This window comes from Aplidium turbinatum, chromosome 3, assembly GCF_918807975.1.
Source record: "Aplidium turbinatum chromosome 3, kaAplTurb1.1, whole genome shotgun sequence".
Classification (NCBI taxonomy): Eukaryota; Metazoa; Chordata; class Ascidiacea; order Aplousobranchia; family Polyclinidae; genus Aplidium; species Aplidium turbinatum.
The window spans coordinates 39,852,066-39,910,469 of record NC_137474.1 but is presented as its reverse complement, the minus strand read 5'-3'; the positions used below and the strand labels follow the sequence as shown (position 1 = coordinate 39,910,469).

Sequence of the window (58,404 nt, the reverse complement as noted above, 5' to 3'; positions counted from 1 at the left end):
CATGACTGGATAATCGACCCATTCTGTGATATTTCCGAACATGGAATTCTTGAGGAGGAACTGATAAAATTGCAAAGCGATTTTGCACTCAAACCGAAGTTCAATATCTCGTATCAATCGTTCTGGCAACAGAACCAAATCAAAGAGAAATACCCTCACGTGCGGAATCGGGTCAAAGTTTTTATCATTGCCTTTCCCAGCTCATACTTGTTGGAGCGTGCTTTCAGTGCCGTAACAACGCTTCTGGATAACAAAAGAAACCGTCTTGGCATAGTCAGACGGGGAGACTTAAGATTGTTCCTATCCAAAGTGAAACCTGATATCAAGAGGCTGATCTGCACCAACCTCATCCGTCTCATTAGAATTGGTCTTTAAGTTGTAATGAATGGAGAATAACTTTGGTTTTACTTTTTTTTGTCAAAGGGGGCGTTTGATGCTCTGTTCGTTGTCCAGGGGGGCGCTATTAAAAAAAAGTTTGGGAAACACTGCCCTAAATGAATATCTATTTTTAAGTTTCATTAAAAAAATGCAATTTTTGAAACTTTTTGAGTTTTATTTAAAAAGTGCACTTAGTAAAGTAGCAGTTTTAACGTTTTGCAAATTTACACGTTTACATGATTCTATTCGGGGAAAGCTACACCCCCTACCAATTCCCAATAATAAAAGCAACCTTTTTCAATTACTCAAGATTTTGCATTTTGAATTATTTTCCGATTTCAGTTGGAGTGTACTGTACTGTGATATACTTCATGCAGTAATATTACGTGTCAATGCGTGACAAACTGTGAGGCGGGAATTTATTGGTCTGACATAGGAGTTGCTTGTTACATCACAGAAAAAATTACGAAAAGTCGTCCAGTAAAAGTTTTTGCCGACATTCCAGTTTTATTCAGCTTAAAGATGCCACCGAAAAAGCGTTCAAAGTTGCAGCCCTCCATTGAGTAATTTTTTGTTGCGTCTAGTCAGGATTTCAGCCAGCATGAAAGTGACCAAACGCCTGAACGAAACGAAAGTGTGCCCGTGCCAAAAGGCAGCACGAGCAGGATAATCGCTGTTGAAGGGAGAAGCTATCAAATATCATGGGAGAACGAATTCCCGTGGCTAGAATATGATAGATGCATACGATAGATTCTGTCAGTTCTGTCCAAATGTTAAGTGTCAGAGCAGCAACGTAACAATAAAATTCACGACATACCTTCTGTGCTTTGTTTTAAAGTTGCTTTGTAAATTATCGAGCTACAAATCAGGTGTGAAAAGACAATTTCATCTACGAAACACGCTTAGTAAAAATCAAACAAAAACATGCAGTTTGAAAGTTTTTAGGTTGCCATATTGTGCTATCCGCCACCCCGTGCAAAAATAAAAGTCGGCGCCTATGCTTGCCGGTACAGAAGAGCAATCTATTTCCTTGTCTCATGTGTCTTCGGTAAGACACAAGCATGCCTGAAGGTTGACACGAAGATTGGCTTCTTTGTCTTCCCGTTCACTTAATTTAAACCTTCAACCACCAGGTATAAGCCTGAATACGACAAAAAAAACAAAAAAACATGGAGACCTTTATGAAATTATGTGCAAGGAAAAAATTAACACTGTCTTTCCTAATGTTGAAGCAATATTAAAACTGTTTCTAAGCTTAATGGTCACTAACTGCTCAGGAGGGAGATCTTTCTCAAGGCTCAAAAACAAACTGAGATCGACAATGTCTCAAGAAAGGTTGTCCGCACTGAGCATTGAGAGTGACAAACTTAAACAGATAAATTTTGATAAACTTTTGCATGATTTTGCTTTGACGAAAGCTAGAAAAAAAATTATGTAGCCTAGTCTTACTCTATTTGATGGTTGTAACTATTTCTTATGTCCTCGTATATAAAGTTTACAATTATTGTAACGGTTGTTTGATCAAAGAAATTAAAATTAAAAGCAAAACTGCCTTAACTAAATTTTTATTCTACTAATTAAAAATTTGCACCCATGAATGTGGAGAATGAAAAGAACGAAGAGTTTAATGCACTTACATTTTTAACATTAAGCAATGACATGTGAATTGTTTAGAGAGAAATTCTGAGCTCAAAAATAGGAAGGGGCCTCACAAATGGAATAGCCTAGGGCCTCTCATGGTCTAAATCCGGCCCTGCTTTTGACCATCAGATAGATTGCCCATTTGACAAGAGTGTTTTTGTGCCAGATTTAGATTCTTTTTATTTGGTTTAGCACTGCAGCATGTACCCTGTACATCGATTAATGTATGGATACATAAATAAATGGCTGTGGCTATATTTACAATATTGTGGGTAGTGTGAATATAGCCTCAATAGCGTTTCCAGATAAGAAACTATGCCCTAATTTAAGAAAATTTTAAAGCTGTTGAAAACAAAAACTTGTATTTTGACATTTTTTTTAGTTCTAGGCAAAGATCAAAATCCTAACCTTATTCCTAATTCTAACCCTTACCCCTTCCTAACTTTAATCCTAACTCTGGCAACACCTGATTGTAACCATGGCAACAATTGGGTAGAAATAGCCGTTTCGTAAGTAAATACATTGAACATGGTGCTGGAACCGGTACAAGCATGATGACAGCAAAGAACCACATGGTCAACAAGCTCAGCTGCCACCCCCAATCCCCATACAAATAAATAAAAAAACTACGAAAAGAAGAAGCAATAACAACAAGAGAACAACAAAAAATATATATATGAAACCAAAAAAGTTGGATATATATAATAACATGCAGCGAGGTGGTGGTAAACTAGATAGTAAGTAAAATTTCCACGCCTACTTGTTGAAGAAAATGGTTTTTTAATTTGTTTTTGAAACAATTTAAAGTACGGTATATTATACATACGCGTTTAAGGTTGTGCAAATTGTGTTTCAGAGTTTACAGCTAGGTATTATGCAATCTATTTTTTTTCAGTGACATTTACTCTATTTTGATAATTGTAACATGTTTTCATTTTTTTAGAACCATCAAATTTGAGCTACTTTTATCATATGTTTGCATTTTGTGTTGCTTTTCATCCTCATGTCTGGCAACGTGCAACAAACAAGACAAACCCTTTTGAATTCCTACAACAAAAGGCTTCAAGATGACGTCCACGCTATGATAGAAAACTTTTCAGAAATTATTAAATCTGCTCGGATTGAAGAAAATTCCCAAGTTGATCGGGTGACTCAGACTTCATATGACTTGTACCAAATGCAAGTACGTGCCGCCAATGTGGTGAGAGCAGGAGAATCTTTGTTAAAACTCATTTCTGAGTTAAAAACTTTTGAAATTTTGTATGACTTTCCAAATATCAATAGACATATTAGCAGCCAAAACGAAGCTTTGGATGCAACGGCAAACACTTTAAAAGAACAGTATGTTAAGTTGAAAGAAGAATTTTCTATTGCTCTGTTTGATTTGGAGTCTGAGTATTGTTGCTCAATTAGAACAAGTGCTTCTCAATAGATGGTAGAGCAAGACATTGAAATTTGTTGCTTGGTTTTGTAAACTCTTTAAATGACAAAGTTATTGAAACTGCTCTCCCTTTCCATCAGTAGTTGACACTTAATAAAAATAGCCAATAATACAGAGAGCTTTTTTTTATGGCCTCTGGTTGCTGTAGACAAATTTTGAAGAACAAAACATTTTCGGTAATAAACATTAACTTATTGTGACCCTTTGCTTAATAAGGTAGCCACTTTAACAAGTAGAAATTCTGCCACTGCGAATGACTACAATGCAACCGCCAACCAATCAGAACATGTTATAAGAGGCTACCGTCCAATTGTGACCTTTCTAGCACTCAGCCAGAGAGTTATTGCTTGTTTTGAACTTAATTTGGTAATTACAGAAGAAAAAAGGCCAATAGCAGTGGTGGGAATCGAACCTGCGTCAATGAAATAACTACTTTCTAGCCCTAACCCCTAAGCCAACCAGCTGACAGAAAATCCATCACTTGATTTGCTTTGTATCATCTTCTTTTCGCTCTTTTTCACGTCATGGAAAACGTAGCTTATGATTGGTTGGCGGTGCATTCTAGTCAATTGTAGTGGCAGAATTTTTCCTTGTTAAAGTGGCTACCGCTTAATAAGGGCAACAACATTTGGCACAAAGTGACCATAATGAGCTAGACTTTCTGCATTAAAACATTTTGACCAATATATTATATACTTAATTTTTTAAACATTTTATAGTGTTTTGTCATGTTGCTATCAATATGTTAAATTAGGAAAAATGACATATGTTTGCTTTTCAGTGTATTGTCTGTAAGTATGTGTTGCAAAAAAAATGTTCAAACAAACAACAGTCATAAAGCAATTTCATGGTGTTATAGATTCAATCTAATAATAATTTCAAATCGGCTTAACCTGAGAATGTGCTTACATAGCAAGTTGTCGGTTGCATGGCCGAATGGTGAAAGCGCTTGCACAATGCTTGAAAGGATGTCTTTTTGACACTCCTCCAGAGCATGCGGTTAGGTCTCAATAAGACACTGGCATGCCAAAATGATTGAGAGCAGCTGACTCAATGATTACGTCTCCCTTTATTGCTTAACAGCTTCCTATTGTGTTGATTGTAATTTGCTTTGTAGTGTACGTTGTCGCAATGGGCACAAAATAAAACAAGTTTATTATTATTATTGTTGTTTTTGGATTGTATACATTGCATTTATGTAAACTATTTAGAAAAGTTACTTTTCAATCAAAGCAGCCACAGATGATTTTGCCACCTAGAAAATAGTCATCATCATTTCATTGTGGGCCATATTACATACATGCGTTGTGCCATTTTATTGCATCTTTGTGAGTGCAAATTTGTTTTCTTTGGACATTTATTTGTTCACTACCTAAAAATAATTAGATGATATGCAAACTGAAGTTGTAGTAGTCATAGTAAGCTACATAAAACTACCGTAATGATCATTTCATAAGCTTAAAATTTCTAGCAATAACCATCTGCTTTTTATTTCAGGCAGTGTTTAATTAATGTAAGTAAAATGGGTAAAAAGGGAAAGAAAGAAAAAAGAAGAGGAGCTGAAAAGACTGCTCAGAAATTAGCTAAAAAAGACCAAAAGAGTGAAGGTATGGAAGACATGGAAGCACTGATTGCTCAGTTTCAAGCTCTCGATAAGAAACTGATTACTTTTAATGAAGAGAAGATAACCCGCCCCTCCCCTAGATCCAACCTATCTGTTACTCCCCACCCTGATAAGGATGAACTAATCCTGTTTGGTGGCGAGTACCTTAAAGGGGACAAAACATTTATATACAACGATGTGTTTGTATATAACATTAGAAAAAATGAATGGAGCAAGCAATTCTTCCCGAACCCCCCACCTCCTCGGTCGTCTCATCAAGCTGTTGCTGTCTCCAAAGAAGGGGGGCAACTTTGGGTGTTTGGTGGTGAGTTTGCATCACCCAACGGTGGACAGTTCTACCACTACAAAGATTTGTGGGTGCTGCATCTAAAGGATAAGAAATGGGAGCAAATACAAACTGCTGGTGGTCCATCGCAACGCAGTGGTCATCGGATGATCGCTTATAAAAAGTCGATTTTTGTATTTGGAGGTTTTCAAGAGTGCCGAAGAAATTTTGTTTATTTCAATGATTGCTACATGTTTAGTTTAACTGAATACAACTGGACAAAACTTTCTCCTTCTGGTGCTGCACCTTGTCCAAGATCCGCTTGTCAGCTCACAGTTACACCGAAAGGCATTTTAATAGTAGGAGGATATTCCAAGGTCAATGTCAAGAAAGATGTTGAAAAGGGAACTGCGCACTCTGACATGTTTCTGTTGTCCGATGAAACCGAAACGAAGTTGAAATGGGTCAAGGTAAAAGATTCTGGTAATAAACCGTGGCCTCGATCTGGCTTTTCACTTGCTCAAATTGCTCCAAACCGATCAGTGATGTTCGGTGGAGTTTGTGATGAAGAAGACGAGGAGGATCTCGACAGCTTTTTCTTCAACTCTTTGACTTGTATTGATCTCATATCTTATAGATGGTTTCCTATGGAACTACGGAAAGCAAAACAACAGCAGAAGAAGACTGCAGATAAAGAAGTTGCTGATTCAGCAAATATGGAGCAACATTCGCTGAAGCAAAGCGATGTGCCTTCAACTTCTACGACAATTGTAGTGTTGCCGTGTGCTAGAATGAATGCTTCGGTTGCTGTTAAACGAAATATACTGTTTGTATACGGAGGCATCTATGAAGAAGAAGAAAAACAAATTACTTTAAACGATCTGTGGAGTATTGATCTCAAGAAAATGGAATCTTGGATGCAACTAGCAGAATCAGATGACACAAGTGGAGATTGGCACGATGAGGAAAATGAGGAATCAAGTGACGAAGATGAGGAAGCTTCCGAAAAGGAAGATGAAGCAAACAACCACCATCCTGCCGTTGAAGAAGATGACTTTGCGTCTTACTGGTTTAGAACCAAAGAGCATTGGTTGGAAGAGGCCAGCGCCGAAGCCGACGAAAGCGATCGTGCCGATGCATTGAGACATCGAGCTGAAGAACTTGCAAAAGTTTGGTTTGATTCAACGAATAGGTGACGGCTTCCATTAGATCTTATCTTATTCTCCTGCGCAAATAATACTTAAGTGCTGTCTTGAAAGTTTCGTGCAAAAACCCGTCAGTAAAAAGGTGTTTCATTCAACGTCACTGACCTTTTGTTTGGAACCTTCATCAAACCCCACCGCCGGAGCTGCATAGCCGAGTGATGAGGGCCCTGGAGCACCACTCGAAAGGGAGCCGGACGCCGGTTTGACACCGCTCAAGAGCATTCGGCTGTGTCTTTGGCAGGACACTTAAAAGCATGCCTGAAGGTGGACACAAAGATAGGCTCCATGCCTTCTCGTCCGCTTAATCTAAATCTTCAACCACCGGGCGTAAGCCTGGATACGACAAACAAACAAAAATCAAACCTTGTTGACAATCGGTTCCGGCAAGTTTCCGTGACCTACTTTATTCTCACTGCTCACGTTTAGTATCACTGCTTTGGTATCGAAATAAGCTGCCGTGTTATTTTTTGACTTTTCAACGCGCTGTAATAATACTACCGTATATATTTGGCTCAACACGCTGCGTGGCCAAGTGGTGAACACGACTGCACGACGTTCGCAACGACATAGGTTGGACAACGCTCAAGAGCCTTACGTCTTGGAAAAACATATTGCTCTCTCAACGAGTTAAATTGGCCTATTTTAGGAAATGTAGTGAAATGTGCCTCATAGTCATAGGCAACGAAAAGATGGGGTGACCTAACAAATTTTTGAAATTTTACTGAAAAACCACACAGTAGCCTACAAACCTTTAAAAAATAAATTAAAATCCTTCTGCGGTTGTGAAAAAAAATTATTTAAAACGTGACTTCAATTTCAAACCTACCTGACTCAAACTGGTTGTCTGTTGTGTTAAATCTGTATTCTTGCTGTCACAATGAACGTACAATATAACGATTGTTGGTACATTGGTGATGGTTGAATCAAAAATTAGTCCTTTTGTTACTAGACAATAAAGTAAAAAAAAAACAAAGCTGCATTTCAAAGAGCAGCCTTTATTTTACGTTATCCTTTTATAATTATAATTTACAAAAGACTTGCAGCCAGTGATAGAGTTTTTGGTAATCTAGGTGGAAAGTGAAATGTGGAAATGACGCCAAGTGTTACTGTTAACGAAATGTTGATCCTGTAATTTTGGAAATAATTTATTGTGCAGTTCATATCAGTAGCAGATCCTTGCGGGGTAGCTGGTCACGTGCATTGTCTCTTGCATTATTAGGACTTGTTCCTCGCAATATTTTTACATCCGCTACCGGTTCACATCTAGCCTGTTCATCCAGCTGTGCGGCATGAGGTCAAGGATTTAAGGGACTCAGTAGCTTCTAACGCAGCATTTAGATGAGTTACTACCAAACTTCGAAACAAAAATTGCGTAATAGGCTTGACTGTCAAGCCTATTTTTAGACAAGATGTAACATAAAGATTTGCAACTTGTCAACACATGATGTATTGGAGACATATGACCATACATGCATAATTTAAATTAAATGGACAGTGTAACAAATCTGAAATACACCGTGACAAATTTATGTGGGTGGCAGCATTTGCTCTTGACTTTCTGTCCTCTTCAAGGCAAAAATGGACGCCAGCGTTGAGCGTACTCCTGTGATCTTGTCTTTGGAAGCTGAAAATCAGTTTGAAGTTAGACATGTACAAAATAGGCCATAGTTTCATTGACAGGATACAATGCAGAAGTCTTGGATGACATGTGGATTGTGGATTGCGCATACAAACTAGAATACTCTAGGTGGCATTTTTAACCCTGACCAAGGTTGGTTGTTCACAAGGTTTGGCAGTTAGGAAAGGCATCCCAGATGTAGCCAAAAGGATAAAATAATAATTGCCCAGCAATTCGTTATATCTAGGGCAACCAAAAGTCAATAAAGTCAAAATTTTTCTGCCTTGTTCAAAGTTTATAAAACGTCCAGAAACTAAATTTCAGGTTGACACGAAGAGAGGTTTCAAAGTTATTTAGTCAAAAAAAAGTCAAATTTTTTGGTTAGGTCAAAATTTTCTTTTAACGTAGTTTTTCTTCTCTCTATTGATATTTTATTAAAGCTACACAGATACTGATTTTTTGTTGCAATTTATGTTGCTATTCTGACGTAATAATCCATTTGTTGCAATTTCTGTGGTAATAGTCTTGTTTCGCCCTGCCAAATTGGAAAATGGGATGAGATGATATTTCACCACATTTATATAGCCTGCTGAGGAACTCCCAAGCAACTTCTGTATCAGTAGTGAGAAGTTTCTCCATTTTAGAAAAAAATTTGGCGAGAGACAGGAATTTCAAAGGCGATAATGTGAAACATTACTTGATGTTGAAATATAGCCTAATACTGCAGAACCCTCTCAGTAATTTCGGGATATTTAAAGACACTCCATATTTATCTTTTGCAGTTTTTCGAGTGATTTTCATTAGGCCTACATGTTCGTTAGCCGTGGTGTCATTAAGTCTTCCACATTTTTATTTTATTAGAAAAAAAAGATATCCTTACCTTACGGTTTGATTTCTAACATGCTTTGTATTTCGCATTTGGGTTGCAAACGCAGAAAGTTATTGGTCAAAATTAGGTCAAAATTTGTAAATTATAAAGTCAAAATTTTAAGTTTTTAGGTCAAAAATTTGGTTGCCCTAGTTATATCAATATACTTTGTTTGAACCTTTAACACTCCAAGGGTCGAGGGGTTACGCTTTTACCACCCTTGAGCAGTGGAGGCGAATCGGTCTAGATGTTCGGGCAGGTGTCGAGCAGCCACTGAATTGATTCGTCATCCAGTTCATGCAGACCAAGCACACCATTTGTCGCATGGTGGATGGTGGTCTGCAATTTGTTTCTCCTTGCCACACTTAGATGGAGTCCTCAACGCTTGCGAAACTTAGGAAAGACTGGGGTAAAGTGTATAATAAGATAGATGAGCATTGAGCAACCCTAAGACTAGTTTTTGGTAAAACTAGCGACAGATTTTTTTTCTTTTTTTTTGAATATGTCACTCATAATGTGCTACCGTCTATAAATTTGTTATGTTTAGTCAGAATAGCATTTTTGCAATGACATAAGTTACAATTCGGTATTCTGTTTGTCGAAGTCTAACTTTTTTTGGTGGAAAAAAATTGAATAAGTTACTTTTATAGCTATAAGTAGTGGCGTACGCAGGCTTTTCTCAAGGGGGGGCATTGACAGTAGCGTAGCCAGGAATTTTGAAAGGGAGGTTTTGACGACCGGCGGGCGAAATCCAATGGCTTTTTCGCCTAAGACGACACCCAGCGGCGGGAGTTTGGGGGGCCTCTCCCAGAAAATTTTGAAAAATTACTTTGAATTTGGTGAATTCTGAGAGCATTTTCAACAAAAATGTGGGTATGAATATTCCTGTAAAATGGTGCTGTCAGGTGGCATAGCAAAAAGATAAGATCATGTTTTCTTCGGCATTTTTCGGAAATAAGCTAAGTCTCTATGTTTTCTTGTTGCTAATTTCTGGCTGAGATGTTTAAATGTTTGGTATTGGCAAAACTCGCTCTTTTAATGCAGTTTTGTTTAAAATTAGGCAAGTTTTTTTTTTAGACTGAAAGCATCATTCCCAAGCATAAAGAGACTGAAAGCATCATTCTCAACTACTAACATTTTTAAGGGGAGGGGGGCATGGCCTAATACCCCCCTGCGTACGCTAGTGGCTATAGGCTATCATGTAAATAAAATTTGTCTTGGAAGGCAGCGCCGGATTTAGCTGATGGGGCGCCCGGGGCACTTTGAGATTGGGGGCCCCGTGCAAAACCACTTCTACGTCTACAATAGCATTAATCCAGCACTGAACAGCATTTTGCAGAAACTTTAAAAGCTAAAAGAATAAAAAAAAACACAAAATCACATTTCTTTCACGTAGGGAGGCCTTTCAAAAGTCGGGGGCCCGGAGCACCCGTACCCTTCAATAGTAGGGGTAAGTTGAGTAATAGACCTATGTATATAAATAGGCTATAATAACTATATTTGATTTAATTCGCTCTGCTTTGCTTTTTTGCTTAGCATTGAGCGCTTTTTGTAGTAGGCTACCGTATTAATAGTTTTCATTGTTTTAAATATTAATATATAAAATAAATTTGTTACACTGTGATCAAACTCTATCTAAATTGTAGCTAACTTACTGGTGATTCAAGTCAACTCGTAAAATTTTCAAACGCTAGCCTGTTTGCAAAACAAAAGCGACTTAAGCAAAAAGATGCTTATCTTATTACTTCACCCTCGTATATAATAATCAAGTCTAGACAATTAAAAGAACATTAAAATTTGGTCCGCCATCTGAAAAATAGGCCTACAGCAATGGTTAACTTTAACCGGTAACATACGTTGCAAATCTTCGACGTTGTCGTCCTGATCAGTGCAAAGCGCCGCGTCCGAGGTCTGTTGTAATGAGGTATAGTGGTAAACTCCAGGAGAATCCCCAGATGACAAGGAGCTGGTAGATCTCTCAACTCCGCTGTCCTGCAAGAAAACAAACAAGTGTCGGTCAGATATTCAGTTGCATGAAGCTGTAGCTTATACTTTAGTTCACAAATTCTTACATTTATGTCTTTTGGTAGAGCCAGGACCTTCTTCTTGGGCAAGTAGTTGGGGTTGGAAATTCCTGTTTGATCTACAACACAAAAAAATAACGCAATGAAAGATCAACGCAGCAACTAAACGCTTGAAGACAGGGTAAGACTACAGTTTGTTGGTATGCGTGTGTCCAAAATTACCGATGTCGTCGGTATTTTAACAGGTAAATTGCTGTGAAGTAAACTATTGCTTTTAACACACCTTTTCGCAGGTTACGTGTTTTTTTTCTCGGTAGGCTTATAGCAGTTAGTCTACCAGTAGGCTACGAGCTCCACTTCAGTTGGTAAACCCTTCATTCTTAAAAAAAAAGCGTTTAACAGTTTAACCTCGCAGTATATTTTTCGTTTAAAATGACCTTTCAGATAAGGGTAAAGCGGTAAGATTGGTACATTCTTGTATATTATAACTTAGAACAATGAAATCTGCCAAAATGAAAGTGTCGTGAAAATGCTGTTACCTTTATAGGATGGGAGATATCCTACTCGATCGCTGCATTTTGTGGGGGTGCTGGTGTTTACTGGTCTTGTGTATATGGATTGGATTGGATTGTGTTTTGTTCTCGAGAACTCACGTTTTCTAAAAAATTAAATAGTCTCACAGCAGTTTAATTGACAATGCAATAGCATATTGCTGGATATAAATCATAAAAATGTCAGCACTCATAGTGATGTATTCTAATGTTGTTGACTGGTTGCATACCTTATGCGGCTATGTTATGTATTAGCTTATGAGTGATGATACTTGAAACTGTTGATATTCTGGAGTGTATGAACTGCTTACTTCATGCATCTCCAAAGGACTAAACCCACAACGACCAAAATTGAAAGAAGAGTCACGAGAATAGCGGTTATCGCTCCAGAACCTCTTTCGTTTGGAAGAGCCTCTATCGACATCTCAGAGCAGGCTGAATACGTCAAATTACCGTCACGGCACTCGCATATTGCTCCTATAAAGAAACGTGGCCTACATTTATAAAGCCATCAACATGTTCTGAAATTTTAATAAAAACATGTCGGTTTCAAAAACTATAGGGTCACAAAAATTAATGTTCGTGTAGGAAAAGTTTGATTGAAGAACTTTGTGGTTCAGTTCAATTGTTCGTGGTAATCACAGCAAAAATCCATCTTAACATAGCAATAGTGTGGAAAACGATAGAAGCCACAAAACGTGAACTCGAAAAACGTACTAAACACCTACTGAAAATATTATGTTTAGTTGAAAAACTCGACGCGGTTGCAACACCTTCACTTAATTGTAGAGCTGTTTACACTTCTTGTGTATTCTGAGAGTTGTAGTCAAGGTATAGCAAATATATTTTCATAACCAACGTACCGTTGCGTGCAAGTGTTTTGCATGTTCCGGTTTCTCCACAGTTCAAGTCAGCACAAGTAAATTTGATACAGACTGGATGGATTGGTTCCCAAATTCCCCCAGTCTTACATGTAATGTTAAAGAAGGTGGCGGCACTTCCTGCAAAACAAGTTCAGGATATATTTCAGAAAAGTTGTGGTAGAGAAACAGAAATTCCATTAAGTAGGCTACAGCTTACAGAATCAAGTGGGCTAATCAAAACAGTAAAAGTTTCATGGAATAGCTAGTATGACCGTCTTTACCACGATAGCTGTCAAACACGGACAAATAAGCAGCCTATCAATGTATAGCCGAATGGTGAGAGCCATGACACGGCACTCGAAAGAGCGCCGGTTCGACACCGCTCAAGAGGATGCGGCTATGTCTTTGGCAGGATATTTCAAGGCATGCCTGAAGATGAAGGTGGACACGAAGATTGCCTTCCCACCAACCTAATCTAAATTTTCAATTAATGGGCGTAAGCTTGCATTTAACAACAATGCATGCTTGTGTAACTGAAAATTCAGTAGTTATCATAAATAGTTTCTTATGACACATTGGAGTTTGTACATCTGCAGCCATTGTAAACCGAACCCATAGCCGTAGGAGAGTAAAATCTTTTTGGGGGGCAAACAAAATTTGCCCAAATGTTTCAAAATTTGCCCAAATTTTGTCTTTGCAAAAATGCTTTCAGAAAAGTAACATTACTCAATTTCTGAGGTAGTGTAGTCTAATAACTCCACAGGCATCAACTTGGCAATCTCATAAATTATAATAGGCTAATTATGCAAAGTTCTTAAACTTGTAAAATGTCGAAATATGGAAAGATTGATTTGCCCAAATAACTGGACATTTTTTGCCCAAATTAGCGATGTTTTTTTTTCAGCGGGGGGGCGATCGCCCCCCCTGCTCCCCCATCTCCTACGGCTATGACCGAACCTGCCTCCAACATTACCTTTTACATGAAATCCTTTGCGACAATGGTAATGCAAAGCAATACCAACGTCAAATTTTTGCATCTGTATTACTGGTGACGCAGAAGTAACATGAACTAGGGGTGGTGGTGAACACAATTTTGATGATCTTCCTCCATTTTTAGACTTGGATGAAGTGGTGGGTAATCCGAAACGTGGTTTGATTTTGTTATTTTCCGTTTGGGAGTTAGAAGACTTCTTTGGTGGGGGCGGCTCTAAAGCAAGTGTCGGATATGAGTGGTTAAAAAAAACTGTGATAATATGGTAGCCTATTCAGTTAAAGGGCTTTCTTTATTCTGGACATACCGTTACAATTCATTCCTTCCAGTACTAAACCTTGAGGGCACAGACAGCGGAATCCACCGGGCCGAAGTGCACAGAAATGACTGCAACCTGCTGTAGAACATGGGTTCTCTGGAAAAAAAACATCACGAAAACTTAACGCAAAGGTTCTCTGAAGAAAAGGTATCAGCAAAGCATAGAAAGAGCACAAGGTTGATGCGCTAAACTTCTTACCTGCTTTCCTTTGCAGTGTTGGATGAGTTATGCGAATTCCAAGCAAATGGAGAGATTGTGAGGCTTTGAGTATTGCCGAGTGACGATGTTGCAGGTAACCTTTCGGTTTTCCGTTTAAAGAATCAACTCTCCATATTTCCCTGGTCCTGTTGTCACTCAAGTACAACTTGTCTTCAAACACGGAAATAGAAAACGGGTTGGAAAAAGTGATGTCCCCAACTCGAGACGAAATCAGAAGCTGTGATAAAAACACCAAATAAAAACATCGCCCCGATAGCTCAATTGGTTAGCGCGTCACTTCTGGAACGAAGAAGCTTCAAGATCAAACGGCGCTGGTTCGACTCTCGGGATGTGCGCTTGAGCAACGCACGTTAAGGACTGCTCTCCATTCAGCGGCATCTAATGGATGGAATAGTTCCCCGGCAACAAGACTTCAACAATCGGAAACTTCACTCTGTCAATCTCGGTGACCGGGCCTGGTCAGTGATTCAAAGCTTCTACAAGTATGCGAAACTGCCAGGATTAAGCTCTGCAAGAAGCTTTCCCAGTCCGAGGATAAAGATTCAATCAATCAATCAATCAAACTCTTGCATCTTCTAGCCTACTACCGCATTACAATTGGAAAATTACCTTTCTCACTAAGCTGTCGAATTTGATCATCCAAATTTGGGCACCAATCAAGTTGGACTCACTCCAGTATCCAATGTTAGTTATATAGTCGATAGTGACGGCATGAATCTTCGAAACATGTCTCGTCACAATTGAGGAAGTGTTGCGTCCATCCATATCAACCAACATCAGGCTCGAAGGCATGACTGCATTCCCTGAATCAGCTATTACCATTCTCCTGTGTTTCAATGTTAAATCACGATAATGTAACTCTGAAAAATGGAGAGCATAGGCTTATCTGAAGCCTGTGTGTTTAGGGTTTACTTCATATGTACGATGTTGCGTTTAATTTTTAGGTATGACGTAATATAGGGCCGAGTGGTTAGCGCGTTGGGCTCGCAGTCGAGAGCTTACATGTTCGACTCCAGCCACCCGCACTTGCTGTTGTTTCTCTGGGCAAGAAACTTTACGATAATTGCCTCTACCCAGTGATCGATTTCGAGTAATGGATAGTACCAAATTTAAGTCATAAGTAGAGTAGACAACCGGAAACAGACATTGCAGTCGGCTGCAGCGTGGGTCAGGTGTACGTCGGAAGGCGTACACCGATGCATAGCGCTCAAGTCCGCTTTCCCGCAATGCAGGATAAAGATAATAAAACAACAAAACAAACATAGGCCTATACATCAACTAGTTGTGTATTTGCAAGACGTGTTTGGGCACCGATATTTATCTTAATTCTTAAAAGGCTGCAGGAAAAAATAATTCGTTATGTCCAGCGCAGGCCCAATTCTTTTAAACAGTGATAAACAGACAAGTTCAGTGTATTTAAGTTTGCCTATTCTGTGGTACACAATTTAAACCTTATTTCTAAAATTTACTAGTGTAAATTAATAGCTGCAAACAGAAGCTTTAAGCTGTGTAAATTAGGTGGAACACATAGCCTATTAAGCAAAGTTTCCCACGACAGACAATCTTAACGTAGGCCTAAACCACAATGGTTATTAAGCAAGATTACAACAACTACCTTGTATTGGGATCCACAGCGATGGACATAGGTTGAGCGACGTGAATATGTTCGAATTTGTGCTTCATAACCTTGTAAATGCCAGCTGAAGTGTTCTCTACGGCGATCAATGCCACATGACCCACGTTATCGTGTTCATACTTGTAAGTAACGTAAGTGTTGTGGGTAACCCAATCACGAGCTAGTCCATAGATTCCATGAACTGCGTAAAGGTAACATCTGCAGTATATGTCAAAAGGACTCTATCTACTTTTAGAATTCGGGGGGGGGGTGATTTTTGGACAGTGGGCTACAATCGTCAGTCATTCCAACAACAACTTTCAACTCGTTTGGGTCATTCCAACCACTCAAATGAGTTGGGTAGTGATCACCCTCTCACACCTTCTTGGATAGAGCCCATGCGTGTCAATAATGTGTACGTGTAGCCATTTTTGACGTTTTTGTCGTAGCCTATGCAAACCAATACGGTGTGGATAGATAGTTAGCTAGGCAGATGGGTTTTAAATCTAGCTTAGTGTCCACTTTTTACGCACGTCATTAAATAACTTTCCCCAAAACAGTCACATGCACGATATAAAAAGCTCTCAAATGACACCTTTTAAGTGTCGGCCAAGCGCCACCAATCGGCCACACAGCTTGTGCTGCAAACGTGTAACGTTGAAGCACCTACCTTTAAGCCCATTGACACCCGACTCCCGTAGGCCTATGAACATCGAATGAACCTTAGAACGTCAAAGCAGAAAACTTGAAATTTTGATAAAAGCGAAGTACCTTTTGCCAAGATGTGTGAATGTTTGGTGCGATCTAGGATGTGAATCTTTCCAGCAGTGTGATCAGTCCACAACAAGGCATTTTGCTCATGATCATAATCAACAGCAAAAATCCTAAAAAATACTTCACGCATTATTACTGATGGATTTAAACCACGACATGTGTTTTTGCATAGATACTATAGAAACCGGGATCTGCCAAAGCATGAACTGAAAACCCAATCGTCGGCTGCATAGTCGAGTGGTAAGAGCTCTGGAACGGCAATAGAAAGGGCGCCGCTTCGACAACGCTCAAAGAGCATGCGGCTGTATTTTTGGCAGGACACTTACTCTAAATCTTCAACCACCGGGTGTAAGCCTGGATATGACAAACTAAAAAACGAACGCCCAAATAGATCTTCCGTAAAAATAGTATTGCTAAGTAGGTTATCCAAGATCTTGGATGTTACTTACTGTGCATTTTTGTCATGATAATTAATTGCAGCAATTGTTTCCACAGGTGCCGAAGAACTCATTTTTAGTTGCAGAATCTTATTGTTGGAAGCAAAGAATAGCTCAGGAACTGCAGAACCTGCAACAAAAAACGTAGAAAATTGGCTTTGAATCATCAAAGAAACTAGAAGTCCCGTGGAAGTAACAATTGAGCTCTCATTGCAAGAAAATACGAGAACTTCTTGAACTGCAGCGCAAAGTTTTAATAATTTAAAATGTGTCTGAATATATAAACGGAGCATGGGCATACGAAAGATTTAAATTAAAAATGGGATGCTGCTAGTATTCTTGAGCGATTGCACAAATATGATTATAGCCAACTTGTACGTCTATTTCCGTTTGGCTGAACTTAACTTAAGGGTAGGCATCTATTCTACCTTCACGACTTATACCACTGTGTTTGAGTAGGCCACGTATTGCTTGAAGTTACACATCTAAGAAATCGAAAATCTAATAAAGAAAACAGGCACTAGACGCTTGTCACATACCTGATGTTCTGCAACGTATGCCGTCTGGTTCTAACCTGCAATAGAGTTTCCTTTAGTTAATGAAATATAATTTAAATTTGTTTAATCCAAGTGTAGTGCATAAAGCGGTGCTGGTTCGTCTCTCGTGGTGTGCGCTTAAGCAAGGCATTTCAGGACGAATCTCCATTCAGCGGCACCTAGTAGATGGAATAGTTCAGACAACACTTCAACTACGGAAACCTCACTCCGTTAATTTCGGTAACCGGCCCTGCGTCAGTAGTTCAAAGCCTCTACAAATATGCAAAACTACCAGAAATATCCTATCAAAGACTATTTCAGTCCAAGGATAAAGATTCAAAACCAAACCAAGCGCAATGTGGCGGAATACCAAGGTTAAACTCTTAAAGAAAATGGACTGTATTACAAGCATCTCATGGTCCCTTGCATATATTTCAGGAGTAACCTATTGGGTTGCCTAATCGCTTGATATCAATTACAAAACTTAAATGGATTAATACATTTTGACATGCTTCTTGTGGGGGGTAAGCTACCAGATATTTTAAAAATATCAAAATCAAAAGGCAAACAAAATCATTGCAAAAATAGCTCATGTGGGGTACTCATTCTATTCTTACGTATATCCAGGAAAGCAGAAGCACTTGGGCCCTTGGGGCGTTTGCTTGCAACCTTGATCGCAGACAAACTTGATATCTGTCATGTGCCAGGATGCGGGGTTACTCCTTGTTATGCAGGTTTTTAAGTAACAGAAGCCTTCGTCTTCGCCGTCTTTACAATCGTACGATTTATCACATGCTAGCCGCACTGGAAGGCATGTGCCATTCTTGCACATAAACTCTCCCAATTTGCAAATGCTTGCTCTCGTGGTGGTCACTAAAAGAAACAAAACCGACACTTGTTTCCTTGTTGTTGTTGTTGCCTCTTTTCGTAGTTTTTTTTTATTTTTTTTTTATTTGTATGAGGGTGGCAGCTGACTTCATCAGCCCGGTGGTCTTTCGCTGTCATCCTAGTACCAGCACCAAATTCAATGTATTTATTTGTGTATCTATATACTAATAGATATAAACAATGAAAACTATTAATACTACAGGCTGCCAAGCGTTTAGATAGCAATAACTATATTTGATTTACTAATTGATATATGTGCTGTAGTGCTAAACCAGACAAAAATAAACTGAATCTACTGCAAACTCAGTGTTGGCAAGAGATGGCTTGAATCCCTCAATCAATCTAGTAATATGCTTTTAGTCTAGTACACAACCACGAAAGTCAGGTGAAGGAAATCCCTAGTCTGGTGTTAGGGATTTTCATAATGGGCTAAACCTAAACATTTTGCAGCTAAAAGCATTGCGAATGACCTAGCAAAGAGTCACTTTTGTGAATTGAAGGCCATTCAAGTACAATAAAAAGTTATCTCAGCTTTGCTCGAGTAGTTTAAATTCCGACGTAGTGAAAGAATGAAGCAATAATGTTGTTTAAAACTAAGGAAAACTGGAAAGACCACCTTTTTCATTAAATACCTGTCGTCGTAGAGCAGTTTTGCTCGTCACTTCCGTTCCTGCAATCTTCTTCTCCATCACAAAGCCATCTATGGTCGATGCAGTCTTCAGCGCCGGTGGTGTCACCACATCTGCTTAATCAAAGAGATCATTCATGAGAAAAAAAACAAGACAATTGACAAATGTTATTGGAGAAATATAGCCTGTACTGTAAAGTGTAGCGCTGCATCAAGTCATTAAGCCATCTTTACGGCTATTAGTTTTTTATATCCCTTGGTTAAATTATGCTAAAGTTGTTAAAGTTTCAATCATTTGAGTAGGCAGAAAGCGATAAAGTGTTTATTCTTTTGCATGCATGGTAGCAATACACTTAGCGTTGAAAATACGTCGTTTTGGTGGCAAAGGAACACAACCTGTGTGTTGCTAAGAAACCTTCACTCTGACGAGAAGGTCCCCATATTAATATTATTACGATAACCATGTTTTTTGCGTCCTGACAACAACATTTTAACAGAAGCAGTAGCATATAACAGGTAGCCACAAGCAGCAGAGAAGGGAAATAAGTCATCATGCTCCCATAATTTTGACATCCCAACACAACCACGTGCTCTCGAGCACTGTCGAACCGACGTTATTGAAGGTTATGCAGACGCTCTCACCAATTGGGCACGCAACCAGGTCAAAGGTAAAACTTACACCGAACCAATCTGTCGACGAGCATGAGCCACAGACCATCACCGATTTGCCCACGGCTGTGTGGTTATGCGTCAATTCAAAGCCGATAATTCAAAGCGGTCAATTCAAAGCCGATAATTTATTTACAATAAAGACAATAACCCTAACCCTAACACTTACCCTAACCCTAACCCAGGAATCTCTAAACAGAGATTTTTTCTTCAGAGATCCCTGCCTTAAAATTTCGTCGTTGAATCATCGGCTTTGAATCGTCGTGATACCCAGCTGTGTAGTCCTACATCTGATCAACTTACGAAACATTTCCATGTGAGCATCCACCACAATTTAGCTCATCCGTTCCATCAAAGCAATCCTCTTCGCTATCGCACCTCCATGCCAATGGAATGCAATGGCTGGTATCACAGCGCATTTCTTTGGCGAAATCACAAATTGCCGAGGGTAAGTCCTATAAAAAAAATCAGACATGAAAGAAAAATTTTAACGTACTTTTAACATAAAGCCTCATTGTAGTACCCAACCCGGTAGCGTTGATAGAGAGGCCCAGGGGTTACTTTGGATCGGGACCTGGGATGTTAGAAGCTGGGGTCTTTCCAAGCAGCCCGAGAACTTAAATGAAACCACGCCTTTTGTTAGATAGTGCTTTTTTTTCTTTGAAGTGACTTAGGAGGCCTAATAATATCATTAGTATCATCGGTATTTCATTTTTATTTTATGGTATTTCATTGGTATTTCCTTTCATCGTCTCAAATTATCCTCTCAAAGGCTTTGTCCAAGCCTCTTCAGTGTGTTCATTCGTGAAAAATCAATCATTGGAAACTAAGTATCTATTCTCTCACCACTATTTCTGGGCAAAATTCAACGGACTCGTCAGACATGTCGTCCATGAAGCAATCGTACTCTCCGTTGCAAAGCAAGCCTGAGGGAATGCACGCCCCCGAATGTTTGCACTTGAATTCATCGAATTCACATTCTCGTGCAGCTGGAAATGGAAAAATCACATTGGCGATTTGCATGCATAGCAGTTGCATTGTATGTTTGTACAAAAGCGGAAATTCCCAAAGGAGCAATGAATTTAACAAAAGGAAAAGAATTTCAGAAAAATTTCAAATTTTAAAACATATTACTGGAGAGAAAAAGCGTAAGCCCTTTGAGTTAATGGCGCCCACTTCACATTTATGCTATACTATTAAAAGTGTACCACAAAGTAAAGTGAAGTAAAACAGCCTATCATTTACAGACTTTACACAATGAAAATATATCACAAATGTGCCAATTCGTCAGCGTTCTTACGACAATGTTCTGGGCTTTCGTCGGACCCGTCAGAACAATCAATGTGTGAGTCACACCTCCAAGTCTCTTGAATTTCATGCCGTCCGTCTTTGCAAAGCCACATACCGTTGTCTGATCCAGTGAAAACTAGTAACACATTGCATGGAAGGTTAAGTGACATAACAAAGCTATGAATACACGTTTGGGTAGAACAGATGTAACCAAATCAGTTGTTTTCGGTGAAACCAAACCATTATGTTGTTGATGGAAAGTTCCATACGATAACCTACAGAATTGCGATATAGGCTACTTACCTTCGTCGGGGAGAAGCAAAATCCAGAAGGCCATAACTAGTCTTTTGAAAAACGCCATTCTTTTGCGTTGATCAAACGTAACAAGCTGCTTTTACAAAGAAAATTATAAACTTTATTGAAAACAAACAGAGGACATCTAACCCAAATTAAGCCAAGACGTTAACAGAAGCCTCTGAAAAAAACATTAAAATGTGACAATGCAAGACAGCACATTCAGCATATCTTTACTAGCAATACCTTATTGTAAGCTAACTAATCACCAGTTTTTCAAAACTTTTTTGGTTCTCTATAGAACCTGAATGCGAAGTTTGAAGTCGTGCAAGCTCTTTTTCTCGCATGGCAATATTTCTTTCCACAGGGTCTTGACGTTTTAGCCTTTGGCGCTTCAACAATTTTCTTCAAGCAAAGATTCCTTGAAAATTTAAATGCGCTTGTGTGCTGATTTAAAAACTACTCGTTTTTTGGACTGCCGCAACGTTTTTTGGGCGGTGAAGCGTTTCACTGTGTTGTTGTTGCAACATTTGGATACCTTAGTTCAATGCAAAATATGCACACTAAATTTAAACTCACTCGTTGTGCGCCGATATTGCGAGCAATGGCGTCACCAGAGATTTATGCCAAGAGGAGAAACAAAGTTAAAAGTGTTCTCATGGGCCACTTTTACCATATTAGTGGCCACCAGCTCAGTGGCCGAGTGGTTTCGCCTTCGGCTCTGTTGCTGGTAGATCTGAGATCGATTCCACGTCGGGTCAAACCGCAGACTTTAAAAACGGTACCGATTGTGTTCTATCCTGCATAGCGCAGTGAGAATGAGTCGGGCAGGGCTGCGATTTTTTCTTTCTTGTCGAACGACCAAAAATTCTACGTTTGTTTGTCGAATAGTAATATGACGTCACAAGAGTCAGATTATAAGCGTTTGGCCACGAGTTACCGCACAAGTTGTGTGGTATCAAAGTCACTTACTTTAAGTTTTTAATCCCACGCTGGTTGAGTGATTCCATCTACGACGGCAAAAACATTGCTGTCGCCAAATCAACACACCTTGGATTGCTGCGACAATAATTGCCGTAGCTATGCTTTAATGTATAATCAAACGAAATTTTATGCGCTTCTTCATCGCATGTCACACGGCGGTAGTCCAGAACGTCACGCAAGCTATTTTATGCGCTGACAATGCTCTTGTGAACTGTAAAAAGTTTGCAACCTTATAAATACTGGCTTATTGTTACGCAAAAGTTATTCTTTCATTGAATGCTTATTGTTTACCGGTTTGGTTGCGAATATAAACCATCGTGAAAGAAGATACAGTTAAAAAGTGGAATTTACCTGCTATAGATTATTATCAAACAGAAGGAAAAGTTAGTGTGGTATTTTGCTAAATTTGTAAAGAATTTTATGACGGAAACAAATCGGAGTTTGAAAAGCTACGGGGTCAAGTTAAAAAAGTAGTACAAAATTGGATAAACGGTTCTTCGGCAGAAAAGAAAAATAATAATGCTTCTGATCATATGGCATTGCGCGTTCATGAACGGGCAGTTTTGCGTCTTCAAGTATTCCAGTGACGATGCGCAGCTTCATCCTCCCATACAGCGTCTTATGATTCCGATTCTGACAGTTAGTTCTTGATCAAACAGACTCGTGTTTGCTCGCAGTATCTCAACTGTGCTGACATTATGTTAGTGTAAACGTAAATCAAGGCAATCATCTCGCAGTGAGATATTAATTTGTTACCGGTACCTGGTTGAACAATTAACGTTATTTTATGATAATTCAAAGTCGCTAGATGTCGAATTAATGTAAAACAAACATAAATTTCTTCTTGGGCATTGTTACGCAGGTAGCAAAATTCGTTATTTTTGCATTGACTTCACGTCTGTAGACGTTGAATCAATGTAAAAAATGAAGATTTTTGCTGTTTGGGTACGCAATGTAACCCGCCAGGAAAATTAAATAGATTTATGCAGACTCGAACGTTGAATCAACCCAAAATTAACCTACTTTTCCCCCTGAGTTATTTAACGTAACAGCGTGCGTGTCGCTACTTTTGGTATTATTACATCACTACAAATCAAACAGTGCGGTCGTGACTCGTGATAGACCAGTGCTTCCCAAATGGTGGGTCGCGACCCATTGGTGGGTCGCGAAGCATTTCTAAATGTTAATGAATGTTAAAATTTTCTCAAAAATACCGACGTTACTATGGATCTCACAAGCCGCAGTTTGGTCTTGAACAGTAGACTACTTCGCCATCACTAATCTTCACTTCATTTGTTGAATTTTCATGAATTGTGCACCCTGTTTTCTATTAGATCGGGAAATTATTGCGTTATCATTACGTAACAATTATGCAACAATATAACAAATACGTAACAATTAGATGTGTTATGTCGCATTAACTATTTCAGTACGTATGCCAGTAGTAAAGATGCCATAATGAAGATGTCATATATATATCATTGTGGCCTGTGGGTCGCACAATAAAACTTGCATTAAAAGTGGGTCGCGAAATAAAACTTGCATCAAAAGTGGGTCGCGAACTGAAAAAGGTTGGGAAGCACTGTGATAGACTACTCTAGTATATTTTTCGCCTCTCGTTTTTTTTCGATTCAACGTCTGCAGACGTTGAATCAATGTAAAAACGTCGGGTTTTGCCAGCTGGGTTGTGTGTTTTTGTGAATGCAAAATCGCCCATTAGGTAATCACAGAAACCCTTTTAGTGGATGGAAGTCAAGTTGCAACCATGTTTGTCTGTCTACTATTCTTTGTTCACATTGCAAAACATTTCTGCAAACTTGGAACAACAAATGCATAAGTCAGACATAAATACAAACTTGCAAACACGTTGACAATTAAAGTAGCCTACTTCGGTTATTTTATCTATAAAAGAAACCCATTGTGTCGAATAGCACAAAACGTGTGTGGCGAAATGTTTGATGCCAGGCGTTGGAACTTCGATCAAAGCATTCTCCCGCAGTGTTCAAAACGGCAGCGCTGACGCCTTGGGAGTTTCTCGTGTGAAGCGTCGCTTTTAGACCTTGCTTTGAAGTACCTGGCGCAAGAAAGTTTACGTAAGTCAGCACTCTTATGATTGCATCACGTGATCCCCCCCTCCCCGATTGTTCCTCGACCTGAAGACGTTTAGTCCTCTCTCAGTTTTTTTTTCATTTTTATTTATTTATTTTTTTTTCGTTTTTTTTTCGTAAGGCACAGCGTTTGTCGAATAGTGATGGCGCGTGTCGAGTGACCTCGTCACCGAAAAAGGCAAAAATCGCAGCCCTGGAGTCGGGTGATAATGTGATAACATCTTAAACCTGATATAAATTAAAAATGAGCCATGTCGCTAAAAAGACCTTAGCTGTTGTAGAGCGACAATAAATAAAACCATAACATTATTATTATATTAGTGGCCAACACCAGCTCAGTGGCCGAGTGGTTTCGCCTTCGCCTCTACTGCTGATAGGTCTGAGATCGATTCCACGTCGGGTCAAACCGAAGAGTTTAAAAACTGTACCGATCGTGTTCTTTCTTGCATAACGCAGTGAGAATAAATCGGGTAATAATGTGGTAACATCGTAAACCTGATTTAAAGATTTAAAACATGAGCCATGTCGCTAAAAGACCTTAGCTGTTGTAGAGCGACAATAAATAAAACCATAACATTATTAATATCAGTGGCCAAGTGGTTTCGCATTCTGCTCTAGTGATGGTATACTTGAGGTCGATTCCAGGTCGAGTCAAACGGAAAACTGTACCGATTGTGTTTTAGACCTTCGAAATCGGTGTAGATTAGACCGTGCTGTTGCTACTGCCGTTTTAAGCGAACCAGTGAAGTCAATTGATATGATCTGAATTTGACTTTAGTGCACTTTCTACAACATCATCAACAACGCCTAGTTTGCATTTTGTTGCTTTAATTTTTTATTCTAAAAAGGCTATCGGCTATATTATGGGAATCTACTGTTTTCATTAAAGTGGAAATAAAATAAAACGAAACTAATTTGCCGAGTAAGCAATATGGCTTCATGTAAGTTGAAATCGCTTTTTGTGTTTTCTCTTTTCTCGCCAAAGGTCAACGAAATATATGAACGTTTAAATGTTGCGTTATTATCAACAAAGTACCAACTGAGTTTGTATTTTCCAGCTTGCTAAAAGTTAAGCTCTATAACGATTATAGCTCCACAATAAACCACGATGACCTCAAAATGACAAACGTCTGAAATCTATGATACTGATACATCGTTCGTTTTTACGCAATAATTCTAAACTCATTACTTATTACTGTGTATGAATTGGAATTAAAAGCGAATTGAAGTTCATCTGGTCCTTTGTCTTCATTCATAGAATTTGAGCATACGCTGACGACGACGACTTCTAATTCAGTTTTCGCAGTTAGTTGTAGTTTTTTGTCTTTGAGTGGATGGGTGTAAGTTCGGCACTCTGTCAGCTCACATTAAAATCCTTATAAAAATGGCACTAAATTTCTGTTTCTGGTCAAAACTTTGAATCTTTATGGAATTTTGAGTTGTGCTGCTCGTTGTTAGAAATGTTGCTTGAAAACTTTATTGAATTATATTTGTCCTTGCCACTTAAATTCCTTACTAACTGTACCTGTGAGTTGGTTGCAGCGAATAACTCGTTTTTCAATCATGCCATCCTGGTTCGACTCCCAGCGCTGGTTGTTAAAAATCATCGCTTACTTTTAACAACAGTGTAATAAACTGGGTGGATGTAGTTGCTGAAGGAAGGGTAGGTGAACAAAAGAGAACCGACCGCTCTATACTTCTCATCCACCAATACTTGAAATTACACGGAGTGGCAAAACCACACCTCCACGCTCCGTGACTTCATACCCGACGCCGATCCCCGTCCACCGGGGATGTCCCTCGCAAGGCTTGCTTAGGTCAGGCTTAACCGCTTGCGAACTGGCGTCAGCCGCTTTCGTTCGGACATGCACAAGTGGGGCTTGGCTCCTTCATCAGAATGCGAGTGTGGTGCAACTGAACAGACCGCAGACCATGTCATTCACCACTGCCATACCCACCGGCCTCCAAACGGTGCGCATGGTCTGAGGGTCCTGGACGACGAGAATGCAGAGTGGCTGAAGATTTCCTGCCCTCCAATCTAGCCTGGAAAGATCTGCTCATACGCCGATGATGACTTGAAATTAAGTATGAAATCCATCTTTACCTCACTTTGAATTCTAAAAAAGGCTTAGGAGATACGTGGATACTAATGGATGCGTGGATACTAAATCCCGGGTGAATGTAAAAACATTTAACTTAAAGAGGTTGTGTTAAATTAAATGGTAATAACGCTATTCCTTCTTCTCCTGATTCAATCTCCTTACTGAATTATTATGCTACGCTTAACGCTTGGCAGGCTACTGGTAGCATAGTCGAAAGAAGATTATAACCTCCCGCCGCCTTTCGCGACATGTGTGACTTGACAGTAATTGAGTTAATAATAAATAATATGAAACTATTCACCTGATTATCGTGACGTCACATGCGTCGTAAAAGCTTAACTCACATCTCTTCTGGTTAGGCAGACGCTATTGCTTTATTATGATAGTGAAACATAATAGTTTTTGATTAAAACCGTTTTTGTTTTGTTAAACAAGTAGTGAAACTGGAAATAAACTTCATACTTTACATCAGTTACCAACTGCCTGATCGTAACTCACAGCAACTCACAGCAAAACAACTATGTCACCAGAAACATGCCTGGTTAAAAAGAAATTCCTGATGACAATGCATCTGTTGATGGAATGCCTTTAATTGTGAAACGGATGTCTGGTTTATTAATTTGACTTCTAAAAGAGGGCTGTACATTGTACAATCTACTGTGGAAGTGTAGACTCTGTGGAAAAAGAAGTAACCTTGGTTTATATGAAGTGCTTTTCTTTTCACGGAAAAAAAATGTGCAGGTTATGAATGGAGAAATGTTTGACACAGGACGAACCACGTAACTTCATAAATCATTACACTTTTTCAAACCATTTGTTTAAAACTTTGCATTGAAAAATGTTACTTAAACGCCAAGTAGAGCAATTCAAAAGTTTCTGTCCGGTCTAACTCTAAATTATCGTCATAGCTATCAATATTGAACTGTCGGTAATTATGATCTCAAATAACCCAAAAAAAATTGTATAACTAGCTAGCAAAACAATGCAACGATGCTGTGTTGTGTAAAATCAAAACTTTTTTCTCTTGAAATAGCCTCCTATATGTAGGCCTAGTTTGAAGTTTAATAAAAACAGCAAATGAATAAGTGCTAGTTAGATTAAGCTTTTATCATTTAAATTGGCATTTTCTCTATTTGCAAGCAAACAATTTGCTTGCAAATAACCTGCTCAAATCAAGTATCGTCGCTACGGATTTGCAATAGCAAAACACTGTGCAGTAAACACAATACATAAAAAAATCTAAAACAAAGTTGAAAGTATATGGATTTTTTTCAATTTTGCCGCGAGAGTGAGAAAATATTTTGTTGTAACATTTACAGAGAGAGATGATGTTTTTGTTTGTCAAATTATAATTTTTTTTCGCTAGAAGTAAAGAAGTTTTGAAATTGGGCCTTCTTACACAATTGTTGTTTGTATCAGACTTACAAAGCAGATTCAAAATAGTTCATGACTATATCCCGATCAATTATAACAATAAAGCAGATACTCAACTTCAAAGAGTTGAGTCATAATGTAGGCTACAATAAACATACAATATCCAATTTCATTGTAAACTTGCTATTTTGGATCTACAACCCCGCAGCAAATATTCCATAATGGCGTTAAAATTAGTTTAACATTCAGTGGCTGGCATAGTTACGATGTTGCCTGAATTCATTCTCCGATTAACTTACTCATAAAGAGTGTGTAGTAGGTCTACTGGTTTCTTATCTTGATAAACTGCTGAAATATTTCAATGTTAAGATTGTAAGCAAAAACTATTGTTTGAAGTTTATATCAACGTCATGTGTTTTCTGTACAAGTGATTAGAAAATGCTTAAAGTTTTCATGTCAATGTAAAGTGAAGACGTACAGTTTCCCCCCATTCAGAAGATGCAAAAGTTGCCAAATGTTTCGTTTATTATATTTTAGTAAAGTCTACACACCTGACATCTCTGAAACCAGGGGCGTAGCCAGCACAAAAGTTCAGGGGGGGGGGGCAAACACGTATCATCGCACATGTCAGTGATCTCATCAAGAGTCGGAGGTCTCCCAAAAAAAATTGAAAAAAATACCGTGAAATTGCGTATTCTGAGAGTAATTTCTGCCTAAATCAATAATTTTACTCTGTCAAATGATGCTGTAACAGAAGGTAAAATGTTTATTTAAAATACTGACTGACACTCCTATTGTTTGGTAATAATTGGCCACCAGGTACGGACGACATCTTTTTCTGTGACGCCGCTGGTTCATATCTATTTGTTTAAAGTTAGCCTTAGTTTTGACAAGTAGGCTAAACAATCGAAACTTTGTGTTTTGCGACTTTTTACGAATTCGAAATCTGATTAAAAAGCATTTAGATTAAGACGAATGTGTTTCATCACCACCAAATATTTTGAGTAGCCTATCTGTAGTCTACTAACTTAATCTTTGCATGGTAGACAAAAACAACGCATGAAAAGAGAGTGTGATACATAATCAGAGGCGTAGCCAACACAAAATTTGTGGTGGAAAAGTTAGTATATCCTATTATTATTGCGTATATCAGTGATCTCAGCAATGAATTGGCAAAATCAAAGCACCCCCAGGGGGTTTGGCAGACCTCTCCCAAAAATTTTGAAAAAAAAATACTTCAAAATTTTGAGAGTAGGCTACTTCCAGCCTAAATTCATGCTGAAACTCTATCAAACGATGCTGTAACAGTACGGTAGGTGATAAGTTTATTCAAAATATTTCAGGGGGTTGAAGGCAATTGCTCCCCTTGACTACGCCCCTGTATATAATTATTTTGTGACAGATATTAATGCCGACAGTGTCCATCACTGAATCGAATACCGATTTAGATTTTGACTCAGAGCAATTGCGAAATTACGTTCCGTTGGTGACTGATAACATAAAATTTCCACTTTCAGAAACAAATGTCCGATGCTATCTGCGCAACACCACTTTATCTCAAAATAGTGAGCAAAAAACTCAACGTGTTGTTTCACTGAAATTAAACATTAACTTCGCACTGAAGAACAAAGAGAAGGGGTCGATCTTCGGTAATAGTAAACTTTGCGAAAATTGTTATTTTACTACAAACCACGGAATTTTCAACGTTATTTAACCAATCCAATAATTAGGCTACAGCTTAATTGCGCGAATCAGTATCTTCCAATTGAGCGAGCCTCTTTAGGTGCTTAATCCTGGTAGTGTTTCATTCTTGTAGAGCAGGGGTCACCAATCTTTTTTCCCAGAGGGCCGGATTGCTGCGAGATTAACAGCTGCGGGCCGGATGCAAATTGCGAAAAGATATAGGCCTACAGTACAACTATTTAGAATCTCCATTGATTTGAATTGAGCACAATAAATAACAAAGTCAGCGGTGGAATAGCAAAGTTGTGATGAAAATCGAAAGGTTGCTGGAAATGTTATCCCCTGCTGTGACACACTGCAGGGCATCGTGCTCTTGAAAAAACATTACATGTTTCCAAATTTGGCCTAGGCTGTCCCCATTTGTGGTGGTCTAATGATAAAAACAGAACACCAACATGTAGGCTGCCTGTGCGTGTAGATCAACAGTAACGTCAGTCCTTTACAAAAAGTTTGGTAACTTTTTTTTTTAACAGTTGTAGTGCAGCTGTTATTTCCGCAGCACGTGGTGGGCCGGATGAAACCAGTTCGCGGGCCGGTTTCGGCCCGTGGGCCGTAGTTTGGTGACACCTGTTGTAGAGGCTTTGATCTATTGACGGCCGTTTGACGGCGTTTAACCAAAAAAGCTGCATGGAACCAATAAAATCGCATCCAATAGTCTACAAAATTTATTGTTGCTGTGAAAGTGGGGCATGCTCATATCTTTGCCACTGCATACATAAGGCTGATTCTCAGGCAGAGGTATCAGCCACTGTAATGGTGCAACAAAGAAGACATCAGACAGTAGCTGGAAGCAGCTGACTCGATGACTGATATAGTCTTTCGCCGCTTCCTGTTTGTTGTGGAATCTAGATTGCTATGGTGCTATTTTATTCGTATTGTATATAATTGTACAGTACTAATCTCGCAACAGACAAAACAAAAGGTTTCTCTCTCAGTATATTTTGTATTTGTGAGACAAAATAAGCAAAAAACGTAGGCACTTCGGCGATTACAGAAACGACTAGAATAGGGTTACCATATTTGAAAAAGCAAAATTCCGGACAGTGCATGACTATTTTCATGAGACCATATTATGCGCTGCCGAACTATTAGCCATTACTATTAGCCATTAGAATTAGTCAAGGATTCTATATCAAAAATTCACTATCTATGACATTTCAAGTAAATCTCTGATTATATGTGCGAAATCGCCTGCTTATATAGACTGTTGGAATGTTTTAGTAATTTTCGCAGCATGTGATCTATATCTAACCAATTCTGATTCAGCACAACGGCCAAGGTCAATAAGTTCAAGAAAGTTCCAAAGCTCCAGAAAGTTCTAAGTGGTAAACATCATTGATAAGGAAAACGCTCTGTTACATCATAATTCCGTACAACCTCGTAGTAAAAAAAATGGAAGTGTTGCACAGTACGATTGCAGATGCAGTAAAATGAGCTGGCTGAGCGAATTTTCTAGAAAAAAATTTCCTAATTCCCCCAAAACGCCAATCATAAAATTCCGGACATTTGAGCATTTTTTTAAATTCCTCCCGGACGCAAAATTTAACACTAAATTCCGGACATGTCCGGAATTTTCCGGACGGTATGGCAACCCTAGACTAGAAGCAACTTGAGAGCAGAAGTACTATGAAGCCATGTGGAAAACTAAATCCTTCTGTTACACACATCAGTGAGTTAGTCTATGTGCAGTTGAAACTTGTGATGAGGATTGAGCAAAACAACTGGTTATCAGAAAGCTAAATAATTCCATTCTTACCAAACCCTCGGTTCGTAACTTAGACATAAACCTTCAGAGAAATTTTGGATAAATATGAAGAGGAAACATTTTTATGAGTTACGTAGTTATTCATGAAACCACCAAGACGTAGCAGTCAGGGGCGGTTCCAACAAATAACCTTAAAGGGGGGGGGCGATTTTCAACAAAACACAATGATGTGTAGGGGTACATAGAACCAACCTTGTATATACTGTACACGGTGAATAAAGTTATTTGTTTGTTTTTAGGGGGGGGGGTCGCCCCAATAGCTCCTTCTGGTTTCGCCATTGATAGCAGTGATATATTACATACTGCTATTGAGATATCATTTGAAAGGAGTTAGCCATATGACCGACCATTGATCTGGAGTCTGAACAACTCACTGAAGTAAGAAATTGGAACTACTAAAGAGTGACAATATAAAATAAATTTTAAGTAATCCCAACACCAAGCATTCTACATTGACAACGTAGCGACCTTCAAAAACGTAAAATGCCGTTTTTAAGCAGGTTTTGTTTGACTTACGAAAAATCCCTCGCAAAATGAGTTTTGTTTTCCATTGCCATGGAACCTAGAGTATCTAGTAACATGATTTTTACAGCGCATCAGGCGCCATATAAATGCTATAATTATAAAAATCTTTGTCTGTTTCGAAAAGTTTAAACTGCCCAGACAGCAAATCAATCGGTTTTTACATTGATTCAACGTCTGCAGATGTCTACATAAAAAATGTTTGATTTGCTGTCTGGGGTGTACGGGGTGTACGGTACGGGTGTACTGTACGTCAACTAATCATGTGAAGTAAGGGCAGACAGAAATACTCAGCGATGACAAAAACTCTATCTATACATCTAATTACGTTAACGATATGAAAAAACGTGAGGAATTATAAAGCAGAACTTTACAATAAAAAACTCTAAAAATTTATGTAAAAATATTCGGTTTTTGAACAGTGGTCAAAAGTCTTTTTCACACAGTGCGTGGTAACACTTCAAGCAGAAAAAGAAAGTAAAAAAAATATTAATCTGTGTGCTACAAACACCAATTAAAGTATATTTGAGAAAAAAGGAGGACATATTGCTTTTGATGAGAAAACCAAACATGGCGTCTGGGTTACAGTGTATCACCTTAAACTGAGAAAAAAAAAAAAAAAAAGCATTTTAACGTGAATTCGTTTGAGATTGGGATGTTTTTGCAAAACTACCAGAAATGCAAAGAAAGCAAAAACAAATGAACAAGAATTAGAACGTTGATCATAGAGTGCGTGCAGTCTATGAAATTGAAAGATGGCTTTCCTTAACTCTGGCCGTTCAAAATCTATTTTTTAGGAGCATAAACTTGGAGTCCACGGACTTGGTTATTTTGTGCTAGATTCAAAATAAACAAGATTACAGAAAACCAAAAAAAAAGTGATTCGATTCGTGCAATTACATGATCTACAATTGAAGTGGGTCATGCCTGACGTTAAAATACCGTCATTTTACGTTGTTTGGTGGCCACTCAAGAATAAAATGACGATATTTTTAGGAAAAGCAAGAAGAAAAAGTGCAGAACTGACAACGAGAAATATTGCAACAACAATGAGAAATTAAACAAAGCACGAGTGAAAACCAAATTAATGGTGCTAAAAATGATCAAGCAAGCAAATTGGTCCTATTTCTATTCTTTCCAACGTCTGCAGAAGTTGAAACAATGTTAAAAGGACCAACTTTGCTAGTTGAGAATCACGTATTAACATTAATATAACGTCGATTTGCGCAAAAGCAACATGAATATCAAGCAAGCTGTACAATGACTCCAATAGGTAGATAGGTGTTATAGCCAGCAAAATCTGTCATTTTGCATTGCAAAAATGACGGATTTTCCTGGCTGGGTTGAAAGCAAGGACCAAGTCGATTAACTGTAAAAATGTCATCATTTGTAAGAGTAACATTTGCGTTTAATTTCAGCCAAACAACGTGAACAACATAGTGGGAATCTCATTCCTTCTAAAACCTTCATACCCAGACAGCAAATCAGTCGTTTGTTGACATTGATTCAACGTTCACAGACGTTGAATCAATGTAAAAACGACTGAGTCACTGTCTGGATAAAAACATCAGCAAGATAGCTAGCAATTCGAAGCGAGCTTTTAGATAATAGCAGGGAACAAAAGCAGCCTGGAAACCGGTTTATTCCAGTCACGACTGGATTTAGCTTAATAAAGATGACAGTAGAAGCACACGTTTTAGTATTAGAAGCATCTCGTTTAAGTTCTATTTTGCATGCAAAGTACAGATTTTCAGGCAAACAATGTAATAAATGTGGTGTTGTGCTGTTAATTCTACTGCAGCTGTGAAACAGTTGGACCATAAAATTGCGAAATAACTTGTTCACATTTTGCCAGTCAAGTAATTATCATCATTATAATCACAATAGTAAAAAAATGAATCCGGCTTCACATTTCAAGGTTTATCCAGCCAATAGTGTCCAAGCAAGAGTAGAAAGCAATTTAACAGTAAAATAGAATGAAAAACTTTCTAAGAAAACGTAGTCTTGATAAGATGTCGAAAATTCGTGAGTGATCTTGTTTAATAATTCTTTAGTGGAGCATCACAGTTTTGTTATTTCCATTAAAGTAGGAATGATCTCCACCGAATCTCGGAGTTCCTTCAAAAACATTCGCTTCAGGAGCAACCTCGGATGTTGTCGCGTGCTCCAGTGCGCTCATGGAAGAAGATGAACCCATTCTAGGATGAGGTGGAGGAGCTTGACTCAAGTGATCGTCGAATGGATGCACTGCAACATCGGATACCATTGTCTGCGGGGGCACAATGGCATTGTGATCCTCCCATAAGGATCCCTGTGAAAAACACATCTAAATTACGAGATGCAGATTGCAAGGATGTCAAATTGCATTCAACAGGGCAAATAACGTCTTAAAACTTTAGGAACGTTCCCAAACCGCCTTTCAACGACTTTGAATTTGTGACTGATATAATCGGTGTAAGAAAAAAAATCGGCCACCCTCACTAGGAGGGAAAAAACAGTTTGGATGATGATAATGATTACCATGTAAACTCTGAAATCTTGATGAAAATATCTAGTGGATACGGTTATAGGCGAATTCTTCGTAAACAATTCTTTGTAAAGCAATTCTTCGTAAGCATTTCTTCGTATACATCAAATCTCCATTGCATGCACGAATAAATGCTTTGGGAAGAATTGTTTTACAAAGAATTAAGTTTACGAAGAATTGTTTTACGAAAAATTGCTTACGAAGAATTGCTTTACGAAGAACTGTTTACGAAGAAAACGTCGGACACCAGTGGATACGTAGTATTAACTCTATTTTACAATATACTACGGCACTTTAAAACAAGTTGTTGTGAAATACTATTGAACTTTAGCTATCCTATGGCGTTATTTTATTATCTACTGTTGCTTTACATCAGCGGTTCTTAAACTGGGGGGCGCGAGCGTTGTCAAACTATGTGACTAAACGCATGTGACTAAACGTCGCGTAATGAAATTTTGGGGTCGTAATGAATAATTTAATTTAGTCTAGTGCCGGTAGGTTGTAGTCTTGCCATGATGTCAATTGACCGTAACCGTCGGTATGAAATGTCGAACGATAAAATATAACCAATCGTAACAATTGATGCATTGTTACGCTATCATTGCTGTAACGTGCTGACCAAAAGTAACTTTACCGCTCGCAGTATGATTTCAAAGTAGCCTAGCAACTAGTTTCTGAAGGAACCTGGACTAAGTTTGAAGTAGCCTAGTTAGTAGTTACTGTACAAGATTAATTGAGTATGGATCAGTGGTTAGGTTCTGTAGATTCATGTAGTAACAATGTTTAACAATGTTAATTAATTTGTAATAAAAGTTTATCTACGGAAAACCTGAAAGCCTCCAAATTAAAAAGGGATATTAACGTGGATGTCCCCATAATGGGGTCGCATAGAAATATATTTTTCAAAATGGGGTCGCAGAACAAAAAAGTTTGAGAAGTCCTGGTATAAGGTAACGGTAGCCTGTCATCGAAGTAGCCTATAATTAACTTTTCGATTTTGTTAATTTTAGCATTGATTTAAATATTAAATTTTAGTAAGTACTCGAAATATATTGACATAAAAATGAGAGGAAAAAAGAGAAAATATGATGAACAGTATCTGAAGTATGGCTTTATAGATGCCACAGCGAATGGTGAAGTCGTACCACAATGTGTGATGTGTTTTGAAAATCTGAGCAACGATGCATTGCGACCATGTGGTTTGAAGCGTCATCTTGAGACAAAACACCCTGGTCATAAAGATAAACCTTTGGCTTTTTTTCAAAGCAAGAAAGACTCTTTTAAAAAAATGAAAACTGCGAGTAGCGAGTGCTTTCGCAAATCGTCATCTGCGGAAGTAGTAGTACAAGGGAGTGGGTAGCGTGGCGATACGCACACTTCTTCCGTTTTCGTCCACTTATCTGTGCGAAAGTGGCGTTTCTACAATTTTGAACATAAAAACAAAACATCGAAACAAACTTATTGATTGTGAAGCCGATCTGAGGTGTGCATTATCAGCTACAAAGCCTCGAATTAAACTTTTGGTTTCCGAAAAACAATTACATCTCTCACATTGATGAAAGCTAAATCTAAATTCCTGCAGTCATTACACTTTAATGTTTGCTAATTTTGTAGTTTGGTGGGGCGCAAGTTTGGATGGCACGTCAAAGGGGGGTGCGGCTCAAAAAGTTTAAGAACCCCTGCTTTACATTGTTTGGATATTATTAAACTCAACGGAATAAAATAATAAAAACGAAACCACAAAAATACATTCACGGCCAAGAAACGTTTAAAAATCTTAACCGTTTTCATCTCCATTACTAAAATCTAACCATGCAGTAGCACTTCTTATGGAATTTTATCACTGGGGGTAGTCAGTTTGTTTGTTGCAACATTTGATAAAGAACAGATTTCTTCATTCTAGGTTCATTCTTCTTTTTAGTTTTAAAGCAAACAAATGTTTTAGTTTTGAAGCAAACAAGGATAAATTTACCTGAAAAGCAGAAAGGTCCGCCAGGCTAGAATCCAAATCAATGTCATTGAGGTCGTTTCCAGAAGCGGTCACCGAATCGACGAGAGCTCCAAAGAAACTGGCGTTTCCTGAAGAAGATGATGACGAGTAGGGAGACGATAATGAAGGGTTCTGCATCTGGGATGCGACGTTCGGATCATGCACTCTTCCGCATTTGATGCTAGACGTCGGAGTGCTACTAACATCCGGGGAACCTGCAAGAGTAAGATGAAAGCTGTTTTGCAAAACAACTTCTTTGACTACAAACGGTTTACCACATAAACTGGCAAGAGGCTGAACATTATTCCAAATTATCTGAGTAGTCCAATTCTTCTGCAGAAGCTTCCATTTCCGCCGAGTGGGGTTAGGGCTAAACTTGTAGAAGGTTTGAACTAGTATCCCTCGGATTGGTCACGAAGGTTAACAGCGGAAAGTTTATGTTTTTCTATTTTTTTAGTTTCCGTTCCATTTTGCAACTTTGCAGAGAATTCAAGCGTATCACTGGCGATAGGTTGTACCATGACCATTAGGGTGTTTCATTTTTTCACCATTTTTGAAATTCAAAATGCCTGGGGTCCCATCTGGTGGTATTTGGGGTAAAAAGTTTATACCCCAAATTTTTTTCAATTATGACGTCATATTGAGGTGGTCCACGAGGTTTGAAATTTTTGGGCCTCAAAATCTCGAAATTTGGCCGTATCTCCGGAACCGCTCATCATAGATCGACAAAATTAGTATCAAAATGCGCAGAAGGGTCGGTTTCCTATACCTGATGTAGAGAATATTAAGGTCTATCTGCTTCAAAAAAAAAGTTATTTCAAAAAATCTGATTTTCGGTCTATTTTCTCCTGATGAACAGAGATCAGGTGATCAAGGTAAGAAGTTTTTCTGTATTTTTCCATCTTTGAAGCTGCTATTGCGTAATAATAGTCCTTGCTCGTTTTGCAAGAGATGAAATGGTAATTTGAAGGTATTACTATTATAATATTAATGTAACCGTTGAGAAAGAGGTATGCTGCTGACCTGCTTTAGATTAAGTGTCATTATGGCATTAAGGTCAGGTATTATTAAGTCGATGCAAACTTCAAGGAATTGGAGAGAAATGTGCTTCCCCTGAATTCAGATATAGTCAGTCACTATTTTTACTTGAGGAAGAAAGTAGCCGAAACTAATCCTAAGTTTTTGAACAAAATACCCCATTTCAAAGATTTAAAAGATGAACTGCTGAAAGATGTAGTTGGCATATGGAACAAAGCTGGTATTCCAGTGTTTAGCAAACAGAGAAACCTAGCACTTCTGGCATACAATCTGCCAATGCATCGGCACTACTATGTTTGAAACAGAGAAAAATACATGAAGTAGTTAGATGTCTACACAGTAGCGAAAGCGACTCTGATGGTGACATAAATTGGGAAGATGATAAGGAATACAAGCCTCTGAAACCAGCTGTTTGGGGAAAAGTGTACAAGAAAGTACATTCTTTTTCCATAAATGATAGAAGTTGTGTACTTGCTGATCGTAGGATGACTTCGGTACGCCAGCAGTCAGATCTTATGAGATCGGTTCTTGGAAAAGATCAAGTAGCTGCAATGCTGCATCACCTTCGACAGTATACCGCCAACAACAAAAAACGAGAGAAAAATCTCTGATGGAAAGTGAGAACCTTCTCAACTCAGCTTCTGCCATGCAGTTATGTTATGATTGGCGCGTTGTCGATAAAATAGATAGATACGTTTTCTTGGGTCAACTTGGTGATGATAATAATGGTATAAAACACGAAAGTGTGCTTGCTGTTAAATCTTTTCCCAAAAGTGTGTCGGTCACTGCAGAACTGATTTTGGCACCATCATCCAGTAGGCTTGCAGAGTTCACCTATCCCAAGTATATTCAGTCATGGCTGATACGACTGCTCTCAACACAGGAAAAAAGTCCGGAGTCAATACTCGACTGGTCAATTATTTTAATGATGAAGTTGGTCATGATATTCATACCCTATGATATTCATACCCTATGCATGTTCCACATAAACGAAATATATATATCAGATCTTTCCCATGTCATTTCTTTTATGGACGGCGCCAAGAAGGGTCCCGGAGCAATGCAAGATGGGGCTTTGCTTAACCAGGTAGCAAGACTAGACAAGCGCAGTACTGAAACCTTAACACCAACTATTATTACGCAATAACAGCTTTCAAGAGTGGAAAAATACAGAAAAACTTTTATCTTGATCACCTGATCTCTGTTCATCAGGAGAAAATAGACCGAAAATCAGATTTTTTGAAATAACTTTTTTTCTGAAGCAGATAGACCTTAATATTCTCTACATCAGGTATAGGAAACCGACCCTTCTGCGCATTTTGATACTAATTTTGTCGATCTATGATGAGCGGTTCCGGAGATACGGCCAAATTTCGAGATTTTGAGGCCCAAAAATTTCAAACCTCGTGGACCACCTCAATATGACGTCATAATTGAAAAAAAATTGGGGTATAAACTTTTTTCCCCAAATACCACCAGATGGGACCCCAGGCATTTTGAATTTCAAAAATGGTGAAAAAATGAAACACCCTAATGACCATGGTTGTACCAATGTACCTACCTTGTGGGTAATTCCGAAGCTCGACCGGATAATTGAACAACTGCCTGGGATGTCTTTTATGATTGTTGTCCTCCACCATAGTTGAATAGGACGAGGGACTTGCATTCATCCCATGTCCAGGGCCCATGCTTGGCCTGAGAAATGATAAGTGTAAACAAGTGAGCACCCAATCAAAAAATCCGTCCTTTTTACATTGATTCGACGTCTGCAGACGTTGAATCAATGTTAAAAAAGAACGGGTTATGCTGGCTGGCACTTGCATTGAGAATTATTGAACAAATATTCTTTTCCCTTATCAAAATTATAAAAACAATAAATATGCGCATTTCAGATATACGTTGCACTCGGACAACGCAGCCTTATCCCGAACAGAAAATCAATGCTATTTTACATTAATTCAGCGTTTGTAAACGTTAAAGCAATGCAGAGAAACGACCAGCTTGATAGCTAAGATGGAATCACAGACGAGTAGACCAATGTTTTGGACGAAATCTTTCTGAACCAGCCCAACAATATATATGACGTTTTAAAAGCGTTAATTAGATGAAGTTTTGCGTTGCGTTTACGTTAGATATGAAACGTTTGCAAATGGTTACCGGTAAGGTGGTCGGTGCTGGTGGTAATGATGAGGAGTGGTGGGAAGAGAAGAGGTGCCACTAGGATGCATGTGTCCCGTATGGGAGGGATTCGAGTGGTTGTGTCTTGAATAAGGATGATATCCGTGAGGAGAAGAGATTACAGAGAGTCCATGGGTTGTCATACTCAACATCCGTCGTCTAGCAGCTTCTTCATCAGATCTTCGAATTTCTTCAAGTTCTCTATCTAGCTCTTCTGCAGAATAAATGACAGTTTGAGAATACAAAAAAAAAAGAAACTACATTAGATTTCGTATCTTGTATTAAAACAATAAAAAATGCTTTTTGGTACTGGAACCACCCCACCGCCTAAACAGGCTAATAACTTTTCTTTTTTATTAAAATGTCAACAAAAAGTCACCAGGATTTGACATGCTCTTCCTAATGGCGTCGGGGTCTTTCCTTTTCCACTTCTGGACTTCCTCTTCCATTTTGCTTATCTTAGCTGGGTTAAGAGCCCACAAGCAACCCTTACGCTGGGAACCATTCGGCTTTTCGACCTGTGAGCAGAAAATAGCAACGCTGTGTCAACCGTTCGGTTAATTTGTAGGTGTGACAGTGAGTAAGCGATATAACGCTATAAAAGTTGTAGACTATGGTGGTTTGTAACACGCAGTTCGTGGTAGATTACTACAAAATGTTTGAAACGTCTGAAAATGTGCAACTTGTAATCTCACAAATGTGTGGCACAGAACAAGATTTCAAAAGAAGTAAAGAGAAAAACAAAAATATCTCTCACAACCCTGGTTCCATCACACAAAAAAGATTTAATCTATTGCAGAGAGAATTGGACAAAAAACAGGCTATAGGTTCAAAATGGTAGTGTGACCTTTGAATGTGTGATCCGTCATGAGTAATTAGTTAATGCTTTCATGCATGACCTGTTTTATGGCCGAACGGTTTGCAAGCATCTTGGCTTTCGCTCGAAATTGAGGGGTAGCCTACATTGCTTACCTTTTCAAAACACTTGTTCAATGACAAATTATGACGAACTGAATTTTTCCACCCATCAGGTGCAGTTTTGAAATAAGGGAAGTTTTCCATCATAAAGTTGTAGATGTCAGATACTGGAAGACAACCACTTTTGCTAGCGCGAAGGGACATGGCGATTAAACAGCTGAAACAACAATATGCATTGTAGAATCTGACAAAAATCTCGAACAATTTAAAACTTTGACTGCAGTCGCCTCTCTTGCGTTTTTAACCTGTTCATGTGGTGAAAATATATACCATTCCAAGATAACTGTTGTAAAATCCGGAATGACCTGTTTCGGCGAGTCCGATTCGGCGAGTTTTTGAAATTTTTGAAAGGAAATTATCCGCAATTTTTTGAAATTTTTCAAAAGATATCATTGCCGTTTTTACATCGTTTTAACGTCGCTAAACGTTGAAAAAAAATGTTTGAACTATTAAAATAAAATTCGTCATGTTTATGTCTATAAGTTCGCACTTTTAAAATGATTAGTTTGGATCAACAAATGTGTGGCCTACAGCTTGGATTGAAAGGAAATTATTGGGTACCGTAGCCTAGTTATCCCGACCAGCAAAAATAAATCTGTTCCAAGAACCCAGTTAGCCTAACAGTTCATTTTTACATTGTAGTAACAGAATGAAAAGGCTGACCAAATGTGTGGGCAGTGTGGCCTATCGTTTTAACGTCGTTAAACGTTGAAATCGTGTAGAAAAGGAAACTTTTGCTGACTAGGATACATTGAAACTGAGAAACATTTACAGAAGCCCTTCGATTTGTTCCAAGAACACAGTTACCCTAACAGTTCATTTTTACATTGTAGTAACAGAATGAAAAGGCTAGCCAAATGTGTGGCCTACAGCTTGGATTGAAAGGAAATTATCGGATACCGTAGCCTAGTTATCCCGACCAGCAGAAATTACCGTTTTTACATCGTTAGGTAAATTGATGACAAAAATAACTAATATATTCTAAGTTTGCATACAGACGGTGACGTAGGATTCAAACAACCCAATCAGCCTAACAGTTCCTATTTACATTGATTCAATGTCTGAATATTGAATAATATTCAATCGTTAGATTTGCAGAAAGCGTCGTTGGATTTTTAAAAGCTCGCCGAATCGAGAACTCGCCGAATCGGACTCGCCGAATAGTAGCAGACCCGTAAAATCTGTTGCGATTGTTTCTAAATTAATTGTTATAGGCTTTATGCGTTTGCTTTAACCATGCTTATGCAACAGAAGATGTATTAAAATGTTGTTTTTTTTTTAGTTATTTTAGTCACACTGTTGTTTTGTTCTCGGTGCTGTTAAGCTGCGGATAATTTCAAGTGCATAAATTAACTTGATTTCACAGTGTGCGTAAACAAGATGGCTTTCGTATTTGACTAAACTGCAGCAACTCACCTGTACGAATACACAGGCTTGGGGAATATTTTTTGTGTCTGGTTTTGGTACCGGCTATGATGGTACCCATCGTGCGCATATGCTGACCCTGATGTACCGTAGGGCGGGGGAGGGTAGGGTCGGAAGCCTCCCTGGTGCCCGTATCTGTGTGCCCCCATATGGTCACCAAAAGGGAGCAAAGATTGCTGTGCTACTCCACGCTGGTGCATCAAATATCTTTGATGACCTAAAACAAGGATTAATTTTAAATAGTTTATTTTAATGTCTAACGTTTTTGACCTTAATTTAAAAAAAAAAAAATCAGGTGTATCAGCAAAATTAACTTGATATTTTTGCTCCAATGATAAAATTTTTATGCCTTTCATTTGGCGATATCTCGCAGAAACAAATAAAAATTTAGAAAATAACTTCAACAAGCGGAAACCTGTGATGTCACAAATCAGCAAAAAAAGAGTTTGACAAGCGATGACCAAGCAATCCGCCGTGAGCATGTAAATCTCATTTACTGATTTGGCAGTAGCTGAAATGTAATTGCTGAGTTGAAGCACTTGCTAAGGTGTCCGTGCGCGGACATTTTGCCGAAAGGACATTATGCCGAAGGACATTTTGCCGAATGGACAAATTGCATAAAGGACTAATTGCCGAACGGACTAATTGCCGAAAGGACTAATTGCCGAATGGACAAATTGCCGAAACAATTTGGAAAAAAATTACTTTGAAGTGACACAAAGTCTCGTTACTATGCAAGCAGTGCTTTTGAAATAGAATCACTTTGCTACTTTTTGTTTGCCTAAAAATTACTTTGAAGCAACACCAAGTCTCGTTACTATGCAAGCAGTGCCTTTGAACTGGTAATTATTTTGAAGTGACACCAAGTCGCAAGTCTCATTGCTATGCAAGCAATGCCTTTGAACTGATAATTATTTTGAAGTGACACCAAGTCTCGTTACCATGCAAGCAGTGGCTTTGAAATACTGTAGTAATTACTTTGCTACTGTTGTTTGCCTAAAAATTGCTTTATATACAGTATCCACAGTTTTTGGAAATCAGTATTAGTTTGAAGTGACACCAAGTCTCATCTATAAGTATAGGCTATAGGCTATGCAGTCTCCACAGGTTTTGGAGATCAGTATTAGACGTTCGCTTATACATATAACACTTCTGTCGGATACTTACGCGCTGTCGCACATAATTTGTGAGTGAAATCTGTTTGTGAATGACATTTATGTGTTATTAGGTTATGATAATACATAAAATGCATTTGTATAATTTCGGCAATTTGTCCATTCGGCATTTAGTCCTTTCGGCAAAATGAGTTTCGGCAAAATGTCTTTCGGCAAAATGGGTTTCGGCAAAATGTCTTTCGGCAAAATGTCCGGGTACCAAGGTGTCGGATGCCGAGTGGTCCGACGACCAGTTAAAAACGTAGCGCAAAATCTAGTTGATTCTTAGGGTTGGATGCATCAACACTAGAAAACTAACCGATTAAAAAGATCTGCTGATTGAGCAATTTTTTGTGAGGACTAATATTTAATTTTTTATTTAGCACCAATCGTAAATAGCTGATTAAAAATCACCGATTACTAGTTAATTCTCCGATAAACTTCGTGAAAACTAACTCTGGATTGGCTAATCAGACGGTTAGCTTGATCGGTTGTTTAATAGTTCCGCGGTTGATGCATTCAGCCCTTACAGCTACCGGTAGTTTTTAGGCCCGAAAATGTTTAATCTTTGTGTTAAATTATTTTGGGAGACAACTTCAAACTTTACAATTGGAAGACATTTTCCACAAAACAAAAACGCAACGCTGCTATCACAAAATACAAGTGTCCATGCAGAATCATAGGCTGTAATCACAAATAAAAGACCAACCTTCTAAGTTGGTGTTTGGTTGTATTGGAGTGTAGCGAGGCGTGGACCGTGCTTCAGACGTATACGACACGTTAGGCGGAGGGTTGCTAAGTTGACCAGCACAAAAAGGAGGACCACTGCTTTGGGCGTTTACAGCTTCTACAAATAATAATTTCATACCTTGAGTTATTTCTGTGCCAGGACGGTTTGTAAGATCGGTACCTCAGCCTATGTAAAAGTAGCTAAAGTCCTGTTTGCTAGGTCATTTAAAATCAAACATCTACGGTACATGTGTCATCTGTCTGACACGTCTAGCTGGTAAATACAACCCTAAACACTTGTGGATTCCAGCGATTTTATGGTATACTGAAGTTCTAAAATGTATAGCTATCTTCTATTATCTCACAATGCGGGGTCTGTTTGCAGCAGTGTTGACAATTAAGTAGTGTCCGCCCCGTTAGCTCAGTGGTCACGTGCCGGGTTCAAGATCACGCGGCGCAAGTTCGACTCTCGGGGTATGCGCTTGAGCAACGCAATTCAGGACTGCTCTCCATTCGGCGGCACCTAGTGAATGGAGTAATTCCCCGGCAACGACACTTCAACAATCGGAAAACTTCACTCTGCCAATCTCGGTAACCGGCGCTGCGTCAAGAGCCTCTACAAGTATGCGAAACTACCAGGAATAACCTATCAAGGCTTTGTCAGTCCAAGGATAAAGATTCAAAAACCAACCAAGTATAAGTTTACATATACAGTGATGAGGTTTCATCAATATTGTCGTGCTGAAGAATAATAAACAGCTATGGGGGACCACTTACCGGACATACACAGAGGCATCTGAGGAGCTCCAACTTGATAAGTATTGGGCTGAATTTGTTCTATACCAGGTAGCGATGTATCACAACATTGCAATGGCTGCAAATTTTTTTTTTGAATTAGCTCACTGGTTATAGGTTACAAATTTAGATACAAAAATATTGACCATGCAGAGTGTTTGAATAAATGGACCGAATAGAATGCTTGGAAGGGTGATGGCCCTGGTTATGGTTAGAAGTGATTCGAATAGAGATTAGAGTTATTTTAGACATATGCTACACAACTGTCTAAGTGTCTATGCTTAGGAATCAAAACACCGTTCCTCGATCTTTCTGCTTCTTTGTGTTTAAATTTTGGATGTTTATTAATGAAGTAATCAACAGCATAGTCTCTAGTGCCATTAAAATTCAGAAGAGTAACCTACTACATTGAGCAAATAAACAATTAAGAAAAAATGTTCACTTCATTGAGCAATTCGAGGCTAATTTATTACTCTTTACCCAGTTACCACAAATATTTTGAAAGACACATCACACTAGGAAAATTATAAAATCTTACAAAAAAAAAAAAATTGTGATTTAACAACAAAAGCAAATGCTATCCCCATAATTTGATACACCGAATCAGTAAGCCTGTAGTTTTCAGTTTTTCGAAAATCAATTTCTATGTTATGTTAACTGCTTTTATTTTTAAGATAGTATGTGTTTGCCTATTTGTGCTTACCTGTACATCTACACATCTCAACCAGCCAAGATTTGACAATTCATTTTGCTCAGTTTTTATGGATGGCTGTTCGCTGCCAGGAGACTCATGACTTGATGAAACAGGAAATCTTTCGAGTGAAAAGCGACCACTGCCAATATTTTTGTAACATTAACAACTTCGTAAAGATTGCTACCTGTAGGCTTCATTAGAACTTCCATGAAAGTTGCACAATGTAATTTCATACTGTAAATGAACAGCGATGGAATTCAGTAACAACATTGCCATGAGAATTTGAATGTGGATTGAAACACAACAATTCCTCCCACAAGTATTATAAAGTTTTATTCGTATACGTATATTATAAGTATTAGAATTGGGCTACAGTGACATTTTACTGATAGCAGCCCTTTTTAAGGTCCTTTCAGGTGTCACTATGGGCAGATTCTACTGTAACTCAATATTGCAGTAAAATTGTAAGAATTGAAATCCAGACCAGGTGATATGTGGTAAGATCATGCTTTTATGACAAAATAGAAATGAACAACAATAAGGACCAACACACCTTCACATTAAACAACCGATCATTTATCTCAAAATAAAAGTGCAATCATTCCACAAAGCACCAGTTTTATATTAATCAAACTATAGATAGTCTCTCCAGTGATAACACTAATGTAGGAACAAAATGAACACATGAAATAGGTATCGTTGTTTTTATTATATACCGGTTTTAAGCCATATCTTGATCCATTAAAGCAGTGCCTCATTTCACTGTCTTGTATTTAAAACTTAACACAGTGACTGATAAAAGCTAATAACCTAACTTTTAAGTTCAGTTCAGTTTATAGTGTTCTGTTGGCAAATAAACAAAAAATACAAAACATAACAGAGTAAATACAAAAAATTTACACAACAAGGATGGTAGTGAAAGATCAAAAGGTCACCAAGTAGCAAGTACTACGGTAAAATTTCAATTGAACAGAAAACAAGATGTGCAGAGGTTCACAAAGTCAAATACTCACCTAAATTCAGTCAGTGAAGTTTCAGTTTTCACTTCCGACACAGGTTGACTTTCATCTAAAAATAATTTAACGTCTTCTTTGGTCTGCACAGGTGCTTCCATGGTTTGGGAAGTATCAATCACTTCATTTGAAATTTCAACAGTTTCAGAACCTAAATTAAAGATGTATTGAGCCATGGTTGGCTACAGTGCATATAATAAAATTTGACATAGATACTTTAGACTTTATTCTTGATTTATATATACTACATTTACCTAATTATTACTAAGGATTAGTGACTACCTTAAACACAAAAAGGGATAATGCAATGTTAAAATGGAAAATGGTTTAGGCATGGTGATGCAACAAAGATTATTCTTATATACCGGTAATACATAATTTCAAACAAAATAATCACGATCTGTGAGTGTGGTAAGGAGGAACAAACTGCAGACCCCACCATCTACCATGCGTCAAATTGTGTGCATGATCTGCGTGAACTGGATAATGAATCAATTTAATGGCTGCTCGACACCTGCTCAAACATCTGGACCGCATCGCCGCCACTGCCCAAGGATAGTAAAAGACAGAGCCCCTCGACCCTTGGAGTGTCGAAGAAGGTTCAAACAAAAAAGAAACAAAATATATACAAATTTATTGATAATTATAAATAAAATAGTCTGCTGTAAAATTTTTGAATATATATACAGGTTTTCTAAAAACTAACAGCAGGGCCTATCTTAATTTTATTTATGACATTCTACTTACAAGTAGGTATTATTTTGGCATGTTCTTCTATCTTTGGTAATGAAGGCTTTTGTAAACTTTCCACAATTGAATTGCTAGATGCTGTTGCAGTTGTATCTGATTGATCAAGTATCTTGTTCATTTCTGAATGAAGATCACTCTGAATAAGCTCTTCTAAATCGGATTCATATTCCATCGTCTTGATTTCAACTAATTGGAAACCATTAAGGTTTATCAACTATCAGTTATTTTTAAGATCTTTTTATCCAGCCTACTCCATTTTTGTCATCTAATCACAAAAACAAAAGTTACGTCAGAAGTATGTTGTACAACCAATAGTTCATAATAATATATGAAACAATCACTTTTGTTAGAAAGTTATAAGAACATTAGAACTTTTGAGATGCTGAGCTGATTGGAGATGAAGAAAAGAACATAGGCCTAGGGAAGGAGAAACTCATGAGCCATGAGGTTATGATTTTACATGTTTATTTTAAACAATAACCATGTTTTATCGTCAGTAAAATAGGTTTGTAGTGATACATTAAGAACTACCTGAAAAAAAAAAAATTGAAGAACAGTCCCAAGCTGGCCAAGTACAGGTAGCCTATATAAAGTTGAACCTCATAACCAAAATGATGAGTTGAATCTCCATCAAGGTATTTCTATATAACCGCGTGACAATCAAATGATGTTGATAACTACAATCAACAACTCTACTGTACCACAAAACTCTGCAAAATTGCTTACTAAGCTCAGTTTACCACCTGCATGGCTATTCAAAAACCAGAGCAAACTTGTCAAATAATTCTTTCAAAAACACCACTATAATAGGCTAGGTTTTGTTGAAACAAACGAAGTAAACATAGCTGACTGTCTAAACAAATGAAGGGCAATGGCTAATCAACTGCACTTTCTGTGGCACTTGAAAGAATTCGTATATCAACATATATTCGATCAAACGTTCAAAGGGTCATTTAAATTTGAAAAGCGCGTTTAAAATTTCCGGGCAACCAGCACGTGACATAGACAATTGATCTGATTGGACAAAATCGTTAGCACACCAACGAGTATCAAATATCAATGAGTTAGGGAAATCCCCTTTGACTCGCTTGAATGCTTGAGAACGGCAAAATAGAGAGCAATGAAAAAAATTCCAAGGTGGAAAAAAGCTTATGCTATTTTGATCAAAATAAAACTATCTATCTTTATATATCTATAGACAATGTAGTATTTCTTTCTTTGTGTTGATCACATTTTTTTACTGGTATTGTTTAATTACAAATACCACCTATGTGAGGCCTACCACACAGGGATGGAGGAACCACGTGGGCCTCGTGGGCCTGGGCCTACCTACTTTATTTTCTGGGTGGGCCTGGCCCACCCACTTTTGAAAGCCAAATTTCTTTGAAAAGGTAGCGAAAACGGCAAATTAGGGAAGGAGTTCCAAAAAAAAGCTCATTCATTTGATACACACTAGTTTGATTACACAGGCCAAAAAAAAAAAAATTTGGCACAAAAGGTGAGAGTCATTTTAGAGTATTTCAGGGCCCCCGATTCCAAAAATGCACTTAGTTTTTTCGAATTTTCGAAACTACCAGGAATTGAATTTCGAACCAAGATTACATTCTTCCGTAACAAGGATAAAATTTTAAGCAGCTACTTTATTGAAGAACACAACTTTGTATTCTTTAATTATATAAATGGCCTTCGTACCTTGATGGGTGTTGCTCAGCAGTAAGTTATAGTAAGCCTACCATTATAAAGAATTGCGTTTGTTTATCGATGGCTTTGTTTTGCTTATTCGTCTAGTTTGTTAAGCAAAACATTGTATGTATTTCATTTGTACTTAGTAGCTTAGTTAGTAAGTCTGATATTGTTGAAGTCAACAAATATATTAAGGCAAAGCACAAGTTATATATTCTACATCTTGTATCTTAAGGCTTACGTTTTTTTGATTGTTACTATTTTGATTGTTACTAGGCCAGTAAACGTTAAATAGCCGTTTGTTTGGGTTGTAGGCCTAATCAACGCGATTGGTTTCAAATGGCGTTTATACAACTCAGAAATGTGCCTGGGATTACTTTCAGTTTTGTCTATGTAATAAACGACACGATGTTAAATCTATAGGGGCTCAAAATTGCAAAAAAATGTTTTTGCTGTAGGCTATCTTAAAAACTATAGAGCCAATTCGAAAAAAAACAAGTGCATTTTCGGAATCAGGGGCCTCGAAATACCCTAAAATGACTCTCACATGCCGTGCCTTTGAAAAAAATGTTTTTTTGTTTGCCTGTGTTCTCTTTGATAGCTCAATGATGAAATCTAATCTTCAAACTTTTCTGTTGAGCCCACTGTTGATGGGCAGCACGTGTGGGTGTGGTTGCGTGTGATTGGTGGAGTAATCTATAAATCTATCTAATTGTTCTCCAAGGTTAAAACAAAGATATCATTACATATTATGCAGTGCATGCACGTAGGCCTACTGCAGCCTATAATGCTGCAGATTGTTTCTCCCAGGTTGGTATTATAACTGTGTGTGTAGGCTATATTGCCTTTTTATTTGTGTGTACATCGCCATATTTTGTACAGCGTTATAGAGCAATTTAACAATTTTGTAATTTGTTTGGCCAAATCGGGCCCAAAAACGGAAATTTTTCGCTGGTTGGCACAAAAGGCAATCATGAAAATACAATGTATAAGCGATTTTAAGTATTAGGAATGCAGCAATGTTATGGGGGGTCTGGGGGGCTTCGCCTCCCAGAAGTTTGATTAACTCTGACTGCTATGCCTTTGGGCCCACCTACTTTTAAAATGATTCCTCCATCCCTGCTACCACATCGCCCAGAAAGAAGACAAGTTTCGGTAGCAAATGGGGTTTTACGTTTGAAATTTTTTTTTGCATCTTCTTGGATAATTATAAGCCTATGTAGCAATACGTACAGCTGAAAAACAAAACAAATTTACTTGTCAGGTTCACCAAACAAATAATTTATTCAGATCGTTTGCAACAGCAGTTCAAAAGATTGGTAGGCTACAGCAATTTTTTTGAAGTCAAGCAGGCTACAAGCCGAGAACGAAAAGTGACACAAAAATCAAATTGTGTTGAAAATATAAGCAAAAGAAAAAAGAGCATTTGAGCATTTTTTGAGCTTCAAAAAATAATTTATTTTTTCAGACAAAAGAGTGTGTTACTGAAATAGAACACTCATGGTAGCTTTAACCGATGCATCAAAAATATTATTTCTAAGAGAGTTTAGGTATAGTAAAAATTAAAAGGGTAACGTTTTGGCTATTTTGTGCTGCAAAACTTCGTAAACCAAGTCCATCATGTTCAAAAAAATCTACTCTTTTTACACACACAGTTTTTGACACATGGTAGACTTGGCCAACAAAATTCTTGTTTCTTAAACTTGACTTAAATATAATAATTTTTAGAATAACAAAAAAAAATCATCTACTACATGTGCTATTCTGCTTGTGCGTGGTTGCACACTTTTCTTGCACCAGTTTTTATAAACCTCCTTTCTATTTCTAAATTGTTTTGCAAAATTGTTACTCGCCACCTAGTGACCAATGTAATCGACATATTGGCTAAACCACAAAAAAAATTCTTTTTGGTTGAAAGATCATAATTGAGAAAATGGTTGGTGATTTGTTTTGATTGTGTACGTGTTGTTCGGCAATTCACATTGATTTGTGATAATCCATGCGTAGTTTTAACATTTCTGATTAGTTATTTGCCAAATATGCATAATTTGATGTGGATTAAACTTGATACAATTGTTGGGTCATGTTTTGCCCTGTATCCTTACAGATCTGTTCAAGTTACAAAACGTATGCTACATGATATACTCAATAGGCCATATGTTTATGCTCAACAACCATTACTCTATCTTTACTAAGTTGCTTGCTTTTTGGGATTTAACTTGAAAGTTGTTCATTTACAAGTGCTCTACTAATAGACAAAGCTTAGTTGCGATAAAACAATAGGCTACACAATGTTAGCACATAATTTAACGCAAAGTAAATGCGTGCCATTGTATTAAGGTATTGCCAATCAAATAATTAGAGCTGCAATACGTTAATTGCCTTCTTGAGTCAAAGTTTCTTAGTTTTACTTTCAATAAAACAAGCGCATTTCTTTTAAATAGTTTTGGCATTGTTATACAGAAAGTAAATAGGCTATAGCCTTGGAAGGTATGGTAACCAATGCGCAATCCACTCAATATAGTGATTCTTTCTTGTACAGTTTTGTAACATATATACCGTAGTAAGCTACTTTAGTTGAATAGTTAAAACTACAATCAGGAAGCTTACCATACTGTATGCAATTTCAAGTCTCACAACCACTATAAAAATTGTGCAAAATTTTTTTGTAACATGTGGTTAATGAAAAGAATGTTTATTGTGAACCATAATTGTAGTGGCAAACACAAAATGCACATGCTTTGATAAGGAAAAGTTTTCATCAACACTTTTTCAATAGGCCTACAAAAAGATAGCTGCCAGTTACATGTTGCTTTCTTAAAAATTTTTTGTAATGCAGACAAAAACCTTTTAACAAAATACGTAGCTTCATGTTATGCAGTCAAAATTTCAGATTTAATTGCTTTGATACGTTAAATATGTAGGACTCCTATCATGAAATTGGGTGCAACCTAATTCGTACCATGAGCAATTCGTACTGTCAGTACCTTGAAAAGATCAAGAGAAAAAATTAAAAAAAGCCGAAGTTGCTGATCGCAGTTTCAGCGAACATTTTACAAGGGTTAGGGTATGGGTTAGCGGTATCCGCAAACAAACCTACTGAAAAGATCAAGAAAAAAAATAGAACATTGCTGATTGCAGTTTCCGTTTTTTTTGTAGTTTCCGCAAACATTTTTAAATTTCCGGCAATGATCCTAGAGTTTGCCAAAGTCGCTGATCGCAGTTTCCGCAAACACTTTAAAAGGGTTAGGGTTGATCGGAGTTTCCGCAAACATTTTAAAAGAGTTAGAGTGTTTCCGCAAATAAACAAACTGAAAAGATCGAGAGAAAAAATAGAACAAAGCCGAAGTCGCTGATCGCAGTTTCTGCAAACATTTTTTAATTTCCGGTAATAATCCTAACAGTTTGCCGAAGTCGCTGATTGCAGTTTCCGCAAATATTTTAAAAGAGTTAGGGGTTAGGGTTGATTGGAGTTTCCGCAAACATTTTAAAATTTCTGGTAATGATCTAAAAGTTTTTGTTTGTTTGCAGAAACTGCGGTCAGCGAGCTTTTTTTAATTTTTTCTCTCGATCTTTTCAAGGTACAAACTGACGGTACGAATTGTTCATGGTACGAATTAGGTTCCATCCCATGAAATTCATGATGCGTTAGTTTGCAATTAAATCTTTGGTAGCTATCTTTGCATTCAGAGTTACTTGATTTACAGTTTATTTTTGGGCAGTGGCTATTTGACCGGCGCCGGTCTTTGAATCTGAAACACTATTTGACCGGTCATGACGTCACTATATAGGCTTTTTTTCTTTTTCTCTTTCAAAGCAAAAGACGAGAAGATTGCCTATATAAGTTCTAAATTCAACACGTAAGTTCAACTGATTCTGTGGCGCATAGGATACGTATCGGGCTGATGCTCCAGAGGGAATGAGTTCGATACTACGCGGAAGCGTTTTTTTTTTAATATTTCATTAAATTTTGACCCGAAGTGACTCAATCGTTAGGCTTCTGCATTTTTGTAGTCAATTTTTAATTTGAGTAGCCTACAGCCCAATTTTTTATGTCTTTTCAACAATGAGTAATAAAGTTAGAGTTTTTAATTTTCTGGAGTTTGAGAATTTCTCTGGGTAACTTTCCGTTTGTCATAAGAGGATGTAACCGTGATTGCCGAACGACGCATTACATTTTTGCGTCGTTCGGCAAACACGGTCACATCCTCTTATGACGAACGGAAAATTATCCAGAGAAATTCTTAAATTCAAGAAAATTAAAAAATAAAATTAAGTAATAAAGTTAAAGTACGGTATTTAATTTTCTGAAATTTGAGAATTTCTCTGGGTAATTTTGCGTTCGTCATAATTTTCCGTTCGTCATTACATTTTTGCGTTTTGTAGGCTACTCAAATTAAAAATTGACCACAAAAATGCAGAAGCCTACCGACTACCGTAACAATTGAGTCACTTCGGGTCAAAATTTAGTTAAAAATAAATAAAAAAAAACGCTTCCGCGTAGTATCGAACTCAATCCCTCTGGAGCATCAGCCCGATACGTATCCCATGCGCCACAGAATCAGTTGAACTTACGTGTTGAATTTAGAACTTATATAGGCAATCTTCTCGTCTTTTGCTTTGAAAGAGAAAAAGAAAAAAAGCCTATATGGTGACGTCATGACCGGTCAAATAGTGTTTCAGATTCAAAGACCGGCGCCGGTCAAATAGCCACTGCCTTATTTTTGCAGTGCATTGCATCCAACTAGCCTAATGGCAATATTTTGTATATTAAAGATGACAGGATCATTGTCTCTGATGTGGTTGTTTGATTGTTAATGCACTACAATGTATCGTGTGTATTATCTCTTGCAGAATTCTATATGTAAGTAACCTTTTGTATCATATTGCAGGCTGCTCACAAGACATTTAGAATCAAGCGTCATCTTGCTAAAAAAATGAAACAAAATCGACCAATTCCCCAGTGGGTGCGAATGAAAACTGGAAACAAAATCAGGTTAGTTGCGAATGAGTTTGAGAAAACTTTATTGACTTTAAAACAATAAAATTTGCTTTTCAATTCCATTGCAGGGAATATCTTATTCGTATAAAACTTGGTGACATGTTAAATTATTAACCGTTTTTTCACAAGAAAATCAACAGTTTTGATTTGTGTTGTAATTTCACTGATCTCTGGATTGTTGAAATGTGTGGTCATTACAAGATTAGTGGTTAAACTTTGATATTAAAACTTTCCCTTGTGCCTTCTTCACTTTCAATTTTCGTAATAGGTTGTATTGTTGGTTGATGTAAAAGGAAATTGATATGGCTGTTTTTTCCTGAAAAGTGTTCGAAAAAATATGTACCATAAAGGTGCGTCTACACGACGACTGTTTTCTTGCTTAAGCTAGCCAAACTTCTTGTTTCTTTAAGTTAATCGCAGTTTGTGCCGCTTACTTTTAAGAAAATGGGCGAGTAAGCGAACCGTCGAGAAAAAATACGCTCCAGAGCGAAAAACTGGGCGCTTAAGTGAGTTCTCTTGCTTAGAAATGTTTTTCCCGGCAAAATCTCAGGTCTCCTCTCAGCTCAGTATCCAGACAGGGCAGGGCGGTATTGTTAAAGGATTTCGTTAAGTTTTGATCCCAACCCGTTCTTATTAATGTTGCGGGCTGAACTGGCGGTGACCGTACTCGAAATAGCCCATAGAAAGCACAATATTTTCCAATTTCAAATCCAAAACAGGATCTCAGCAGAAAACCATTGCCATTGTACACTGGGTAATAAAAATAGCGGAGGAATGATCTTGCTGGTTGTTACCAGTCACCCACACTGACACGAAATTCTGTTTCCAACATTTCAACCTCACTGAGGTGTCTGAATGCTTCAATAAGCAGTAAATTGCGGGTTTGCATCCTTCGCTTTTTGCAGCATTTTTTACACAACTTCTAGGAAGCCATGACTGAAAGACTGCAACAACTTCAAATGGTTAAAGAACAGTCAGTTGCTTGGTCTACTCTGCTGCGCGAACTGCTATGCTTTGGCGCGAACTTTTTAAAATGTGACGTCATTGGAGATTAGATACTCACGTGACCGCGATTCAAGCGAGCAAAATCTTTGTCGAGGTTGCCAGTGTAGACGAAACGAGCTTAATCACTAGCTTAAGCAAGAACACTTTCTCGTGTAGACGCACCTTAACAGCCACACGTTGTCAAAGAAAATTTCTGCAAAATAATTGCAATTTTAATTTTAAACGTTGTTTTTTTATTCAAAACTTTTTTTTGTAAAAGCAATAACTATTTAAGTGGAGTGATGATTTCAGCGTAGATCTTATTAAAGCAGCAAAATGTTGTTATTTTTTCAATTATTTAAGGAAAAGTAGGCAAGCAATTACAGCAATAGTCTGTAATGTAGCTGTTTCCTGGCTGCTTTTATCCATAAACTGGCCACCCTGCTTTTAGGAACAAATAGCTTCCAATATGTATGATGTGGCACTTAACTATAAAATGTTTAACGTTTTTTTTTCTCTTTTTTAAACCACACCAATGCATAACATACATTGTCTTAAGTGTTTCAGTCTTTCGGTTGATATCACAAATGTTAAGTTTTTTGTTTGCATTGCAAATGTTTTCTGACTAGGATACCTACTGTTGCATTTAGATTTAGTTAACGTTCTCACCATGTTTTTTACTGATAATTTTATGTTATTTCATTGACACTTGCAATGCTATTGCCATTCATAACAAAGCAAGGCGCAATTGATTTTATATGTTCCCCCAAACTCTTTACTTTGTTTAGAACCATGTGCAGTCAACCCCGCTTAATCAGGCTGCATTGAGACTAAGCCAGCTTGGTCCGATAGAGCTGTGATTTCTACAAATATTGTTGCAAATATTGTAAGCTTACCTTAGGCATGCTTTTGATAGTCAGCAAGCTGAGATAAAATGAGAGATCATAAACAAGAAATCAGCAAATCTCTCAAAAGCAAATAACGTGAAACATAAAAGTTAATTTTGTGGGGAGATTGATCTGTTAAGTGGGTTAGTGAGAAAATTGTACACTAATTTGGAACCATTGAAAAATGGTTCGATTAAGCAGAGTTAACTGTAAGTAATTATATGCTTGTTAAGAAACATTAATATAAAATATCTACCTGCAGGGAATTTTTGGTATGATTGTGTCTGAATTAAATCTTTTTGGTCCTATCATCTCATTGTTTAATCTTGAGAAGTGACCACTTAGTTCGTAACCTTCATGTCTAGATTGTTTCATCTATACGACGACAAATCTATCAATGTTCAGCACAACCAGAATACTGTATATTCTTTGAAAGTAACTTTCATTTATTTCCTGCCGCTATAGCTGTTGGCTGTGTCACATAATTTTCTGTCTAATCATTATGCTTTTGAATTTGAACAGTGCGCTGTGTTGGAACGTTTTCATCCAAAAGTAGTGCTCACTGCCATAACGTGGCTCACATGTTTATGCTTTATGCATACTTTTTGCTATTCTGTACAATCAAATGTATTAGACCGTATTAACTTGACAAATTTCTAATGTTGTACACTGTTCTTTCAAAAAATGTTTGATTTGGTTTGTTTCAAAAGCTGGCCATGGAGAAAAGAGTGTTTTAAAGTAGGCCTATGACATGGCATCATGTTTTTTCACTGTTACCATGTATAAAAAGCCACCTAATTCCGTTTATGTGTTGTATGCTAGTGTTAACTGCTTGGGAAAGCTAGCACTAGGCTTTCAGTGCTTCCACTTTTAAATTTTAAGTTAGATTTTTTCATATTCACTGAGGATTGTGGGCTTGTGGCTCTGTCAGTTATTTCTGCGTTTGTCCGCCGTGTAGGAAAGTTAAGGGATGAGATTTATTCTGTTTTGAGTAAAATTTGCATGGTACGAAGCATCGTATAAATTATACAGCAGAATACGTCAGTTTGCATAACTCGTCACTTTTTTTCGAGTCCCTTGATGTGACGAATTCTGTTGTTTTGCCCAAAACTCTGAACCAGCTCTATGCTGCTGGTTTTCCTGTTGCCTTAAACTACAATTGGTGATACATACATTAAGTTTTGAAGAGAAGACTGCACTAAGAAAAAAACACTAAATACAATGGCGCCATTTTCATACTCTTTATCCCTTACCTAGATTGTGCTGGCTTTACCTATTGACGATTACACTTATTTTTGCACAGTGCACATTTCGTCCAATGTGATATAGGCAAAAGTTTTACTTGATCTGCCCAGTTATGACTGAACTTTTGTAATTAGAAATTATATTGCAGATACAACGCGAAGAGACGTCATTGGCGCAGAACAAAACTGGGATTGTAAATCTTTCCTTTCACTTCTCAACATTGCTCGCTGACTGGACCTGTAGCAGAAACGGGAACGAACTTACTATAAATGACATCTCGACCTTTGCTGTCAGTTGCTTGATAATGTGGGAATAAAGAATCGAAATTCAATAGCTCATTGTTTTATTATCTAGCTCAGGCAGAATGAGCAAAAGAGATCTTTTTGCGTGCTATGGCGCATTGGCTTCATATTAAGTTATGTTTTCGACATCAGCCAAGATGTCTTCAAATTTCAACTATACGCTTTAGGTTTTCTTCATTCATAAGTTTGCAAAAACAGTAATTTCCGGAGCACTCGTGCAAATTTTGTGTATTGCTTCAACACATGTGATTTCCAAGGACAATAGGGTCACTGGAGATAAGCGAAATCTATTCGGATTCGTATCAACTTACAATAACCGATTGCTACGAACAATTGGTTCGGTTGTCACTAAGCAACGATTCTGTGCGGCGATGTGAACGGTATGCACAGAATTTCGTCAATTGATTTTTCACCGGCTGGTTAACAATGATTTTGTATTGTATTGCAACACGACAAAATCCGGAAAGCTTTTGTGACACTTGATGCCATTGTGATCTCAAAATGTGCGATTTAAATTGATTATTAACAACCGCGACGAAAAGTAACCAACTGCCACTTCAAATGGAGTAGAATCTTATGGAGGCAACTTGGTTGGTATGATGTATTGATGGCAGGGCCGTGTTAACCGGTGGAAGGGGGCCACGACTGTTTAGGGGCCCACTCATTTCAGTCTGTTCAATGTTTTTTTGGCTATTTGAAAACAACCTTTGGGTGCAGAAGCCCGATAAACAATAGCGTAAAATCATGTCACGCCGTATTTACTGCTTATCAAACCCCGGCTGGGAGCCCACGCATTTTTACTTCGTGCATTTTTTGGCTTGTAACTTTACATTTGATATTTTTCTTTTAATTTTTGAACAGAAAAGTTTTAATTAATATTCCGAAATAAACACTGCTCACTCAAATAGCCTATAATTAAATTGATAAATTTCAGTGTGAATGGAGACGGGCTATCCTGTAAAGTTATATGTTTCGTGAATAGGCTATATAAGTGAAGGTTGCATTTTCCTCAGATGAATTTTCGAAGTTCTAACCTGCTGAAAAGTTACACCACTCTAGGCTATACAAATTTTCAAAAATAATTCACTGGGCAACATCAAATTTATTCCTCAAATGAAAATATATGACTTATACTAACTGTGGGATGCTGATTCCAAATCTGACCTTAGATTTATCCTATCACGTCAGGTTTGTGAGAAACGTTAACAGCAAATTGTTACTTTTGCCAAAAGTGTAAGGTTTGACGTTACGTTTATTACACATACATAATTACATATTGTGCTACATCCAGAAA

At 37.9% G+C, this 58,404-nt stretch overlaps 4 protein-coding genes and 1 long non-coding RNA gene across 5 annotated transcripts; 2 read left to right on the top strand and 3 right to left on the bottom strand.

Annotated features, from left to right (window-relative positions):
• The first annotated feature begins 3,463 nt into the window (after positions 1-3,463).
• Positions 3,464-8,077, top strand: LOC145766266 (kelch domain-containing protein 4-like). The gene has a single exon (XM_082577942.1). It carries the CDS (start codon positions 4,983-4,985, stop codon positions 6,543-6,545), a length of 1,563 nt encoding a protein of 520 aa, XP_082434068.1. The 5' UTR covers positions 3,464-4,982; the 3' UTR covers positions 6,546-8,077.
• LOC145766265 (uncharacterized) lies at positions 7,984-21,252 on the bottom strand. Its single transcript, XM_082577941.1, has 20 exons — positions 21,148-21,252; positions 20,855-20,980; positions 20,401-20,543; positions 19,858-20,009; positions 18,890-18,999; positions 17,987-18,242; positions 17,373-17,407; positions 16,846-16,963; positions 16,394-16,506; positions 15,623-15,824; positions 14,617-14,833; positions 13,987-14,224; positions 13,777-13,884; positions 13,452-13,685; positions 12,479-12,616; positions 11,927-12,092; positions 11,604-11,722; positions 11,113-11,183; positions 10,897-11,032; positions 7,984-8,178 (listed from the first exon to the last, which is right to left on the bottom strand). Exons 1-20 carry the CDS (start codon positions 21,203-21,205, stop codon positions 8,081-8,083), a joined length of 2,838 nt encoding a protein of 945 aa, XP_082434067.1. The 5' UTR covers positions 21,206-21,252; the 3' UTR covers positions 7,984-8,080.
• Positions 21,253-33,053: 11,801 nt separating this feature from the next.
• LOC145767455 (uncharacterized) lies at positions 33,054-44,631 on the bottom strand. The gene is made up of 9 exons (XM_082579278.1): positions 44,533-44,631; positions 43,736-43,873; positions 41,864-42,089; positions 40,442-40,604; positions 39,849-39,987; positions 39,449-39,683; positions 38,853-38,986; positions 36,236-36,468; positions 33,054-34,047 (listed from the first exon to the last, which is right to left on the bottom strand). Exons 1-9 carry the CDS (start codon positions 44,549-44,551, stop codon positions 33,787-33,789), a joined length of 1,548 nt encoding a protein of 515 aa, XP_082435404.1. The 5' UTR covers positions 44,552-44,631; the 3' UTR covers positions 33,054-33,786.
• A 395-nt stretch (positions 44,632-45,026) lies between these two features.
• LOC145766803 (uncharacterized) lies at positions 45,027-47,241 on the bottom strand. Its single transcript, XM_082578509.1, has 4 exons — positions 47,005-47,241; positions 46,258-46,408; positions 45,254-45,383; positions 45,027-45,065 (listed from the first exon to the last, which is right to left on the bottom strand). Exons 1-4 carry the CDS (start codon positions 47,177-47,179, stop codon positions 45,027-45,029), a joined length of 495 nt encoding a protein of 164 aa, XP_082434635.1. The 5' UTR covers positions 47,180-47,241.
• Positions 47,242-50,636: 3,395 nt separating this feature from the next.
• LOC145767364 (uncharacterized) lies at positions 50,637-56,993 on the top strand. The gene is made up of 3 exons (XR_014288769.1): positions 50,637-50,817; positions 53,583-53,686; positions 56,957-56,993. It is a non-coding gene; the product is annotated as an uncharacterized LOC145767364 (long non-coding RNA).
• The last annotated feature ends 1,411 nt before the right edge of the window (positions 56,994-58,404 follow it).

Bases quoted from the DNA above. Each gene is read 5' to 3' on its own strand.
- LOC145766266 (XM_082577942.1), top strand. From the start codon at position 4,983: ATGGGTAAAAAGGGAAAGAAAGAAAAAAGAAGAGGAGCTGAAAAGACT.
- LOC145766265 (XM_082577941.1), bottom strand. From the start codon at position 21,205: ATGGCGTTTTTCAAAAGACTAGTTATGGCCTTCTGGATTTTGCTTCTC. The intron at 20,544-20,854 runs GTAAGAACGCTG...TTCCATTTCCAG, and splicing joins CGAAAGCCCAGAACATTGTC to CTGCACGAGAATGTGAATTC. The intron at 16,964-17,372 runs GTATGTGACAAG...TTTTTGTTGCAG, and splicing joins CATACGTTGCAGAACATCAG to GTTCTGCAGTTCCTGAGCTA.
- LOC145767455 (XM_082579278.1), bottom strand. The intron at 42,090-43,735 runs GTTGGTCTTTTA...TCCTTGTTTTAG, and splicing joins ACCAAACACCAACTTAGAAG to GTCATCAAAGATATTTGATG. The intron at 34,048-36,235 runs GTAAATTTATCC...TGTTTTTCACAG, and splicing joins CGGACCTTTCTGCTTTTCAG to GGATCCTTATGGGAGGATCA.
- LOC145766803 (XM_082578509.1), bottom strand. From the start codon at position 47,179: ATGGAATATGAATCCGATTTAGAAGAGCTTATTCAGAGTGATCTTCAT. The intron at 46,409-47,004 runs GTAAGTAGAATG...TCTTTAATTTAG, and splicing joins TGCCAAAATAATACCTACTT to GTTCTGAAACTGTTGAAATT. The intron at 45,384-46,257 runs GTGAGTATTTGA...AAATATTGGCAG, and splicing joins ACTTCACTGACTGAATTTAG to TGGTCGCTTTTCACTCGAAA.